This window comes from Piliocolobus tephrosceles, chromosome 1 (assembly GCF_002776525.5).
Source record: "Piliocolobus tephrosceles isolate RC106 chromosome 1, ASM277652v3, whole genome shotgun sequence".
Taxonomy (NCBI): domain Eukaryota; kingdom Metazoa; phylum Chordata; class Mammalia; order Primates; family Cercopithecidae; genus Piliocolobus; species Piliocolobus tephrosceles.
Window position 1 is genome coordinate 110,256,391 of NC_045434.1, and position 72,089 is coordinate 110,328,479.

General features: G+C 39.1%; 1 protein-coding gene across 2 annotated transcripts; it reads right to left on the bottom strand.

Moving 5' to 3' along the window:
- Positions 1-4,205: 4,205 nt before the first annotated feature.
- Positions 4,206-36,739, bottom strand: CD53 (CD53 molecule). Of its 2 annotated transcripts, XM_023232582.2 has the most exons (10): positions 36,668-36,739; positions 34,694-34,786; positions 13,152-13,300; positions 12,980-13,059; positions 11,917-12,105; positions 10,059-10,133; positions 9,401-9,496; positions 7,714-7,794; positions 6,234-6,317; positions 4,209-5,013 (listed from the first exon to the last, which is right to left on the bottom strand). In XM_023232582.2, exons 4-10 carry the CDS (start codon positions 13,040-13,042, stop codon positions 4,942-4,944), a joined length of 660 nt encoding a protein of 219 aa, XP_023088350.1. In that variant the 5' UTR covers positions 13,043-13,059; positions 13,152-13,300; positions 34,694-34,786; positions 36,668-36,739; the 3' UTR covers positions 4,209-4,941. The 2 variants fall into 2 exon arrangements, with proteins under 2 accessions (XP_023088349.1, XP_023088350.1); XM_023232581.2 differs by lacking the exon at positions 13,152-13,300 and having other exon boundaries at positions 4,206-5,013; positions 36,668-36,735.
- Positions 36,740-72,089: the final 35,350 nt, after the last annotated feature.

Sequence of the window (72,089 nt, forward strand, 5' to 3'; positions counted from 1 at the left end):
AGCCAGCACAGCACTGGGTCTCGCCTGCTGTAACCACTCCCTGATTACTGCCTATATTCACTTAATGCCCTGGGGCTCTACAATCAGCAGATGGCAAAGCCAGCCAGGTGCCAAGTTCCTCTAGACCCTGGGTGGTTCCAGAGGTGCTGTATGGGAGTCAGGGACTAGGGTGGTAAACCTTAGAACTCTAGCTGGTATTCTGTTGTACTGTGGCTGAGCTGGCATTCAAACCACAAGACTTAGTCCTCCCCACTCTTCCCTCCCCTTTCCAAAGGCAGAGGAGCCTCACCCTGTAGCCACCACCATCACAAGCCATAGGGAGTACTGCCAGACTACTGCTGATGTTCCTTTAAGGTCCAAGTACTCATAAGTCAGCTTGTGGTGAATGCTGCCTGGCCTGGGACTCACCCTTCAGGGCAGTGGGCTCCCTTCTGGCCCAGGACAGGTCTAGAGATGCCATTTAAGAGTCGAGTCCTGGAATCAGGGACCTCAGGAGCCTACTTGGTGCTCTATTCCCCTGTGCCCATGCTGGTACCTAAGGTGGAAGTCCCCTTTACTTTTCCCTCCGCTTTTCTCAAGTAGAAGGAGTTTCAGCCAATAGCCACCACAGCTAGTAATGTGCTGAATCTCACCTGAAGCCAGCAAGCCTCAGAGGGTCACCAAAAGCCCTCAACATAGTAACTTGGTTTCACTGCTGGTTATTCAGAGCCTGAGGGCTTTTCACTTAGCACGTAAAGAATGTTGCTAGGATTGGGCTCTTCCTTTCAAGGCAGTGGGTTCCCTTCTGGCCCAGAGGTTGTCTAGAAATGTCATCCAAGAGCTAGGGCCTGAAACAGGGGTCTTGCAACTCTGACTGGTGTCCTATCTGCTGTGACTGACCTGGTATCCAAGATGCAAAACAAGTCCTTCTCTCTCTTCCCTCCCCTCTCCTTAAGCAGAAGGAAAGTGTCTCTTTTGGAGCTGTGAGCTGTGCAGCCTGGAACGGTTAGAGGAGGGGTGATGCCAGCACTCCCTTAGCCACCCCAGCTGGTGTCTTAGTAGGTCACATGTCCCTCCCAGTCCACTGTCTCTGGGCCTGGTTCAACGCTAGGACTTACCTAAGATTTGCCATCCTTATGGCCTAGACTGCCTTTCAAGTTTACTTAGAAACACACAGCACTGTAGCCGTTAGTGATGAGGTTTGCAGGAACTCAAGTTTCCACAATTGGGATTGGCAATTTCCCTCTGGTTAGGGCTGATTTAAATGCTCCCTCTATGGGTAGGCGCCAGCAGAGTTTGGTCCAGTTTCCTTTCTGCTCTAAAGGGATGGCATTGAGTTCAGTGCCTCACAATTGCTGTGTTCTCCCTCCCCCGGCACCCAGAGACACTCCCCGCGTCATGCTGCAGCTGCCGAGGGTCGCATTAGAGATTCAAACTGTTTTACTCACCTCTCCAGCGTGACTTTCAGTGATACAAACTTAACAGCAGGTCCTATGAGGACTCACCTGATTTTTGGTTTTTGTAAAGGTGTTTTTTTGTGTTAGATAGTTGTTAAATTGGTGTCTTTGGGTGAGGAGGGGAAACTGGTATTCTATTCCACCATCTCGCTATACCTTCTAGCTTTTGTTTATACTCAAGGAATACATTGTTATAACTTTTATAAAATCAGTGGTCATTTATATTTTCCACATATTTACCTCTTCTCTTCGATCCTTCTTGTGTTTCAGACCTTCCATCTGAGATCCCTTTTTTTAATGCCTGAAATTTATTCTTTAGAATTCTTTCTTCTTTCTCCCTTTCAGTCTGTACTTTTTTTTTTTTTTTTTTTTTTTTTTTTTTTTTTTTTTTTTTTTTTTTAGTGATTGATTTGGTTTGATTTCATCGCTATAAGCAAGTGGGAGCATGCTATTAAAGGATGTTTCTTGCCCTTGTTCACAAAGCCTTATTATGAGAGGTTTACATATACCCATTTAAAATGTAAATCTAAGCATGCTTCTTTTAAGATGCACTATGTACTGTATTCTCTTGGTGAGTAAAACAAAATGAGAATGGCAAGAGGAAGGCTAGAGAGCTAAGAGTGGGCCATCCCATGTAGAGCTTGACAGCTATAATAAATTAAAAAAAATCTAGACTTTATCCGAAGAACAACAGAGTCATTGAAAAGTTTCAAGCATAAAAGTGTCATTACTACATTTATGTTTTAGAAATATAGCATATACTGCTATATGCAGAATAGTGTAGATAAGCGCCAGTGGTGAATACTAGAAGAGCAGATAGTAGACTGTTGAAGGAATACAGGCAGTTAATGAAATAGGGAGAATGAATGAATTTAATGATACTTGGTGGGTGAATCCTTAGAGCTTCATGACTGACAGTGACTTGTTTTTGGGAGTAAAGGACAGGCTAGAGTTGAGGACAAAGCCTAGGCTTCTGGCTAGGAAAACTAGGTGGGTGATGTTATCACTCACTAATATGGGGAACAAAGAAGAGAAGCAGATTTGGAAGATAGAATGATAAGTTTCATTTTGTGCATGTTTAATGTGAGATACTTTTGAAACTTGTGACAATCAAGAGAATGTCTCACCATGGACGGTGGCTCACGCCTATAATCCCAGCACTTTGGGAGTCTGAGGCAGGTGGATCATCTGAGGTCAGGAGGTCAAGACCAGCCTTGCCAACATGGTGAAACCCCGTCTCTAGTAAAAATACAAAGATTAGCCAGGCGTGGTGGCGTGTGCTTGTAATCTCAGCTACTCAGGAGGCCAAGGCAGGAGAATCACTTGAACCCAGGAGGTGGAGGTTGCAGTGAGCCAAGATCGCGCCACTGCACTCTAGCCTGGGCAACAAGAGCAAAACTCTGTCTCAGAAAAAAAAAACAAAAACAAAAAAAACAGCGAGAGAGAGAATGTCTCCTCTGCTACTTCTTTGTCTCAGGAAAATGCAAAAGTTGTAGGCTTTTCTATAGACTACCACTGAAATGACTAATTTTTTTAAAGGGAGAGGGGAGATGATACATAAAACTTCAAGAACAGAAACCAGTTTTTCTCCATCCCTTTCTCTGACTTCTTTACATTTGGCTGCCTATTAGATGTGGTCTTATTTTCTGCCTTACAAAGTGTGGTTATATGTAGATAATTAAATTTAGCTTATAGATCATTCAATTTAGCTTCTTTTTTTGACCAAACAAACATGGTGGGGTTGGCAACCTCTTAGATGACCTCCAATGATCTCTATCCACTACAGATTTACACCTTTGTCTATAATCTCCTTTTTTTTTTTTTTTATTTGAATGTGAGCTGAACATTTCAAGTCACTTTTTTTTTATGTTTCTTTTTTTTTTTTTTTTAGTCATACTTTATGTTCTAGGGTACATGTGCACAATGTGCAGGTTTGTTACATATGTATACATGTGCCATATTCTCACTTTTTAAAAACAGTATATGGCAGAACTGATATGGTGGCACATCTGAGGTTATAAAAAAAAAAACTGTGACGTGGCTCATGCCTGTAATCCCAGCACTTTGGAGGCTGAAGCGGGTGGATCACCACAGGTCAGGAGTTCAAGACCAGCCTGGCCAACATGGTGAAATCCCATCTCTGCTAAAAATACAAAAAAAAAATTAGTGAGGCATGGTGGCACACACCTGTGGTCCCAGCTACTCAGGAGGCTGAAACAGGAGAATCGCTTGAACTTGGGAGGCGGAGGTTGCAGTGAGCCAGGATTGCATCACTGCACTCCGGCCTGCACTCCGGCCTGTGACAAAGCCAGACGCCGTCTCAAAACAACAACAACAAACTGTGGCTTCTGTTTTGGGTGCCAAATCTCACGCTCTTTCTTGGATGTCTTTAAATGGGGAGAAGCCAGCTTCCATATCATAAGGAAGCCCTGTGGAAAGGCACAAGTGGCAAAGATCTGAGGCTTGCCAACAGCCAGGTGAGACAGCTTGAGTAGATCCTCTTTCAGTTGAGCCTTAAGGTGACTGCAGCCCAGGCTGACATGTTGACTGCAGTTACATGAGAGACTGTGAACCAGAATCACCCAGCCAAGCTGCTCCTAGATTCCTGACCCACAAAAACCATGAGATAATAAATGTTTGTTGTCCTCAGCCACTAAATTTTGGAGTAATTTTTTATGCAGCAGTAGATAATTAATATACACCTGGCTTGGTGCATTAATCAGGGTAATCAGGCTGGGTCATGGAAGGAGTGTTTGATATATGGGAATATTGTGATTGAGATAATAAACTGTTTTATTTATTAAAGAGTAAAATAGTACCTTAACAAAATCTTATCTGATAGAAAGATAATACCAGAAGTCTTCTTACTGTGATTATCAGCTAAGTTACTGGTTGAAGTTAGGATATAAATCACTGGATAGTTTTTGTCTGGAAAGATTTAGAACACGTCAATAAGGTCCTCTAATAAAGAAATTGAAATGAGATCTTGCTCTTTGGAGAAAGAGAACTGTGTAATTCCTGTAGCCAGGGCTCTTAGTCAAAGAGAAACAGAGGGTTGAGACAATGGTCCAGTGAGCCTGGCCCCAGAATTCCCTTCAACTTGTCTCTTGCTTGACGCTGGGGAGAAGACTGGGCATGATTTAGAGGCTGGAGACTAATTCAACAATGGGAAGATGCAAAAACTCATATCCTGGGTTCACCTTTTGATGTTGGGCCATTAGATACAGTTTCTCTTTGCCTCTCATGTCCAAAAAATACTCAGATATTAGTTTCACTACTTTGAGAGACATGGCTGCTGCCTGAGGTGGGTGAAAGATTGTCTTGCTGCCTGAGGTGGGATGTGCCTGGCCAACACCCGCTTCTCTGGTTGTATAAGACAGGGACCTCAAAAGGGAAAGGCTGGGAGGACGATCATCCAGCAGGTGATCATTTAGGACTTCATGCTATAAATGGTTTTGCATTTCCAGAGATGAAACAAGTCTCTTCAGCACAGGACAATTGCAGATCATAGCCCTATGCTCTGACTGGTTCTATCAATCTGGCAGTTCAGGGTCAGTGCAAAGGACATCCCCAACACCTGTGAAAAGAGTTGGGAAAATTTGAAGTCTTCATAAGAAAAGCCATTTCTTTCACAATTCCTGGGATTGGCCTCTGAGAGAAAGAATGTACCCATTACACTGAAGCTACCCTTCCCACCATTACTTTCAAGTCTCTCTCAGGAGCTCTCTCCTTTAGTTAAAGAATAGCAGTGGGGAGAGAAACGGGGTCAATGATGACAAGATAATAGGCTGTAAAGTACTGGAGCCTGTTTTATCTTCTGAGGAAGTCACAGAAGGCCTGCTACTAGGATGGTCATATTCTGCTCACTGAACACTGTGCAATGACTTATCTCTATCCATGCTCTGTGCCTCCTTTGTTTCCAAGCAGAGAAAAGTCATTTTCTCTGAGCTTCCTGGTTGAGTTTTAACTAATCTATGATATATCCAACACTTGGGTGGAAAAATGTTAGAAATATCACCTTATTTTTGTCCTTTTTTATTAAAAAGGACAAAAAACTACCCTCAATTCACCCATCACTTGTCAAACTAAGCATAGAAACAAAGAGGAAAGTGATTACAATTTTCATCATCAGCCCCTTAACATGCAAGATCAGGTTTTCAAATGAAATACTTTATCAATTCGTCTTTTTCAGATCAGCTGAGGAAGGATCAAAGTGGGAGTCTGCTTGTTGGTTTCTGTTTGACTGCGAATCATGTGAATCACCCATATCTCTGAGGAATAAATTGACCAGAGAGATGTTCTTTTTTTTTTTTCAGGAGATGGAATCTCTTTCTGTCCCCCAGGCTGGAGTGCAGTGGCGCGATCTCAGCTCACTGCAAGCTCTGCCTCCGGGGTTCACGTCATTCTCCTGCCTCAGCCTCCGAAGTAGCTGGGACTACAGGCGCCCGCTACCATGCCCGGCTAATTTTTTGTATTCTTAGTAGAGATGGGGTTTCACAGTGTTAGCCAGGATGGTCTCGATCTCCTGACCTCGTGATCTGCCCGCCTCGGCCTCCCAAAGTGCTGGGATTACAGGCTTGAGCCACCGCGCCCGGCCAAGAGATGTTCTTACAGCACATTTTCTATATACCTTAAAGTAAATTGTTAATTACATTATTTGCTACTTGACTGGGGGAATTCAGATTCTAGTAAAAATAGCTAACATTTATGTGTAAATACTGTGTACCTGGTACTATTCTGAAACCTTACCTAACTTAACTCATAATCCTCATAGTAACCCTGTGATTAAGCGCTTACCTCGATCACACATACACAGATGGTGATGATTCCGATATACAGGAAATTGGAATGAAACCACAGTCTTGCTTTCGCGTAGCAACCCTAGAAAACATTTCAGTTACAAATGATACCACTCTAAATATTTCAGTTACAAATTCCACCATATCAAGAGGATTATTTGGAAGATACAGTGCTTTGCATTTTGCTTTATGTAATACAAAGAGACTTAGGTATTATATTTTTATTTTCTTTGCATGAATGAAGAAACAGGCATAAGGTGGGAAATATTAAACTAGAGACTTTTCTGGTGTTGTTATCATTACAGTGGTACCTAATGTAGAAGTCCTAGATCCTTACCCGCTGAGTTAAACTAGCTTCTAAGAGGCAGGTCAGCAACTGACATCCTACTGTCTTTGAACACTCAGTGCTGATCAGAGATTAACATACGGCATGCAATACTAAAATTGGTTTGCATTTCATTTTCTGCTTCAACATTCAGTAAATCCATCATAGCCCTACCAAGCACCAGGGCAGCTGCTGGTCAGTGGGTGTCCTAGTCTTTCTCCACAAACCTGAAAAATCCTGGAGATTTCCAAACCCCTTCAGGAGCAGATAACAGGAGGAGACAAGACCTCAGGGATTTGGTCTAGTTGGAAGATAGTTGTGGCTTCTTCTCAGAGCCTACTCTGGAGATCCAAATTAATTGGACAGGTTGTTTCAATAGTTCCACTAACTCTGTCTCCCTCAACTCCTTACTCCTTCACTTATGATTCATTTCCCTGTGGGGCTGGATTCTGCCATCTCCAAGGAAAAAGAGCAGAGAAAGAGGGAGAGGGGGAAACTTTTCTATCTCAACCCTATTCATTTCACTTTTTTTTTTTTTTTTTTTTTGAGATGGAGTCTTGCTCTGTGGCCCAGACTGGACTGCAGTGGCCGGATCTCAGCTCACTGCAAGCTCCGCCTCCCGGGTTTACGCCATTCTCCTGCCTCAGCCTCCCGAGTAGCTGGGACTACAGGTGCCCGCCACCTCGCCCGGCTAGTTTTTTCTATTTTTTAGTAGAGACGGGGTTTCACCGTGTTAACCAGGATGGTCTCGATCTCCTGACCTTGTGATCCGCCCGTATCGGCCTCCCAAAGTGCTGGGATTACAGGCTTGAGCCACCGCGCCCAGCCTCATTTCACTTTTAACCATAAGGAGACCTACTTCTTGCTTAAGAAATATCTAGACACAGCCCTCTGCTACTTTCACACAAACTGTTCCCCTCTAATGTAATAGTCTAGTGTAGCAAGATCAATCATAGTGTCTCTAGTCGAAATGATTTTGCTCCTATGTTTTTCTGTCTTTTCTAATTACCCAAGGTTGTTGCCTTGGCCTCTCTTTTATTCAAGGTCCCCTGTTTCTCGATAAAAGGTCTAGGTCCTCTATGACTGCAGTTTCCAAGGTAATTAAACATTTAAACAAAGAGGTCAATAACAGAAACATTGCTAACAAAATTACCTCCACATTTGAATCTGAGGGGCAAGATGCTGGTGGGCCACTGGTCCAATCACTCGTGCCATTTATACCACAACACTGGAGCTAAAAGCCAAACCCCCAAAATGATGATGGTTAGAAAGTCAACAGTGAAAAAAAGCTGGGACCTTAGAGGAAAAGGTGGGCCCTTCAGAACTGACTCTATAGCAGAAGTCCAGAATTGGTCTGATTACTATGGGCTTCTTGAAACAAAGTGCTTTCTAATCTGTTATACCATTTCATTCACATAAGATCCCTGTAGAGTAGAGACCCCTGTGCTTAATCTAGTCACATTTTACAGATCAAGAATAAGGCACCCAGGGACTGCATAATGGAGGGATTAGGCTGACCACCCCTGGACTCACCAGCCAGTCTTAAGATCACAGAAAGTAGGACCATCAAACATGATGTACCTGCTTACATGATGCAATAGGAAGTGACAGCTGTGGCAATCTTATCACAAAACAAAAACCACATCAAACTTTTAAGTTCTTGGGACTTATGGGAGACAGAGACTCCCTGATACCAAAATACTAGAGGAAGCAACTAGCCGGATCCAGAGAGTGGAGAAGTCTATAGGACAAACAGCCTAATTTCTTTCCACAAAGAGCAAGAACAAAGAGGGGTACTACTATAGATTAAAAGATAAATAGAGAGACCTATCATTCAAATATAAACACATAGGCCTTGTTAAGATCTTGATTTGAACAAGTCAATTAAAATTTTTTGAGAAAATTAGGAAAATTTAATTATTTACTTTATTGTGGTATTAAGAAATTATAAAATTTTAGGTGCATCAAAAAGAAGTTCTTTTATATTTAGTGAATGAAATAATATATTGTCTAGTATTTGTTTTAACATATTCTAGCAAAAAAAGTGTGGGGAATTAGAGGAGATGACACTGGAAAATGTTAACTATTGAAGAGTTGGGAGATTCATTTTTCTGTTTTTCTCTTTACTTTTGTATATTTCTAAAAATTGTATAATTAAAAGTTTTCTAAACTGAATTGAAAAAATAAAGAATTGGAGATCTAAATAAGTTAGGTGACTTCCCCAAGGCTACCCAATTCTGGTCTCCAGGCTCTAATTTCTGTGCCATTTCTTCTACTCCATACTAAGCCGGCGTGCAGTCATAGTGGTGCTGTTTTGAGACACAAATCGTTTATACTGGTGCAAGGCTCCATCTTTATCTCCCAACACATCATGTCAGGAACGCAGAGCTTGTATATGCTGTACATATACATATACATGTTTGTGGGTAGAAACAGCACATGAGGAATGGGGTGTTGGTGGGCTAGGTAACAAGCCTGATTTGGGCAACTCAGGAATTCAATGGCAATTTCTTGTGTTATACAATGCTGTTTTCAGTAAAATTTTGGAAAATACGTAAACTAATCCAGTTTGCTGTGTTTGGGTCTTCTTCACATCCTAGTAGAACTTAGATAATAAACCTACTCTCATTAGAAAAAGATGAAAGAGAGAATGTAGAGAACTTTGTACTAATCAGACTAATTACTGGGCTCCCATGTTTGTGATAGCCAAGGCATTATTCTGGGATTCAGCAATGTGGACCTTAGATTCCGAAACTTCCAGAAAAAGGAACTAGCCCCCAGGGTTTTAGACTTGAACATGAAGTCTGGGCTGATCTGAAGAGGATTCCACTTGTACTCACAAATGACTGGATGGAGTCCCACGCTGCCTTGGTGCTATTGTCTGAGTGGTAACGGTGGATGCTGTCGGTCAGACCCTTAGCCACATACTCATTCAGCTGGGCAGGCACATTCCAGCAGAGGAGACATGGTAAAAAGCAGGTGAGTTCAAGGAATAAGGAATTTCCAGTATAGGTTAGTGGTTCCACTTGCTCTTCCCTTACAAATGGTCTCCTCAGAACTAAGGGTGAGGGGAGGGTGTTTATCTATGGGCGTACATGCTGAGCATGAGATGACATTGAAGGAAGAAGTATTTAGTAGGCTTGCTTCCTTCTAGAGCTCTGGCTTTACAAGGGAGGAAAAGGGGCAATTAAAGCAAGGACTATCCTTAGGCACTGAGGCAGACATTCTCTCCTGCCAAACACACAGAGGAAAGCAAGTAGAGGAAGAGACACTTGTTTTACTGTTCTTTCCAGGCACCACTCAAGATACCATGCAGATACAATCTCTTTCATACAAATTTTTTCTCCCCCCAATTACAATTACTCTCTCTTTCCTCTACCCTTCCACTTCATTTCTATCTCTATTATAGGACTTATTTTGTAATTTTGTACCAACTTCTCCACTGCATACTCCCCACTTTCAGTATTAAGACAATGAGTTGTGCTCTTTATAACTTACCTTCTGTTCATATACAAAGAGCAGGATGGCCAAGGTCACCTCGGCAAGGAGGATAATCAGCAGCAGGATGAAGAACTGGGACAAAGCAGATACATTCTCAGAGCACTGATCCCCATTCTCGTCCCACTCCCACTCAGCTCTGGGAGCATCCAGGGGTGTTTGCACACGTGCAGGATGTTCCTGTTCTGCCTCCTCAGGCCGTTGTAAGCCTTCTTTTGTTTTGTGAAAATATGTGTTTTTTTTTCTACAATTAGACTTTAGAGGGCAGATCAACTGTCTTCTTTGTTCTCTCCTACCTGCTGTGCCTATGAGAGCACTATATGTGTAATACATACACAACACCATCTGTTGAATAAGTTAAGTAATTTTGACATCTACCTATTGAAGCAGTTAAGCAAAAGGTCGGTAAACTAGATCATTTGGGGCCTGGTCCTTTCTACAAGATCAGGGATACCTCTGGGTGGAGGACTGTGGGTAGTGGCTGAGAGGAGCCCTATACAATGGTGAAAAGAAGGGTCCTAGGCATGGTTCTAACTCATATTTGTTTCCAGCTTCCGATGCTTACTCCCTTTATGCTAATAACACACAACAGAAAACATTTTCACTTATTCCTTCTCCTTTAACTTTTTTACCCCAACATTAATTTTGACCGCTTAAAACATTCACCTTACCCCATGTCTGCTATCTTCCATCCTTTGTCGTTAGTCTGAGAACTATCTGAGAAAAGGGACTTTTGTTTTATTCCTTCTCTTGGCTGCAGTTTAAGAGTTAACCCATACCGACTGGGCGCAGTGGCTCACGCCTATAATCCCAGCACTTTGGGAGGCCGAGGCAGGCGGATCACCTGAGGTCAGGAGTTAGAGACCAGCCTGACCAACATGGAGAAACCCTGTCTCTACTAAAAATACAAAATTAGCCAGGCATGGTGACACATGCCTGTAATCCCAGCTACTCGGGAGGCTGAGGCAGGAGAATGGCTTGAACCCAGGAGGTGGAGACTGTGGTGAGCCGACATCGTGCCATCGCACTCCAGCCTGGGCAGCAAGAGTGAAACACCATCTCCAAAAAAAAAGAAAGAAAAAAAAAAAAAACACCATGAAAAAGTTGAACCATAACGGAAAAAAAGATTAACCAGATGACTTAAGGAAGAGCCAAGATGATTAGAAACCCACGTCTATTGGTAGAGTGGCACTGTTACACCAAGCTCTGTTCTGGGAACACTAGAGAAATGCAGAGCTCAGTGCTCTACAGGAACTGTGCTTACAGGCAAAACCTAAGCCTTAACGTATTCCTCGGGATAGTACCTGATAGGCAATATGCAAAAGGCTCTAGCATCTCTCACATTAGACCTCAATGGCTGCAGCCAGAGCCCTCAACTAAGTTGGATCTCCACGGAGTATCTTGTGCATATATGAGTTAAGGGAGCATCCTCTGGCATTTGGGGAGGAAAGAATCTAGAAATTATTTTTCCATTAGTTAGCAACCCTGAGTCAGATCCTGAAAGTACATAATAATAGCTAGTGTGAGGAGGATTTTGGAAAATAGATGATACCTGGTTTCATCCAGACATAAAGAAAAAATAAAATGCTATGAAGGGGAATTATAATAATGACAAAGGTCATTATTAGCAGTGTAAAATGGCTACCAAGGGGGATAGCAATGCCCTCTCTCACCTGTCCATGGGACCTTAGTCATACATAATATACTATTGGTCTGGGCAGACTTGGCTGATCTGAGGTACCAATCTCATTTTCCTAAGATCTTTCTGTGCCTATAAGTGACCTACCAAAAAACATCTTGCCTGGGACTTAGGCACCATCTCCCTGACTTGGGGCACCACATCTCTATAAGGACTCACCGACATAAGCAGGCACTTGTTTTCCTTGATAGAGCCCATGCAGCCCAGGAAGGCAACTACCATGATAATGGAGCCCACGATGACAAACACATTGCCCAGCGTGAGGGAGGGGAGGTTATGGAAGAGCACTCCGAAGTTGTTGTGGATCAGCAGGTAGATCCCAAAGCCCAAAATGCAGCAGCCGCAGATCTGAAAGGAAGAATCCCACAACATCCTGAAGCAAAATGTGGTTCTTGGGTATCTCCTCATATTCTCACTTTCTTGAGATCAGAATCACTTTATTTTTAACTGGCTCAATCAGAGTCTCATGAACAATTTTTTTACCAAACTTTTCCATGCTTACATTGGAGAGGCAATCTCAGCTTTCTCATGTGGAGACCTACTCACAACTCTTCCTACCCATTTCCAAATACCAAGGAAAAAGCACTTCTGTGAGCCGCACAATATCTTCACTATATATAGGTCTAACTTCCTGTTCCTTATCTTTTCAGTCGCTCACACATGGCTTTCCCTGTGGAAACCATGACCATGTAGAGAAGATGTCCTGCTTGAGGAAGCTCATCTTGCTAGGCAGAAAACTAGAGAATCCAAACTTATAATGATCTTCTCATATACACAAGTACCAACCCATCCTATATCTGAAATTCAATTGCTGAATTTTGTACAGTGAAACCTCCCCGGAAGGGGTGACTTTCCTTTCAATCACTTATTGTTTCAAGGAATCTAGAAAAAAAGACAAGAAAAACAGAGGCACTCAATACCCAGAGCACACAGTCTCAGGTTTCTCAGCTATATATGTTAGCTATAAGTAGTAGTAAACTAAAGTCCTCAGAGAGAAATGGCACCTCCATTAATAACTGCACTAGTACCTTTCAATTTTGCAGGTTTATTCTGTGGCAGAAAGAGGGGAAAAATTATTATTCCTTTGTTTCTAGGATGGTCGTGCTGGACATGACCCAAACATGCATGCATTTTACCCCACACCAGCCTCTTCAGTAGAGGAGAGAGGAGAGCTTAGCTGGGGAAAGGTGAGCTTAACCATGCTCAGAAGAGACACACTTACCCAAAAGAGCAAGTTGAAGAAAAACAGGACGTACTTCAGCAATTTCAAGCTACTCATGCCCATGCTGTGATATTCTTGCCCTAAGGAATAAGGAAGAAGAAATTAAGTTACCTGGCTCTGTAAAGTAGCCAGAGATCAGAGTGTACAAATGTTCAGGGATCTCTAGCATTACCTTGGGTTTGAGCTGTGGCTCTCCTCTGGAAAGTTTCCCCAAACTCTCCACTCTCCTAGTTTCTGAACTGAAATACCAACTGGCTCATCTTAGACATTCAGTTTTTGTCCAATTCAGCAAGCCAACAATGCTTAACATTGAATTAAGCACTGTAGAAGAAAATAGAGCCATTCTTAGAAGAGGATGGGTCACAGTGACAAAGACCAGGCCGGTGCTTCAGCTCTATCTGCAGCATTAGCAACTAGTGTCTCTGGGCACTTACTTAAGCCCTTGAAGTCAGGGATGGGCTGGTCAATCAGCCATCAAGAAAGCCAACAGCTTGATGGGCCAGTTTCTTAAATACTCTATGATTCATGTACATACTACATTTGATCAGTAAACTTCTCCACATGAAAGTGGGGAGAACATAGCCACGCCTCATTTATTCTTTTATTCCAGAAACATTTATAATGTTTTCTGTTCTAGATGTTGTGGAAAACACAACTGTGACTAAGCAGTAGCTATCCTCTAGAAGATAACAGTCTTACAGCAGAGATAAAACAAGCCAACAAATATGCAATGGGGAAGTAAAAAAAGATAGCAATGTAAGTTTTTGTTTTTTTCAACTAGAATATCATTTTCTTAGTGAGGACATCAGTTTCCAATGTCTGGTCCTCAATTCTAGAAATCCAGATACAGAATTTTGACCCCTCCCCTCCCCTCCCCTCCCCTCTCCTCCCCTCCCCTCTCCTCCCCTCCCCTCTTCTCCCCTCCCCTCTCCTCTCCTTTTTCCCTTCCCTTCCCTTCCCTTCCCTTCCCTTCCCTTCCTTTCCTTTCCTTTCCTTTCTTCCTTTCCTTTCCTTTCTTCCTTTCTCTCTCTCTCTCTCTTTCTTTTTTTTTTTTTCAGGGTCCCAATCTGTCACCCAAGCTGTAGTGCAGTGGCACAATCTCAGTTCGCTGCAACCTTCACCTCCCAGGCTCAAGTGATCCTCCCATCTCAGCCTCCCAGGTAGCTGAGACTAAAGGCATGAACCACCATGCCCGGATAATTTTTGTATTTTTAGTAGAAAGGAAGTTTCACCATGTTGCCTAGTCTGGCCTCAAACTACTGACCTCAAGTGATCCGCCCACCTTGGCCTCCCAAGGTGCTGGGATGATTGCAGGCGTGAGCCACCGTGCCTGGCCAGAATTTTGAATTTTCTGTCAGAGGTAATGATATTCTATAAAGTGACTCATTTTTAAAACTGTGCACAGGACTGATATTTAAAGCAGAATGTTGAGGCAGTGTTCCATTAAAATTATGCCTTTTCCAGTGCATGGGTCACTTGTGCAATCCATAGTATCTTCTTTGCAGTTTCAAGGTACCCGGGAATCACATGGTCTTGAGGGAATAGTTCATCCAAGCTGTAGATAAGCCTGGTGAGCTACTTCTCTTCCACAATAAAATGAATTTCTCTGTTGTAAACACCAGATACTTAGATCTATTTCGTACCCTTTTCCTTTACTTTGTGCTTTTTCCCTCCTTTTTCTCCTTGTCTTACTCCTCAGGATTATCCTTAAGTCTACATCGTTACTTTAATAAAATTAAAATAAAATTAATTGGATTATAAATGCATTTGAATATATATCAGGAGTCAAGTGTGATGATTTATTACCCAGGCTTTGAGGTCAAGCTTGAATTTTCCTCTTACATATGCCACTAAACAGCTTTGTGAGAATGGGACACCAAACTTAACAGTTCTAGTCACAAGTTCTTCCTACCTATGTAAAACGGGCCAATACTTATCCCTCTTAGGGTGGACGTGAAGATTAAATGATCTTATCACACAGACTGGGATACAGCAAGACTGGTACTCAGTAAATTGAACCCATGATTATTTAGTCTTTTTTTTTTTTTGGCGGAGTTTTGCACTTTCACCGAGGCTGGAGTGCAGTGGCATGATCTAGGCTCACTGCAACCTCTGCCTTCCGGATTCAAGTGATTCTCCTGCCTCAGCCTCCAGAATAGCTGGGATTACAGATGCCCACCACCACGTCCAGCTAATTTTCGTGTTTTTATTTTAGTAAGGACGGGGTTTCACTATGTTGGCCAGGCTGGTCTTGAACTCCTGACCTTGTGATCTACCTGCCTCAGCCTCCCAAAGGGTTGGGATTACAGGCGTGAGCCACCGCGACCGGCCAATTATTAAGTCTTAAAGAACTACTCTGTTTATCAGGAGTGAATGATGAATGTGGGTGTTTCCCAGCCCTTTATCAGGATCACACTGACAAAATATCTCATAGAGTAAGACACATCTATGAATAAATAATCTTATTCATTTTATCTAGAATTTAAAAAAATTAAATTAACCCTTAGAATGTGACATTTGCCAGTCCTCATTTCCAAATTCTTGAGAATCCTTCCTGTTGCCCTTCGCACAAGCTATATCAATCAATAAAGATAAAATATGTCAAGTCCCAAAGAACAGTAACAAATGCCGTGAAACTGCAAAGATTTTCAGCTGGGTTGATCAAAGAATATTTCATGGTGGAGGACATTAAAGCTGAAACATTTAAATGAATGTAGTCCCCTTGAGCAGCTAAACACGGACTCTCATGATTCACTGTACCCTAGAGCTGTGCTGCAGCCTTGAGCACTTATAATCTGGCTAGTCTGAATTACTATGTGCTGAAAGTGTAAAATATACACTTAGTACAAAAAGGATTACATCAGTAATTTTTCAATATCGATTACTTTTTAAAATTATAGTATTTTGTACATATTGAGGTAACTAAAATGTTATGAAAATTCATTTCACCTTTTTCATTTTCCTTTTCTTAATGTAAAAATATAAAATCACATATTTGGGAAATGGGCCTCTGGCCAATGGATTAACAGGGACCAGATTTAACCCCTCACCTGAAACAGCTAAAAAATGTAGATTATAAAATAATGGTCTGCAAAACACTGAATGTAAGACAATGAAGGACATGGACCCATGAGAGATGGGAAATAAATGGTGTGAGCCCTGTGATTGCCTCAGCTTGTATTGACAGACAGTTTCCAGACCATGGAACATAGAGGGAGAGCCTGACAGACTCCCTGGGTTGAGGAGGCAGAGCTGAGATTTTGAGGAGACCAAGGGAGCTAGGGTTTACAGGACACAGCAATGTACAAAAGAAAGGTGCACGGAGAGCAAACCCCAAAGATTCACAGCAGTGCTTGCATCAGTTTCCTATTGCTACTAAAACATTACCACAACTTTGTGCCTTAGCAACGCAAATTTATTATGTTACAGTTCTGAAGGTCAAAAGTATACATTCAGTTTGTTGGCTAGGCTACATTTCTTCTTAAGGGCTCAGGGAGATAATTTGTTTCCTTGTCTTTGTCAACTTCTAAAGTCACCTGCATTCCTTATCTCCTTTCTTGCATCATGCAACTTCTTAACTTTTGTCATCATATCTGCTACTTTCCATATCTCCTGCTTCATTCTTATAAGGGCCCATATGATTAGATAAGAACCACCTGGCTAATCCAGGATAATCACCCCATTTCGAGATGTTTAATTTAATCACAACTTCAAAGTCATCTTTGCCCTATAAGGTGCATGGACATATTTGGGGCCTATTATTCAGTCTACCAAAGTGTCCATTAAGAATTTAGCTGAGTCCTGATTAGCACCTGCATGTACAGAAACTACCCAAGGATAGGTACCATCTGAGCAGTGCCTGCCATTCACACAGCACCAGTGACTGTTCCCACCAGTCAGACTGGAAAACCCCAAGATTCACAGGATAGAGTACACAGAAGGATGTTGCCTCAGTAATAGGGAACAGATAGCTCTAGACCAAACACTGTTCTACCCAACAATTCTTGAGAGTAAGGGCCCAAATATTAAACACTTTCCAAGTAACTTAAGTGCATCCTAAAACAAAGCTCGGTAAGATTTATAGGAATGCCAAATATTTGGCACCCAACAAAGTAAAATTTACACATACTCACTCAAAATATCAGGCATGCAAGAAGCAAAAAAGCACAACCTATAACATGGCGATAGATGAATATCAACCCAGCTGTTAGACTGGTAAAGCCATTAAGCCAGATACTATGTTTTCAAAAAAATAAATAGAGACATGGAAAATATAAAAACGACTCAAATCAAACTTCTAAAGATGAAACTACGATGTGTGACATGAACAATACATTGGATTAGATTAATGGCAGATTAGATATTGCTGAATAAAAAAACTAAAAAACTAACGAACTTGAAGATGGCAAGAGAAAATACCCTCAAAGAAACACAGACAGAACATATATATATATATACATTATATATATATATACATTATATATATATATATATATATATTTTTGTTTTTGTTTTTGAGACAGAGTCTTGCTCTGTCGCCTAGGCCAAAGTGCGGTGGCACGATCTTGGCTCATGGCAGCCTCCATCTACTGGGTTCAAGCAATTTTGCATCAGCCTCCAGAGTAGCTGGGACCACAGGTGCATGCCACCAAGCCCAACTAATTTTTGTATTTGTAGTAGAGACAGGGTTTCACCATGTTGGCCAGGCTGGTCTCGAATGCCTGACCTCAAGTGATCCACCCGCTTCGGCCTCCCAAAGTGCTGGGATTACAGGTGTGAGACACCATGCCTGGCCAGAAAATAAAATGTTTTAAATGAACAGAGCATCATGAGTTGAAAAATAATTTCAGGTGGCTTAATATACATGTCATTGGAGTCTCTAAAATTGAGGACAGAAGAGAGACAGAAAAATATTTGCAGAAATAATGACTAAATAAAATCCTAAATTTGATGAAAATAATATCTCTATGGAACCAAGAAGCTCAATAGCTCAATGAACTCCAAGCACAAGAAACATGAAGAAAGCTACACCAAGGTACTTTATAATCAAAGTACTCAAGAAACAGTGATAAAAAGAAAATCTTGGCCGGGCGCGGTGGCTCACGCCTGTAATCCCAGCACTTTGGGAGGCCGAGACGGGCGGATCACGAGGTCAGGAGATCGAGACCATCCTGGCTAACACAGTGAAACCCCGTCTCTACTAAAAAATACAAAAAACTAGCCGGGCGAGGTGGCAGACGCCTGTAGTCCCAGCTACTCGGGAGGCTGAGGCAGGAGAATGGCATGAACCCGGGAGGCAGAGCTTGCAGTGAGCTGAGATCTGGCCACTGCACTCCAGCCTGGGCGACAGAGCGAGACTCCGTCTCAAAAAAAAAAAAAAGAAAAGAAAAGAAAATCTTAAAACAACCAGGGGAAAAAAAGACCTGTTAAGGAATAAGGAACAATTGTAAGGATAATAGCAGACTTCTTACTGGAAAATAGGCAAGCTGGAAGAAAGTGGAGCAACACATTTCAAATACTAAAGAAAAAAAATTGTCATCCTAAAAATCTATACCCAACAAAAATACATTTTCCTAACCTAATAAAAGGACTTTAAGATATACAAAAGGTGAAAGAATTCCACACCAGTAGATCCATACTACAAGAAATGTTAACGGCAATCCTCTAAGTAGAAGAAAAATGAACCAGATGGAATTACAGATATACACAGAGGAACAAAGAGCACCAGAAAAGGTGGCTACAGGAATAAATGCACAATACTTTTTTCCTGTTATTTAAATCTCTTTAATTTATTTTTATTTTTATTTTTATTTTTTGAGACAAGGTGTTGCTCTGTGACCCAGGCTGGAGTGCAGTGGCATGATCTTGGCTCACTGCAACCTTCGCCTCTCAGGTTCAAGAAATTTCCATGCCTCAGCCTCCTGAGTAGCTGGGATTACAAACATGCACCACCAAGCCCAGCTAATTTTTTGCATTTTTAATAGGGAGGGGTTTCACCATGTTGGCCAGGCTGGTCTCGAATTCCTGACCTCAGCTGATCCGCCTGTCTCAGCCTCCCAAAGTGCTGGGATTACAGGCTTGAATGACCGCACCTGGTCTTAAATCTCTTTAAAAGATACTGAACAGTTCAAACAAAAATAATAACAATATTGCATTGCATTAATAATAAATGTAAAGGTAAACTTTATGATAATAATAGTGTAGAGGCTGGGAAGGGAGAAATGGAAGTATACTATTGGGAGCTTCTTATATGTGAAGTGGTAACCTCACTTGAAGGTAAAAATCTTTAAAAATACTAGATTAATCAAAAGAAGCCAGAAAAAGAGAAAAGGCAGAACAACAGATGGGAAAAATAAAGAACAAATAGAAAAATGAGACAAATAAAAAACAAATACGCTAAAATCCCAACCATATCAACATCACAGTAAATGAAATGGTCTGAATACTTAAAACATGAAGCAGGAATAAATAGATGAATTTAAAAAACAGGACCCAATTATGTTGCCGACAAAAAATGCATTTAAAATATAAAGAAGCAAATACATTTTAAAGTAAAACGACAGAAAAAGATATACCATACTAACACTAATAAAAGGGAAAAAAAGCTGGAGTGTCTATATTAGACTAAAACAAACACTATTACAGAAAAAATCATCAAGGATAAAGAAGATTACAATTATAAAGGGACTGATTGAGCTAAAGAACATAAAAATCCTAAGCGTTTTTGCACCTAGTCAAAATTTATGAGACAGAAATGAACAGAACTGAAAGAAGAAATAGACAAGTATACAGCTATACTTGAATAGTTTAATATCCTTCTCTCAATAATTGATGGAATCAGTAGACAGAAAAGCAGTAAATATTTGAACAACAGCACCAATCAACTTAAACTAACTGATTGTGATAGAACACTCCATCCCACAACAGCAGAATATACATTCTTTTCAAGGTTACATAAAACATTTACCAAGATAGACCATTCTGGATAGAAACCAAGTTTCAATAAATTTAGAAGGAATTGAATTAGAAATCAATAACAGAAATATCCCTAGAAAATCTCCTCAAATTGGGAAACTAAATAGCGTACTTCTAAACAGTTCATAGATCAAAGAAGAAATCAAAGAGAAAATTAGAATTCTGAATTGAGAAAAACTTTAAAAACATGTTGGTCGGGCGCGGTGGCTCACGCCTTTAATCCCAGCACTTTGGGAGGCCGAGACGGGCGGATCACAAGGTCAGGAGATCGAGACCATCCTGGCGAACACGGTGAAACCCCGTCTCTACTAAAAAAATACAAAAAACTAGCCGGGCGAGATGGCGGGCCCCTGTAATCCCAGCTACTCGGGAAGCTGAGGCAGGAGAATGGCGTAAATCCGGGAGGCGGAGCTTGCAGTGAGCCGAGATCGCGCCACTGCACTCCAGCCCCGGCGACAGAGCGAGACTCCCTCTCAAAAAAAAAAAAAAAAAAGTTAAAAATGTGTGAATGTCACTAAAGCAATATTTCGGGGTGAATTTTAGTGCTAAATGTCTATAGCTGAAAGGAGAGTGGTCTCAAATTAATGACTTCCGATTGCATCTTGAGAAACTAGAAAAAGTATAACAAATTAAACCCAAAATAAGCAGAAGGAAGTAGGTAATAAAGATAAACACTGAAATCAATTAAACAGAAAAACAAAACAAAACAAAAAAAAAACTCACAAAAGTTGGCTCTTTTAGAAGACTGATAAAATTGATAAACTTATACACAGGTAATCAATTTTAAAATAGAGAACAAAAATTATCGATATTAGGAATGAGAGAACAACACTACAAATTCTATAGATATCAAAAGGATAAGTCAATATAATAAATGACTTGATGCCAATACAACTTAGATGAAATAGATGAATTCATTGAAAGGCACAAATTACCAAATCTCTCTCAAGAAATAGATAACCTGAATAATCCTATCTCTAATAAGAAACTGATTTTGGAGTTTAAAAATCTTCCCATAAAGAAAACTGCTAGTCCAGATGTCTTATTGATGATTTCTACTAAACATATAAGGCAGAAATAATACTGATTCTATATCAAATCTTTCAGAAAATAGAAAAGGAGAGTACACTCTCTAGCTTATCCTGTGAGGCCAGAATTTTCAGTTACTAAAACAGAAAGATATTACAAGAAATAAAACCACAGACCAACATTCCTCAGAACAAGATGTGAAAATCATAAACAAGATTTTAGTAAAAAACATCTAACAATAAAGAAAAATGATAAGAAATTATGAACAAATGGGGCTACTCTCAGGAATGCAAGGTTATTTTAACATTGAAAAAAGTACTTAATTAATCATATTAACAATCTGAAAGAGAAAACAAATTATCTTCTGAATAGATACAGAAATTTATTTGACAAAATTCAACATCTATTTCTGATAAAAACTTAGCAAACTAGGAATAGAAGAACACTTATGCAAACTTATAAAAGGCATTTATGAAGGGCACAGAATTAAGAACATCATACTTAATGGTATAATACCAAATGTCTTACCCTTATATAAAGAAGAAAATAAGTCTGTTTACTCTTAACTACTCTATTTGGCATTGTACTGGAGTTTCTAGGCAGTGCAAATGAAATAAGAAAAGAATGGCATCCAAATTGGAAAGAAAAAAAAGTAAAACTGTTTTTGTTCACAGATATCATGAATGTCTTTGTAGAAAATCTAAATAAATCTACAGAAAAACTACTAGAACTAACAAGTAAGTGTAGCAAGGTTGCTAGACACAAGATTCAATCTACAAAAAATAATAGCATTCTATGCACTAGTAACCATTAGAAATCAAGTTTTTTTTTAAGTATCGTTTACGAAAGCATCATATATGAAATACTTAGGCATAAATCTGACAAAAGTTGTGAAATAATTGTACACTGCAAACTTAAACATTGCTGAAAGAAATTGAAAAGATGCAAATAATGGAGAGATATACCACATCCATCTACCAAGAATTCAATATTTTTAAGATGTCAATTCTTCCAAATTCATCTATAGATTGTAATCCCAATCAATACTACAGCAGAATTTTTTGTAGACTTCAAGCAATTAATTCTAAAATTCATTTGGGAATGCAGAAGACTTAGAATAGTAAAAATGAGTTTGATAAAGAACAAAATCGGAATACAAACACTACCTAATTATATTACTTTCTATAAAACTACAATAATAAAGACAGCATAGCACTGGTGTTAAATAAATATATCAAGAGAACAGAATAGAGAGTCCATATGTATATGGACAACTGATTTTCAAAAAAATACAAAATTAATACATTAGAGAATGAACAATACTTTTTTCAACAAATGGTGCTGGAATAATTGTCTATTAATATGCAAAAAATGAACTTGCATTTATACCTCTCTCCATATGAAATCGTAACTAGTAGTGAATCATAGATCTAAAGGTAAAATCCAAAACTATAATTCTCCAGAAGGAAATTTAGGAGAAAATATTTGCAACCTTGATCACACAAAGAGTTCTCAGATAAGACATCAAAAGCACAGTAAGCTGATAAATTGGACTTCTTCAAAATTAAAAACTTCTGCTGTTCAAAAGACACTGTTAAGACAATGAAAAGACACGGCACATAAGGCAAAACATATTTCCAAATCACACAGAAGATAAAAGGCATGTATCCAGAGTGTAAAAACAACTCTTGAAACTCAATGGTAAGAAAATAAACAATCCAATTTTTAAAATGGGCAAAAGATCAGAACAGACAAAGAAAGAAGATATTATATGGATGGCAAATAGCACATGAAAGAAAATCTCTACGTCATTAGTTATTAAGGATATGCAAATTAAAACCATGGTAAGATACCACTCCACATCTCCTAGAATGGCTAAAATGTTTTCAAAACCTGACCACACCAAGTGTTGGCGAGGATGTGGTGAAACTGGAACTCTTACACACTGTTGGAGGGAATGTAAATTGGTATAGCTATTTTCAAAAGCAGTTTGCTGGTTTTGTACAAAGTTAAACATATACTTATCGGCCGGGCGCGGTGGCTCAAGCCTGTAATCCTAGCACTTTGGGAAGCCGAGACGGGCAGATCACAAGGTCAGGAGATTGAGACCATCCTGGCTAACACGGTGAAACCCCGTCTCTACTAAAAAATGCACAAAACTAGCCAGGCGAGGTGGCAGGCGCCTGTAGTCCCAGCTACTCGGGAGGCTGAGGCAGGAGAATGGCGTAAACCTGGGAGGCGGAGCTTGCAGTGAGCTGAGATCCGGCCACTGCACTCCAGCCTGGGCGACAGAGCAAGACTCCGTCTCAAAAAAAAAAAAAAAAAAAGAAAACCACATATACTTATTATATGATCCAGCCATTCTACTCCTAGGTATTTACCCAAGAGAAATGAAAGCATATGTCCATACAAGGACTAGTACAGGAAGGTTCATAGTTTTATTTACAATAATCCAAACTGGAAGCAACCCAAATGTCCATAAACAAGTGAATGTATAAATAAAGAGTGGTATGATTTTACAATGGAAACTACTTAGCAATTAAAAAGAATGAACTATTGTTACACTCTACAGCATAAGTGAATGTAAAAATAATCATGGTGAATGAAAGAGGGTAAATAAAAAAGAGTACATTCTGTATGATTCCAGTTATATAACATTTTAGAAAATGAAAACTAATCTATAGCAACAGAAAGCAGATCAATGATTGTCTGAGGATGAAGGTAGGGGAGGGTAGGAGGTGAACAGAGGGAGCAGGGAAGGGTGAGAGAAAGGGATTACAAAAGGTCACAAGGAATCTGCAGTGACTGATGCATATGCTCAGTGTTTTGACTGTGGTGATGGATTTATGCATGTACACTTACATCAAAGGCCCCTCCTAATTTACTCCTGTCCATCAATTCACACTCATGGCAACACCCCTGGTATTATACTTTAAAATTTAGCAAGCAATATTGAATCCTTGTCTTAATCCTTCCTCCTTTACTTTGCTAATGTGTTTCTTTGCTGAAATTTTCCCTTTTCTTTATGGTCTCTTATTCTAGTTAGTTACGATCATCCTAATGATTCAGCTCAAGTGTCACTTTTCCAGGAAGTCGTCTCTGTTTATGTCTAAGTGTTCACACCCAACCCTCACTTGCCCTAAGGAGTATCCGTAATACCTGTGTACCTCTGCCATTGTACTAACCATTCTGGTTTATAAGTGACTATTCCCTCACTAGAATGTGAGCTCCTTGAGGGTAAGATCTATGCTATTCATCTTTGGCTTCTCAAAGCCTCATTACCTCAGAATTATATGATGTAGTGGAATGAACATGACACTGCAGAGTCAGGAGCCTTGGGCTTGAATTTTTAGTCTACTAATAAACTGATGTTTTGGACATAGGCAAATAACTAACTTACCCATCAGTAACAGAAAGGAATTGAGCCAGATGCCTCCTAGAATCACATCAGCCCCAACATCCTGATACCCTATGACAATTAGTTCAGGCCCCTGTAACCTGATTGTCCACAGAGCACCAACTGGCTAGGTGCCCAAACTTAGGGACATTCCTACTGATTCTTTCCTTCACAGACAGGAAGAAGAACCTCTTCTTCCTTCCTCTCCCACTTTCTACCTTTCCAGACTCATACCAAATTTAGTAAGAACATCTCACTTGGTGAAGATTGTCACTACTTTTGCCACATGCCATAAGGGCCTCAGAGAGAATGCTGCTCCATTTCCCTTTCCCCTTCTTCACTGCTACTGGGCAGTGATTAAGCCTCCCACCCCTTCCAACTACCATCTAGAGGAACTGACACCCCTCCCACAGTCAAAGTCTATGACTCTCAGCTCCATGACTCATGGTTCTATGCAAAAACCACCAACATCAGTTTCCAGGAAATCTGCATGACCAAACTGCATTTAGCTGTGGCTACCTTCCACAACTCAACATGGAGGTTAGGGATCAACTTTACCCTTTAGTTTCCTCCAATGGGCTTGAGCTGGTAGACCTGTGGATTTCTAATTCCATCCCTGTCTTTTTTTGACCTGTACTAACAGCACCATGTAATCTACTCTTGAATTTAATCAAGCTTAGAAGTGGTTAAGGTTGGATAGAGGCTTCAAGAACCTCTACTGAGCTGGCCGTGGTGGCTCACACCTGTAATCCCAGCAATTTGGGAAGTTGAGGTGGGATGAGCCCTTGAGCCTAGCAGTTCAAGACTAGCCAGAACAACATAGCAAAATCCTGTCTCTATTTTTAAAAATTTTTAAGATAAAAAACAAAACAAAACAAAATAAAAACCTCTATCAGTTCTTCATCTTCAGCCTTATCTGATCCAATGATGTTACAAGCTGGTCTGGAGCCACAGTAAGACAGCTTTGGTGCTACATAGACCATTACACTTATGAGATATTAATAAGTGCTCCTCAAACAAAAGCCAAGATAAAGAAAAAAACAGTGTAAGAGAAAAGCTTCTTATATGCTAATGTGCACTGTGAAAAGAAAAAAATATACTTATATAACTACAAACCTATTTTTATGTTGGAGATTACTTATTAACAGCTCAAAGAATATAGTATTCCATGGAACACAGTTTGATAAACACTAGCTTTCGAATCAGATAGGTCTAGTTTTGAATTCTGGTAGTACTACTTATCAGAAGTGTGACCTTGGGCAACTTGGTTAACCTGTCTTTCACTATATCTTTGAAATAGGGCTATTAATACTTACCTCAGAGGTTGTTCTGAGGGCTAAATGAGATACTATTTCCAGGATGGCCCAGTCCCTGAGTATCTGCCTTATTCAGTGAATACTCACTGAAAGATCAAGTTCAGAGCTTACCTACCAGTCCATTCCTAAGGGTAACCCTTAGCTTCTAATAGATTTTTAGGAATAAAATATACATGGGGCCAGAATAATCCCTTGCTTGTTTCATACCTTTTAAAAAGAGGTTTCTTGTGCCATTTGTAAAAAGAATTTAAAAAATCAAACAATAAAGAAAAGTACATGTTTCTTTCTCCATTTGTACCTATTAGGACAAATTGAAAATTTCAAATTTCAGTAATAAAAGATAAATAAATAAATGTAAGTATAGTTTCTGTAAGACTTCCTTTCAGTGAAGAAAGTGTTTAATAGAAAAACACCTTTGTATGCTAAGATTGAGAATACGTTATTAGAACACATTTCTTTCTCCACTGAAATCTGTTAAGACATGTTGGGAAATCCCAGCAATAAAAGGCAAATGTAAGCACACTTTCTTTAAGATGCATAATTGTTTTTTCTTTCAGTGAATGGAAGAATTTGGTAGAGCAACACCTTTGTAAGCTAAGATTGAGAATATATATTAGAACACATTTCTGACTCCATTGAAATCCATTAGGAAAAGTTGAAAAATCCAGCAATAGAAAGCAAATGTAAGCATGCTTTCTTAAAAAAAAAAATCTACATTTAAAAAATAAAGAAAAGTATAAAGAAGAAAGCATAAAGTCTTCTGAAATCCCACCTCCCAGAGATAACCATCATTAGCATTTTAGCAAACATCCTTCCAGACACTTCTCCATATACATTTCTCTATATACAGATTTGTCAATTTACATACAAGAGCATTTGCGAGGTAATTACGGCTCCCTATCCCTTCCTACACAGAGCCTGTGGCACTCCTTGTTCCTTAGCAAAGAAAATTGAGGCTGTGATTAAGAAAAATTTTTTCTAAATAGGAGAGAAAATCTGTTCCCAATGAGGGCTCCCAAATTTAGGCTTTCTTGCTCAAACAAATTTAGATACATAATAGATAGTTCACTGAATCCCACAAAATACTGAGTTCCTCATAAATGTCTTATTTATAATCCTCAAATCAGCCTGACAACGTAGGTGTCATTAGCCCCATTCTGCAAAGAAGTCAAGGAGTGGCACAAGGTCACCCAGCTAAGAATCATCAAAGGCAGGGTGAAGGCCAAGGTCTTTCAGCCTCCAAAGCCCATGCTCTTTCCACTATCTCAGGCTCTGGTTTTGTGCCTGTTACTTCCCAATTCATTTGGTGCAATGTGTTGAGCATCCAGGAGAAGACCTTCCATTTTTCATCAGCTTGTGCCTCTGCAGTTTGAACTCCTGTGACCAGTGGCTGAGATGCAATCAGAGTTATGGCTGTACGTCCTTTTGAAGAGCAATAAGCAGTTGTAGAGAAAGAAGTAGGAATAAAATAAAACAAAGCCAAAGCATCAACTCTTATGTATTAGTGTCTGCTCATCTCTCCATCAACTTATCAAGGAATATCTATTACCTTATTCCTTCCTAAAATTGTAATCTGGTAAAAATTTTGTTTCTTCTAGGCCACTGTTAGGGGAGGGGATTTGGTGATTTATAGAAGAAGAGAGGAATAAGGAAGAAGAAAAGAAGAAAGAAAAAATGAAGAAAGACAAATCCAGATGATCTTGGAAGCTCACTTCCTCCCATTTGGGAGCTTAGCAAGACACTACTAACAGCTGAAGTGGGACAGGGACTCTTCTAATAAGCTTACTCCCTAAATCAGGAAGTCACCTAAAACAGTTAGCACTGTTACAGAGTCAAGAGACCAGAGGTTCTCTTTCCTCCTATGTAGAAATATGCAGAACTTTACAGACAGGGTCCCTTGGCTAGATGCCTGTCCATGGTGTCTGCAGGCTGGCTATGCTCAGATTAAGCAAGACTCTTTGTGGGATAAGAAAAGCCACTTTGTTGGTATTCCTATCAAAAATTTAAATAACCTGAATCTAATCATGAGGAAACATCAGATAAACTCAAATGGAGAAACATTCTAAAAAAGAACTGACCTTACTCTTCAGGAATATCAATGGCAAGAAAAACTCAGGAAGTGTTCCAGACTAAAGGAGACAAAAGTTACAGTTGAAGGCAATGCATGACTAGAAATTTCCTTTTGCTATAAAGAATATTAATGAGGTAATTGGTGGAATCTGAATAAAATCCATAGATTGTCAATTATATTGCATAAGTGTTAATTTCCTGGTTTTGATCATTGTAAAGTGGTCATATAACGCATTTGTTTGTAGAAATATACACTAAGGTATTTAGGGGAAAAGGCATCAATCAAGTTACTAATTACTCTTAAATGAGAGAGCCAGAGAAGAATACGCAAATGAAGTAAAATGTTAATATTTTGAAAATCTGGGTGAAAAGGATTTAGAAATTTTTCATAATATTTTTTCAACTTTTTTATCAGTCTGAATTTTGTCAGAATTTTTTTAAAGAGTTGGAAAATAAATAAATGATCTAAGGGATTCTCATCTCAAAATCATCACAATTTAAGTCTTCTATGTTATAAATATTGAGATTCTACAACAGTTATTTTAAGAAGACTAAACCGTAGAATAATTCTTGAATGCCTTTATTTGTTCCTGATATAGAGTAAGCCATAAGTTCAAATTTACTTTAACAAGTAAACTTTAACAAGTTTTAAAAGATATGAGGTGCTAAAATCATTTCTTACCCCTATTCCTCAATCTAGTTCTCCTGAAATAGAAAAGGCCAAACAAAAAGGTTTGGAAATTAAAATATATATTTAGTTTTTCTAGTATTTAGTTTTCTAGCATAGTGGCTTAGGATCAATTACATTTACAATTAGGCTGTATTTTTATGTTTGTTTATGTTAAAATGCACTAAGAATTTATGTAAACGAAGAATAGTCTAATGATGCCTACTTAATAAAAAATCTCTTAGGAAAGGGACTATAGTATAATATAGAAGCAAGAGCGTGCCATAGAGAATCAGAAGACATTCTAAATAACAATTAAGTAATTTTATGATTTTGGACAAGTCATTTTACTTGGAAAGTAAGCAGATTGGACAGTTGCAACAGCTCACATTTATTGAGCTCTCATTATGAGTTAGATACTTTATTTGAATCTAAATGATCTCTAATGTCACTTTAAGTACCAATATTCTAATTCTTAGAATATAGCACTCTCATTTTAAATGATTATAAAAAGGTATGCTTGTGGCATATTTTCTTTTACAACAATTCTTGGTCATAGCTATGAGGTATTGATGCTATTGCTTGGGTAGAAATTCTGCTGTGTGCTGGTTTTTTGAAAAGATCAACAAAATTGATAGATCGCTAGCAAGACTAATGAAGAAAAGAGAGAAAAATCAAATAGACACAATAAAAAATGATAAAGGGGATATCACCACCAATCCCACAGAAATACAAACTACCATCAGAGAATACTATAAACACCTCTACACAAATAAACTAGAAATTCTAGAAGAAATGGATAAATTCCTGGACACATACACCCTCCCAAGACTAAACCAGGAAGAAGTTGAATCCCTGAATACACCACTAGCAGGCTCTGAAACTGAGGAAATAATTAATAGCCTACCAACCAAAAAAAGTCCAGGACCAGATGGATTCACAGCCGAATTCTACTAGAGGTACAAGGAGGAGCTGGTACCATTCCTTCTGAAAGTATTCCAATCAATAGAAAAAGAGGGAATCCTCCCTAACTTATTATATGAGGCCAACATCATCCTGATTCCAAAGCCTGGCAGAGACACAACATAAAAAGAGAATTTTAGACCAATATCCCTGATGAACATTGATGCAAAAATCCTCAGTAAAGTACTGGCAAACCAAATCCAGCAGCACATTGAAAAGCTTATCCACCATGATCAAGTGGGCTTACTCCCTGGGATGCAAGGCTGGTTTAACATATGCAAATCAATAAATGCAATCCAACATATAAACAGAACCAAAGACAAAAATGACACGATTATCTCAATAGATGCAGAAAAGGCCTTTGACAAAATTCAACAGCCCTCCTGCTAAAAACTCTCAATAAATTCGGTATTGATGGAATGTATCTCAAAATAATAAGAGCTATTTATGACAAACCTACAGCCAATATCATACTGAATGGGCAAAAACTGGAAGTATTCCCTCTGAAAACTGGCACAAGACAGGGATGCCCTCTCTCACCACTCCTATTCAACATAGTGTTAGAAGTTCTGGCCAGGGCAATCAGGCAGAAGAAGAAATAAAGTGTATTCAATTAGGAGAAGAGGAAGTCAAATTGTCCTGTTTGCAGATGACATGATCGTATATTTAGAAAACCCCATCGTCTCAGCCCCAAATCTCCTTAAGCTGATAACCAACTTCAGCAAAGTCTCAGGATACAAAATCAATGTGCAAAAATCACAAGCATTCTTATATGCCAATAACAGACAAACAGAGCACCAAATCATGAGTGAACTCCCATTCTCAGTTGCTTCAAAGAGAATAAAATACCTAGGAATCCACCTTACAAGGGATGTGAAGGACGTCTTCAAGGAGAACTACAAACCACTGCTCAACGAAATAAAAGAGGCACAAACAAATGGAAGAACATTCCATACTCATGGATAGGAAGAATCAATATCATGAAAATAGCCATATGGCCCAAGGTAATTTATAGATTCAGTGCCATCCCCATCAAGCTACCAATGACTTTCTTCACAGAATTGGAAAAAACTACTTTCAAGTTCATATGGAACCAAAAAAGAGCCCATATTGCCAAGACAATCCTAAGCCAAAAGAACAAAGCTGGGGGCATCACGCTACCTGACTTCAAACTATACTACAAGGCTACAGTAACCAAAACAGCATGGCACTGGTACCAAAACAGAGATATACACCAATGGAACAGAACAGAGCCCTCAGAAATAATACCACACATCTACAACCATCTGATCTTTGGCAACCTGACAAAAACAAGAAATGGGGAAAGGATTCCCTATTTAATAAATGGTGCTGGGAAAACTGGCTAGCCATATGTAGAAAGCTGAAACTGGATCCCTTCTTTACACTTTATACAAAAATTAATTCAAGATGGATTAAAGACTTAAGTGTTAGCCCTAAAATCATAAAAACCCTAGAAGAAAACCTAGGCAATCCCACATAGGCATGGGCAAGGACTTCATGTCTAAAACACCAAAAGCAATGGCAACAAAAGCCAAAATTGACAAATGGGATCTAATTAAACTAAAGAGCTTCTGCACAGCAAAATAAACTACCATCAGAGTGAATAGGCAACCTACGGAATGGGAGAAAATTTTTGCAGTCTACTCATCTGAAAAAGGGCTAATATCCAGAATCTACAAAGAACTCAAACAAATTTACAAGAAAAAAAATAACCCCGTCAAAAAGTGGGCAAAGGATATGAACAGTTCTCAAAATACTTCTCAAAAGAAGACATTTATACAGCCAACAGACACATGAAAAAATGCTCATCATCACTGGCCATCAGAGAAATGCATATCAAAACCACAATGAGATACCATCTCATACCAGTTAGAATGGCAATCATTCAAAAGTCAGGAAACAACAGGTGCTGGAGAGGATGTGGAAAAATAGGAACACTTTTACACTGTTGGTGGGACTGTAAACTAGTTCAACCATTGTGGAAGACAGTGTGGCGATTCCTCAAGGATCTAGAACTAGAAATATCATTTGACCCAGCCATCCCATTACTGGGTATATACCCAAAGGAGTATAAATCATGCTGCTATAAAGACACATGCACACGTATGTTTATTGCAGCACTATTCACAATAGCAAAGACTTGGAACCAACCCAAATGTCCATCAGTGATAGACTGGATTAAGACAATGTGGCACACATACACCATGTAATACTATGCAGCCATAAAAAAGGATGAGTTCATGTCCTTTGTAGGGACATGGATGAAGCTGGAAACCACCATTCTCAGCAAACTATCGCAAGGACAGAAAACCAAACACTGCATATTCTCACTCATAGGTGGGAAGTGAACAATGAGAACACTTAGACACAGGAAGGGGAACGTGACACACAGGGGCCTGTTGTGGGGAGGCAGGAGGGGGGAGGGATAGTATTAGGAGATATACCTAATGTAAATGACAAGTTAATGGGTGCAGCACATCAACATGGCACATGTATACATATGTAACAAACCTGCACATTGTGCACATGTACCCTAGAACTTAAAGTATATTTTTTTAAGAAAAGAAATTCTGCTGTGTGTTTATGAAATGGATAATGAAAAGAGAGCACTCACCTCTAACTCTCAGCATAGAGATTCCTGGCCTTTACTCTGAGTGGTCATTCACTGGCTTTGCAAAGGCATGTCTTCTCTTTCCCAGAACCTACCTCCAGTCAGCCTTCCCAAACTGGCCACCCAACCTCCACCTCAATCCTTCCCTCCTCTGCCCCAGCAGCCATGCTGTCCTGCTCTGCACAGCTGTCTGGTTTCTCTGGGTTACTTTGCTTCAGTGCCCTGCACCTGCAGTGGCAGATGGGTCCTGGGAGCTTCCTGACACAGGTGCCCAGTCTCTAGGGCCCAGGGTGATTTACACATAGTGGATGCTTGCTCAGTACAAGAAGTGCCCTGGGCTGACTAATCTAGGAACGTAAAACAAACCACTATAACTGAATCAGTGCAGTACTTCCTGGAACAGAAGCTAAGCTGAAAACAATGGCTGTAACCTCACAAGAAGCTCCACCCTTCCTTCTGCTCTAAGTGAAAATCTAGGTTGAGGGGGGAAAAACCTGCCTCTTCTGCCTCATCTCAACCCCACATCCCATCAATTCTGTCATGTGAACATGGTGGGCATAGCCCCACCCAGAGCTGGACCTAGGACCTGCCTGGTCAGCGATCTTACCCTCCACTTTCTGGTGCCAAGTAGGAGAAAGGACTTTCCACTTCATGTGACTTTGTAAACATGGTGTGTTATACTGCAGTCTCACTTGCTCGCTCTCATTTCTAACATGCCTGGAGGTACACACTTCTTTGAATTTGAATATACAGCACTCTTGGTCTAGAATGTCTCCATAGCAAACCCATACTTCTGTGAAAGTGAACCCACCAGTCACCTGTCCGGGGATTCTTTGGCACACTCCTAACTCCTCCTACAGTTTGTGCACATTCTCCATCTATTATAGAAAAGAGCACATTGCACTGTATTTGTATATTGCTGTGATTGTAGTCCACAATAAACTGTACAACTCCTTTCAGATGATAATCTTCTCTGTTATCCTGTATCTCCAGCACCAAGTGCCATATCTGGCCATGGGGTAGGAGTGGGAAAGGAGAACCGCAGTCTGAGGGCCTCTGTGCAGTCAGGGGTCAATCAGAGTGCACAAAAAACGAAGGACCAACAGACTTCATCCTTTCCAGTTTGTGCCTCTTGTCAGTGAACAAAGGTGAGGTCACTTAGGTGGTGGTAACCATAGCTGTGAAGGCATGGACTCGGAATCATTCCTCACGAATATAAAGGTACCCAATCCTTTCATTTAAAAGTTAAATGTTCTTAACTGGCCCACACAGGAAACATCACAGGAAATAATGTTTCAGTTCAGTCTTTGCTCCCATTCAACCACAATTTCAAAATAGTACAGATTCACCTCAAGACTGAGAAAGCAAAACCTCTTTGTTTATCCAGTAGCTAGGAGTCTGCTTTTTCTCAGCTTTCTTCCAAAGCACATGCATAGTATGATATCTCTTATCTCCCATGGGAGTTCCTTAAGAGTAGGGCTGTTTGCTAAATAAATATTCTCCTTCTACCTTTTCATCTCCCTCCCCCACAATTCCCAAAGCACAGTGCCTGGCCTCAGGAGGCACCTAACACTTGATTATTAAGTGCTTTTTCTTCTAAAAGCCACTTTTAGTGTCTTCTAAAAGTGTTTTAGAAGACTGCTTTTTATTTTTTAATTCAAGGCTCAATAAGCTCTGAGGTGTTTTGGGAATCTAGAGCCCTTTCCCCTATCCCCACCCCTCTTGGAAATCTAGAGCCCTCTGCCCTGTTCCCAACCCTCATTATTAGATGGGTGGGTATAGTCAAAGAGAACTTTCTCCTTTCTGCTCCAGGGCATAATCAAGTGAAATTCTCACAGGTCTTGGAAGAAGAAAGCTCTTATATAGAGTTTCCTATGGTGGTCACAGAGAGTCAGGACCAAAGCTCTGCTATCACTTTGCTGAGTTCACGCAACCTCAGTCATTAGTTACAGCACATGATTGGAAATTACTGCAGTATCAAGTTTTGGGGATTGCATTTATACATGCATCAGTGGTACACCAAGGATAATCTGGAGAAATGCTGAGGATCACAATGCGCTTCCTGCTCCTTAAAAGCCAACAATCTACTCGTCCTTTAGAGGTGTCTAGCTTTCACCTTTTAAAATGCAGTTACTGAGCACATCCTGGTGTTTTGATTTTTAGCCACCTTTCTATTTAGTGGCTTTGAAGAGTCATTAACTTAACTTTTGAAAATTTCTCAAATGAAAAAGAACTGTGTCTTCTAGCTGTCTTTCTAAAGAGAGCTCTGGCTGTGGGTTCTTTCCTCACTTTAAAATCACAAGGCCAATTTTCTGAAAACCAGAGCACATAGGAAATCTCCCCAGTGTCATCTCGCAGAGAAAGCTCCAGGCATCAGGAATTACTACACAGAGTAATTCAAGCTCTGTAGCAATTAAGGCTTGTGAATGCCTCAACTCAGAGATTTAGATAACAAGAACTTGATTAAGTAAAAGTATTTCTGGCCTGATTGCCTTTGGGGATGTTACTAGTATCTTGCTAATCTGTTTTACTTTGTGCACTAAATATTTGCGAAAGAGAAGTTGCAGGAGATTTTATGGTTACTAACGAGGTATATGGAGACCCCTAAGAATACGCCCTACCCCACATTAGACAGCAAACCAGGTTAAAATGTCATCAACCTTACCTTTTCCAGACACCGTTCCTCAGTCCTTTAGGCAGAATTTAGTGATTATCCTTGAGGTGGCTGAGACAAGGCTGGTAACACGGATATCCGGGGCTATTTGTGTAAAAGGAGAAGTGAAGGGCGAAAAAATATGATCGTGCTGTGACGACAGGAAGCCCAGATGAGAAGAAGGAGGAAGTGAGGCTGAGTCCGCCCTCTTTTGCCTCAGAGATTCAGTCCTTCCCCAGTGGCTTTTTAGAAACTTCCGCCCACAGCCCACCCTAAACTAGTTTCGTGAAACAAAGGAAAACTTCATAACCAAGTTGGTTCAGGCACAGATCTCTGAGCAGTGGTGGATTCTAGGGTAATTTTGGCGATGATTTTTGCTTAGAAAAGGACAGTGCTTCTCAATCAAGGTGGCATCTCAGAACTAACTGTTTATTTGTTCAAAAATAAGCATGCCTGGCCCCACCACCAGTTTCCCATTCAGGTAGACAGACTGGAGGGGAACACAAGAAACAATATTTCTAAACATTTTCTAGGCCTGAGACTTTGGAATGTCTTTCTGAAGATTCTCTGCTCCCTCCTCACACTCCCTGTCTGGCTTCAGCCAGTCTCTAGACTTCAGTTAATTGGACACCATTTGCAGACTTCTCTGTCTCAAGAGCAAGATTGTCTTAAGGTGAGTCCTCAAGGCATAATCCCAGGGGCACTGGTAGAAATGATTTGGTTAGTACAGGAAACACCACATTTGGAGCCAAAGATCTGAGTTTCAGTTCCAGCTTTCTCTCTTTTAGCTGTGAGATCTTAAGCAAGTCTCAATCTGTCAGCCTCAGTTTATTAATGGTAGCATCTAATAATAATCCTACTAGTTACTGTTACATCCTTATTTATATACAAGAAAACAGGGGCTCAAAGAGGTTAGAAAATTTGCCCAAGCTCATACGACTAAGACATGTCAGAGCTAGGATTCAAATTCAAGGTCACAGAGAATGCCTTTTGAGAAACACTGTGATTGATGTATTTTGAAAAATGTGTTTCTACTTTCACTATGCTGCATCACTGGAATTTTCTCAGACTGGGTCAAAGGAGTAGGTGACAACCCAAATGTGTCACTAGCTAACTGTGAAACTTGGAAGCAATCACTGAGCCCCAGTGTTTTCATCTTATAAATGAACAGATAGATGACACTCTTTGTGATGCTGACTTGGAAGCATGCCTCTGGGAAAGCTAGCTCTCTCCCGCTTCCTTCACCCTGAGACATTCAGATCCAGAGTAATCTCCAGCCAGGATTGTCTTATAGAGAAAATTGAGTTAAATGAAGGTAAAAAGGTATTTACTGCAGAGCTTATCAGTCCTTAATATTCTCTAAGCAGAGGAAATAATATACAGATTTCCCCAAACTTACCTGAGCATCAACTCCATGTGTGTGTGTATGTGTGTGTGGTTAGGGAACAATTTTTTCAGTATGACTACACTTTAGGGAATGCTATTAAAAACTTTCTGCTCCTCAGCTGGAATTACTGTCCCTCACTCAGGGCTGCTGCCATGCTGACAGATCCCTGAAGTGGTGGGGCTGAGGAGAGGTTTCTGGCTGAACTCATATTTTCCTAGTTATCTTACCCATTCTGATGACTCTAATTACTATCTGTCTGTTCCAAAGATTCACAAATCTATATGGATGCCATGATCTCTCATTTGAGCTCCACTCTCTCCCAGGCACCTCAAATCCAATATCCAAATTCAGTTTGATGAACTTGGCATCCCCACACTCAAGCCTGCTCCTCCCACCATGTCCACCATCTAGGAAAGACCTGACTGGCCTTTCAACCACGTTCTTGAGAAACCACGTATCTTCTTAAGCTATTCTCTCTCCCACACCACCACCTATTGTCAACCACCAAGTCCTGTCAACTATGCTTTTGCCTAAATATTTCTCAAACCAGACCACCTGTTTCCAACCCCATAGACATTACATTAGTCCTTATCTCTTACCTGTGTTACAGGATGCCAGTCTCCTTCAAGACCAGCTTGGATGTTTCTTCACTCTGTCCTCAGGAAGAAGGGAGGAGAGCCTTCTAAAATGCAAATTTAATCACATGACTCCCCAGCTTAAAACTCTCAGCTGGCTGTTTCTTCCCTGGCCCCACCTCGGAGATCTCCTCACACTGGATAACACTGGATGTGGAATTCCTTTGAGTTGCTTAAACAAATCAATCTAGTTCTGTCTCACGTGTTCTCTCTAGAATATCCTCTCACCTGTTCACCTAATTCCTTACTCATCCTCCATCATAGCACTAGAAAGCCCTCCAGGCAGGGCCAGTTACTCCTGCTCTCTGCTCCCATTGCCCACAGGCATCCCTCCACCCTCTGTCATTCCTTGTTTTTCAATTTTCCCCCACTAGACTCAAAGCTCTGTAGGTTCTGTGTTACTGTGTGTATGTTAGGTGATCTTGCTCATGACTATATTTTTAGTGCCTGGTATTGGGTCTGGCACATAAGAGGTGTTCTATAAATATTTGAATAGTTTCAGGTAATGTGAGGCCTGAAAGTTAGGGGAACCAGAATTTTGGGACAGGCAGAGAGAGTAAGGGGAAGAAAGAGATAGGTAGACTGAACGTCTGCAGAGGCAGAAGTGATAAATAAGGGGGAATCTTAGGAATATCAGGAAGACTATCTCAAGACAAATTGTTCACAGCAAAATAGATGACCATTTTAATGGAGAACATTCTTCCTTGAATGTGCCTCTTTCCATCATTTCACTGGGAAGAGTTGTTCAAAGTGCCGGACAACTAGAGGTGGCTGTTTCCTGGGATTAGGGGTTTGGTAGAGAACAGCATGCCCACTTATACCCATATCTATAAGATTTTATTGAGAATTAATTCTGTTTCTGACCATCAAATATTTAGAATTTATTTGGAGGGACAAGAACAAAAACAAATGGAGTATAAGACAATGTCAGGGAACTCCATGTTATTGAATAACCCAAAAGAATGCTCAAAAACTTTGAAAAAACTAAATTAGAAAAGGTATTTAGCACCCGTCTCGGCCTCCCAAAGTGCTGGGATTACAGGCTTGAGCCACCGGCGGGCGCCTGTAGTCTCAGCTACTCGGGAGGCTGAGGCAGGAGAGTGGAGTAAACCCGGGAGGCGGAGCTTGCAGTGAGCTGAGATCCGGCCACTGCACTCCAGTCCCGGCGACAGAGCAAGACTCCGCCTCAAAAAAAAAAAAAAAAAAAAAAAAAAAAAGAAAAGGTATTTAGCAGAAGCTCAGACCCGTGGCTTGATCTTCTCAATACAGGGTATATTGATCACCATCATAGATGATCATAGAACCCAAGAGTTTAGGAAACTTGAACTTGGCCAGACGAATAGTGGGAATACAAATTATGAGTACTCCACTCTTATGCAGTCGTACTGGCCAAAATACATTCTGAATAGACAAAACCTCTTATGGACATTGTGAATTGAGTCCCCATTTAGACCTTTTTCAAAAGCCTTCTAAGTGAGTAGTTCTAACTGTTTTATTATTGGAAGATAATCACTGTTGAAATATAAGAATACAGATAGAACTTCCAAGTTTATTTCAGAGTTATTTAAGTACATAAGGATATTAGAGTTTAGGAGGCATAGATTTTGTGAGAATTATAAGATTGGAAACTTCAAATGAGAGATTAAAATTAACTAGTAGTACATTGGATTTTGTTTATGGGCTCTAAGAGTAAAGTTTTGAAGAAAATGCAATAGAACATCATTCTTAACTTTCATTTTAGGTTCAAATGTACATTTGCAGGTTTATTATATAGGTAAATTGCGTGTGACACGGTTTTGGTGTACAGATTATTTCATCACCCAGATGATAAGTGTGGTGACCAATAGGTAGTTTTTTGATCCTCTCCCTCCTTCCTTGCTCCATCCTCAAGTAGGCCCTAGTGTCTGTTGTTCCCTTCTTCGTGCCCATGTGTACTCAGTGTTGAGCTCCCATTTATAAGTGAGAATATGTGATATTTGGTTTTCTGTTCCTGCATTAAATTTTTTAGGATAAGGCCTTCTATCTGCATCCATGTTGCTGCAAAAAACATCATCTCATTCTTTCTTATGACTGAATAGTATACCATGGCATATATGTACCACATTTTCTTTATCCAGTCTATCACTGATGGTCATTTAGATTGATTCCATGTCTTTGTTATTGTAAAGTGTGCTGTGATGAACATACACATGTATGTGTCTTTATGATAGAACAATTTATGTTTCTTTAGATATGTACCCAGTAATGGGATTGCTGGGACAAAAGGCAGTTCTGTTTTATGTTCTTTGAGAAATTTGCAACTGTTTTCCACACTGGCTAAACTAATTTATATTCCCACCAACAGTGTATAAGCATTCTCTTTACTCTGAAACCTCGCCAATACCTGTTATTTTTTAGCTTTTTAATAATAGGCATTTTGACTGGCGTGAGATGGCATCTCATTGTGGTTTTGATTTGCATTTCTCTAATAATTAGTGATGCTGGGTATTTTTTCATATGCCTGTTAGCTATATGTGTGACTTCTTTTGACAAATGTCTATTCACGTCCTTTGCCCACTTTTTAATGGAGTTGTTTAGTTTTTACTTGTTAATTAGTTTAACTTTCTTATAGATTTGAATATTAGACCTTTGTCAGATACATAGTTTGCAGATATTTCCTCCCATGCTCTAGGTTGTCTGTTTACTCTGTTGATAGTTTCCCTTTTTGTTCAGAAGCTCTTTGGTTTAATTAGGTCTTATTTATCAATTTTTGTTTTTGTCACAATTGCTTTTGACATCTTCATCATGAAGTCCTTACCGGGACCTTTGTCCAGAATGATATTTCTTGGTTATTTCCCAGGGTTTTTAAAATTTTAGGTTTCAGATTTAAAATTTAATCCATCTTGAGTTGATTTTGGTATATGGTATAAGGAAGGGGTCCAGTTTCAATCTTCTGCACATGGATAGCCAGTTAGCCCAGTACCATTTATTGAATATGGAGTCCTTTCCATATTGCTTGTTTTTGTCAGTTTTGTTGAAGATCAGATGGTTATAGGTGTGCAGCATTATTTCTGGGCTCTCTGTTTGGTTCCATTGGTCTATGTGTCTGTTTTTGTATCAGAACCATGCTGTTTTGGTTATGATAGCCTTGTTGTGTAGTTCAAAGTCAGGTAACATGATGCTTCCAGCTTTGTTCTTTTTGCTTAGGATTATCTTGGCTATTTGGGCTTGTTTTTAGCTCCAGATGAATTTTAAAATAGTTTTTTTCTAGTCCTGTGAAAAATAGTGTTGGTAGTTTGATAGGAATAGCATAGAATCTGCAAATTGCTTTGGGCAGTATGATCATTTTAACAATATTGACTCTTCCAGTTTATGAGCATGGAATGTTTCCCATTTGTTTCCATCATCTCTAATTTCTTTGAGCAATGTTTTGTAATTCTTATTGCAGAGATCTTTCACCTCCCTGGTTAACTGTATTCCTAGGTACTTTATTCATTTTGTGGTGTTTGTGAATAGGGTTGCATTCTTGATTTGGTTCTCAGCTTGGAAGTTGTTGATGTATATAAATGATACTGATTTTTGTACATTGGTTTTATATATGTTGAAACTTTACTGAAGTTGTTTATCAGATCTAGGAGCTTTTGAGCAGAGACTATGGAGTTTTCTAGGTATAGAAGCATATTGTTGGCAAAAAAGGATAGTTTGACTTCCTCTCTTCCTATTTGGATGGCTTTTATTTTTTTCTCTTGCCCAATGGCTCTGGTTGGGACTTCCAGTACTATTTGAATAGGAGTGATGAGAGTGGGCATCCTTGTCTTGTTAAAGTTCTCAAGGGGAATGCTTCCAGCTTTTGCCCGTTCAGTATGATGTTGGTTGTGGGTTTGTCATAGACGGCTCTTATTATTTTTAGGTATGTCCCTTCAATGCCTAGATTGTTGAGGGTTTGTAACATGAAGGGATGTTGAATTTTATCAATAGCCTTTTCTGTATCTATTGAGGTAATTCTGTGGTTTTTGTTTTCAGTTCTATTTATGTGATGAATTGCATTTATTGATTTGTGTATGTTGAACTAACCTTGCAACCAAGGGTTAAAGCCTATTTAATCATGGTGGATTAGCTCTTTGATGTTCTGCTGCATTCAGTTTGCTAGCATTTTGTAGAAGATTTTTGTGTCTCTGTTAATTAGGGATATTGGCCTGAAATTTTTTTTTTTTTGGTTTTGGTTTCTGCCAGGTTTTGGTATTAGGATGATGCTGGTCTCATACAAGTAGTTAGAGTGGAGACCCTCCTCCTGAATTTTTTGGAATGGTTTCAGTAGGAATGGTACCAGCTCTTCTTTATACATCTGGTAGAATTTGGCCATAAATTCATCTGGTCTTGTGCTTTTTCTGGTTGATAGGATTTTTATTACTGATTTAATTTTGGAACCTCTTATTGGTCTGTCCAGGCATTCAATTGCCTCCTGGTTCAAATATGGGAGGGTGTATGTTTCCAAGAATTTATCAGTTTCTTCTAGGTTTTCTAGTTTGAGTGCATAGAAGTGTTCATAGTAGTCTCTGAGAGTTTGTGTATTTCTGTGGAGTCATTGGTAATGTCTCTTTTGTCATTTCTGATTGTGTTTATTTGTATCTTCTCTCTTTTTTTATTTATCAGTCTAGCAAGCAGTCTGTCAATCTTATTTATCCTTTCAAATAACCAGCCTTTTGATTTGTTGATCTTTTGTATGGTTTTTTTGCATCTTAATTTCCTTCAGTTCAACTCTGATTTTGGTTATTCCTTGTCTTCTGCTAGCTTTGGGGTTACTTCACTCTTGTTTTTCTAATTCCTTCAGGTATGATGTTAGGCTGTTAATTTGTGATCTTTCTACCTTTTTGATGTGGGCATTTAGTGCTATAAGCTTTCCTCTTAATACTGCTTTAGCTGTTTCAGAGAGATTCTAGTATAGTGTGTCTTTGTTCTCATTAGTTTCAAAGCATTACTTGATTTACGCTTTAATTTCATAATTTACCCAAAAGTCATTCAGGAGCAGGTTGTTTAATTTCCATGTAGTTGTGTAATTTTGAGTGATTTTCTTCATACTGATTTCTATTTTTATTGCACTGTGGTCTGGGAGTGTGTTTGGCAAGATTTTGGTCTTTTTAAATTTGCTGAGGGCTGTTTTATGAACAATTGTAATAAGACAAATGTATATTCTTTTGGTTTTGTGTGGAGACTTCTGTAGATGTTGTTTAGGCCCATTTGGTCAAGTGTCAGGTTCAGGTCCCAAATATCTTTGTTAGTTTTCTATCTCAATGATAGTGTTGAAGTCTCCCACTAATATTGTGTGTTTGTCTAAGTCTCTTTGTGGGTCTCTAAGAACTTGCTATATGAATCTGGGCGCTCCTGTGTTGGGTGCATATATATTTAGGATAGCTATGTCTTCTTGTTGAATTGAACCCTTTACCATTATGTAACCCTCTTTGTTGTTTTTGATCTTTGTTGGTTTAAAGTCTGTTTTGCCTGAAATTAGAATAGTAACTCCTACTTTTTTCTGTTTTCTGTTTGCTTGATAGATTTTTCTCCACTTCTTTACTTTGAGTCTATGGGTGTCATTGCATGTCAGATGGTCCTCTTGAAGACTGCATACAGTTGGATCTTGCTTCTTTATCCAACTTGCTACTCTGTGCCTTTTAATTGAGGCGTTTTGTCTGTTTACTTCCAAGGTTAATATTGATATGTGAAGATTTGATCCTGCTGTCATGTTGTTAGCTGGTTATGCAGACTCGTTTGTGTGGTTGCTTTATAGTGTTAATGGTCTCTGTGCTTAAATGTGTTTTTGTGTTGGGCTGGTAACAGTCTTTCATTTCCATATTTAGCACTCCTATAAGGGCCCCTTGTAAGGCAGGACTAGTGGTAATGAATTCCCTTAGCATTTGCTTCTCTGAAAGTGGTCTTATTTCTCCTTTGCTCATGAAGTTTAGTTTAGCTGGATATGAAATTATTGGTTGAAATTTCTTTTCTTTACAGATGCTAAATATAGCCCCCAATGTCTTATGGCTTATAGGGTGTGGGGAAAAGAAAGAAAGATCAGACTGTTACTGTGTCTATATAAAAGAAGTAGACATAAGAGACTCCATTTTGTTCTGTATTTGAGATGCTGTTAATCTGTGACCCTACTCCCAACCTTGTCCTTGCAAGAGACATGTGCTATGGTGACTCAAGGTTTAAAGGATTTTGGGCTGTGCAGGCTGTGCTTTGTTAAACAAGTGCCTGAAGGCAGCTGCTGGTTAAAAGTCATCACTATTCTCTTAATCTCAAGTACCCAGGGATACCCACACTGCCAAAGGTCGCAGGGACCTCTGCCTAGGAAAGCTAGGTATTGTCCAAGGTTTCTCCCCACGTGATGGTCTGAAATATGGCCTCGTGGGAAGGAAAAGACCTGATCGTCCCCCAGCCTGACACTCGTGAAGGGTCTGTGCTGAGGAGGACTAGTACAAGAGGAAAGAAGGCCTCTTGGCGGTTGTTGGCAGTTGAGATAGAGAAAAGCATCTGTCTCCTGCCCGTTCCTGGGCAATGGAACATCTCGGTATAAAACCTGATTGTAGGCCGGGCGCGGTGGCTCAAGCCTGTAATCCCAGCACTTTGGGAGGCCGAGGCGGGCAGATCACGAGGTCAGGAGATAGAGACCATCCTGGCTAACACAGTGAAACCCCATCTCTACTAAAAAAATACAAAAAAAATAGCCGGGCGAGGTGGCAGGCGCCTGCAGTCCCAGCTACTCGGGAGGCTGAGGCAGGAGAATGGCGTAAACCCAGGAGGCGGAGCTTGCAGTGACCTGAGATCTGGCCACTGTACTGCAGCCTGGGCGACAGAGTGAGACTCCGTCTCAAAAAAAAAAAAAACCTGATTGTATGTTCTGTTTACTGAGAAAGGAGAAAACCACCTTAGGGTGAAAGGCGGGCCTTGCTAGCGCAATGCTGCTGTTTATGCACTAAAAAGGTTTATGGAGATGTTTACATATGCATATCAAGGCACAGCACTTTTCCTTAAACTTATTCATGTCACAGAGATCTTTATTCATGTGTCTTACTGCTGACTTTCTCCCTACAATGATCCTATTATCCTGCCACTTCCTTTTCTTTAAGATGGTAAAGATAATTATTAATAAATACTAAGGGAACTCAGAGACCGGTGCCGGCGTGGGTCCTCTGCAAGCTGAGCGCCGGTCCCCTGGGCCCACTTTTTCTTTCTCTATACTTTGTCTCTGTGTCTCATTTCTTTTCTCAAGTCTCTCGTTCCACCTAACGAGAAATGCCCACAGGTATGGAGGGGCAGGCCACCCCTTCAATAGGGTTTCTGCTGAAAGGTCTGCTATTAGGCTGATGGAATTTCCTTTGTAGGTGTCTCCTCCCTTCTCTTTAGCTGCCTTTAACATTTTTTCTTTCATTTCATCCTTTGAGAATCTGATTACTTTGTGACTTGGGGATGATCATCTTATATAGTATCTCACAAGAGTTCTCTACATTTCCTGAATTTAAATGTTTTTCTCTCTAGCAAGGTTGGGAAAACTTTAATAGATAGTGTCTTCAAATATGTCTTTCAACTTGCTTGTCTTCTTTGCCTCTCTTTCAGGGTTGCCAATGAGTCATACATTGATCTCTTCACATAATCCCATATTTCTCAGAGGTTTTGTTCATTCTTCCTTATTGTTTTTTCTTTATTTTTGTCTGACTGAGTTAGTTTGGAGAACTAGTCTTCAAGCTCTGAGACTGTTTCCTCAGCTTGGTTGATTTTTTTGTTAATACGTGCATTGTATTATGAGATTCTTGAAATGAATTTTTCAGCTTTATCAGATCAATTTGGTTCCTTCTTAAAATAGCTATTTCATCTTTCATCTTCTGTATCATTGTATTGTATTCCTTAGATTCCTTAGATTGAGTTTAGACTTTCTCTTGTCAATGATCTTTGTTCCTATCCATATTCTGAATCCTCTTCCTGTCATTTCATCCATTTCAGCCTGGTTAAAAGCCGTTTCTGGGAAACTAATATGGTTGTTTGGAGGTAAGAAGACATTCTGGCTTTTTGAATTGCTGGAGTCCTTGCATTGGTTTTTTTCTCATCTGTGTGGGCTGATGATCCCTCAGTCTTTGAAGATGCTATACTTTGGATTTTTTTTTTTTTTTTTTTTTTTTTTGGCTTTTATCTTCTTTGATGCCCTTGGGGATTTGACTGTAACATGAGGTGGGTTCAGTCGACTGGATTCATATCCGGAAAGTTTTATAGGGTGAAGGCTTAGCTCAGCACTTCTGATCTGCATGCTCTAACTCTGGGGGCTGGTACTCAGCCTCTGGCTTTGTTCTCCAAATCTCTCAGGGATGGGAACCTGCTACACTGGTGGGCCCAAAGTGTTGCTAGTGTACTGTCCACAACACTCCAATGGGTGGTTCTAGCCAAAGTGTTTTATCAGGATCTATGTTCACTCATGTATGCCAGCAGCCATGACAGCATGGTGGAATCAACCAGCACATTTCCCAGCCTCCATATGTTCTGGAGTCTTTTCTATGGATCTCCTCCCAGTATCTGCAGATGACAGAATGACAGACAGAGGCTGCAGTAGAATCACTCAGGGACTCCTAAAACAGAGAAGATGGAGCAGCGGAAATAGCAACTAAGCTCAGTGCCAGAACATCATCTTCAGTAAAAAAATGTATCATATAATTTCATTTCTATTATTACTTTGTCTTAGAAATAAGCAAAAGTGCTTAAAAATTCTAATGTTTGCCTTCATATAATCTAGATATTTCTGGAGTTAAAAAAAAAATTCATTGGCTGTGGGACAACAAATGGTTTTTCAAAACTCCAGAAACACTATATTGAACGGACGAATACTGGAAGTATTCCCCTTGAAAAACAGCACAAGACAAAGATGTCCTCTATCACCACTCTTATTCAACATAGCATTGGAATTCCTAGCCAAAGCAATCTGGCAAGAGAAATAAATAAACAGCATCCAAATAGGAAGAAAGGATGTCAAACCATCTCTGCAGATTACATGATTCTATATCTAGAAAACCCCATGGTCTTAGCCCAAAAGCTCCTCAAGCTGATAAACAACTTCAGCAAAGTTGTACAATACAAAAATCATTAGCATTCTTATACACCAACAACAGCCAAACCAGAAAGGAAATTCCATTCACAATCACCACAAAATGAATAAAATATCTAGTAATCTAGAGTATAACTACTCAGGGAGGTGAAAGATCTCTACAATGAGAATTACAAAACACTGCTCAAAGAAATCAGAAAAGACACAAACAAATGGAAAAACATCCCATGCTCATTAATAGGAAGAATCAATACCATTAAAATGGCTATACTGCCCAAAGCAATTTACAGATTCAGTGCTATTCCTATCAAATTACCAATGTCATTCTTTATAAAACTAGAAAAATCTATTTTAAAATTTTTAAAATTCATATAGAACAAAAAAGGAGCCCAAATAGCCTAGACAATCCTAAGCAAAAGGAACAAAGCTGGAGGCATCACGTTGTTCACCTTCAAAGTATACTATAAGGCTATAGTAACCAAAACAGCATGGTACTGATACAAAAACAGACACATAGACCAATGGAACAGGATAGAGAGCCCAGAAATAAGGTCATACATATACAACCATCTGATCTTCAACAAAGCTGACATAAACAAGCAATGCGGAAAGACGCTGTATTCAATAAATGGTACTGGGCTAGCTGGCTATCCATATGCAGAAGATTGAAACTGGACTCCTTCCTTACACCATATACAAAAATCAACTCAAGATGGATGAAATATTTAAATCTAAAACATAAAACTTTATAAAACCCTGAGAGATAACCTAGAAAATACCATCCAAAACATGGGAATGGGCAAGATTTCATGACAAAGACACCAAAAGCAATTACAACAAAGGCAAAAATTGACAATTGGGACCTGATTAAGAGCTAAACTTAAGAACTTCTGCACAGCAAAAGAAACAGTCAACAGAGTAAACAGACAATCTACAGAATGGGAAAAAATATCTGCAAACTATGAATCTGACAAAGGCCTAATATCCAGAATCTATAAGGAACCTAAACAAATTTACAAGAGAAAAACAACCCAATAAAAAAGTGGGCAAATGACATGGGCGCGGTGGCTCAAGCCTGTAATCCCAGCACTTTGGGAGGCCGAGACGGGCGGATCACGAGGTCAGGAGATCGAGACCATCCTGGCTAACACGGTGAAACCCCGTCTCTACTAAAAACTACAAAAAAAAAAACTAGCCGGGCGAGGTGGCGGCGCCTGTAGTCCCAGCTACCCGGGAACCTGAGGCAGGAGAATGGCGTGAACCCGGCAGGCGGAGCTTCCAGTGAGCTGAGATCCGGCCACAGCACTCCAGCCCGGGTGACAGAGCGAGACTCCGTCTCAAAAAAAAAAAAAAAAAAAAAAAAAAAACATACATGTGCCCAACAGGCATGCGAAAAAAATCTCAATATCATTGATCATTGGAGAAATTATGCAAATCAAAACCACAATGAGATAATATCTCACACCAGTCAGAATGGCTATTATTAAGAAGTCAAAAAAAACAATAGATGCTGATAAGGCTGCACAGAAAAGGGTATGCTTATACACTGTTGGTGGGAGAGTAAATTATTAGTTTAACTATTGTGGAAAGCAGTATGGCAATTCCTCAAAGAGCTAAAACCAGAACTACCATTCAACCCAGCAGTCCCATTACTGGGTATATACCCAGAGGAATATAAGTCATTCTGCCATAAAGACACATGCATGCAAATGTTAATTGCAGCACTATGTGTAAGAGCAATGACATGGAATCAACATAAATGCCCATCAGTGACAGATTGGATAAAGAAAATGTGTTACAAACATACCATGGAATACTATGCAGCCATAAAAAAGAATAAGATTATGTCTTTTGTGGGAACATGGATGGAGCTGGAGGCTTTTATCCTAGACAAGCTAATGCAGGAACAGAAAACAAAATACTGCATGTTCTCACTTGTAAGTGGGAGCTAAATGATAGGAGCTTATGAACACAAAGAAGGAAACAACAGCCCCTGGGTCTACTTGAGGGTGGAGTGTGGGAGGAGGGAGAGAAGCAGAAAAGATAACTATTGGGTATTGGGCTTAATTCCTGGGTGATGAAATGATATGTACAACAAACCCCCGTGACATGTATTTATCTATGTAACAAAACTCCACATGTACCCCCAAACCTAAAATAAATGTTAAAAAAATTATATTAAATATGAATTAAAATCTGGGTTTCAGACATTGGGTATGTATTGTCAAGAGCCCATATCATTACTAGGGTCTAATTCAAGTTATGCATAATATGTCACAGATTACATAAAAAGTACCAAACTATTTGGCAGTATGGCATCTGGGACAATGGTACCAGCATGCAGCTACCATGGATGCAAGCTTTCCAATCTGTATCACATTGGATTAAGCCCCAAAGATAAGGCAGTATTTTTTTTTCTTTTTTGGAGACAGAGTCTCACTCTGTTGCCCAGGCTGGAGTGCAATGGTGCAATCTTGGCTCTTTGCAAGCTCTGCCTCCTGGGTTCATGCCATTCTCCTGCCTTAGCCTCCTGAGTAGCTGAGACTGCAGGTGCCCGCCACCACGCCTGGCTAATTTTTTTTTTTTTTATTTTTAGTAGAGATGGGGTTTCACCGTGTTAGTCAGGATGGTCTCGAGCTCCTGACCTCATGATCCGCCCACCTCAGCCTCCCAAAGTGCTGGGATTACAGGCATGAGCCACTGTGCCTGGCCCATAAGGCAGTATTATGACTGATTATTGTAACTGTCATTAAATACATATATTTATATATAGCTATAATTATATATAAATATATATATATATAAAACTGTGTATATGTATGAGTTCTATTTCTTTCTGTCATTTCATCCATTTTGGTCTGGTTAAGAGCTGTTGCTGGGGAACTAGTGTGGTTGGTTGGAGGTAAGAAGGCATTCTGGCTTTCTGAGTTGCCAGAGTTCTTGAGTTGGTTCTTTCTCATCTGTGTGGGCTGATGTTCCTTCAGTCTTTGAAGTTGCTGTACTTTGGATGGAGATATATATATATATATATGTATCTCCAGAAGAAATATATATATATATATATATATATATATATATATATATATATATATATCTCCAGAAGAAAAACACCGAATTATGAAATCTTAGAGCTAAGAGTATGGGGAGGCTGAGGCAGGAGAATGGCGTGAACCCGGGAGGCGGAGCTAGCAGTGAGCTGAGATCCGGCCACTGCACTCCAGCCCAGGCGACAGAGCGAGACTCCGTCTCAAAAAAAAAAAAAAAAAAAAAAAAAAAAAAAAAAAAGAGTATGATGTAACGGAAATAAATAATGGAATATTGGGAACCTGAAGGCATTCACAGAGACACTTTGTGAAAGTTGTTTAGCATCTTTGGGTCTTAGTTTTTTCATCTGTGCCATGGGGATGGTTTCTGCTTTACAACTAAATGAGGAGCACATGAGTAACTGTGTGGAAAAGTTTTATAAAGTTTAAAATAAAATATAAATATTAGTTATTGTTATGTTCCTTAGAAAACACCTAGCCGATATTCCTGGTTTTTCAGATTTGGAGTCTAAGCCCCAAAGCAGTTAATAGACTGGCCCAGGTCTGTCAGCTACATAGGAACCATCACAAACTTGACTCACTCAGCGGTTGAGGGACAGGTAGGTCCCAGGAGGATGTACAAGACGTGGTCTCCTTAGGTTGCAGACTCTTGATTTCAGCATGAAAGCTGTGACTCTCTCTTGTTTAGGTTTCATCTTCTTTGAGCCCAGATGGATGTGGATAGGTGAGAAACCACCAAGACTGGATGACACCATAGCCCGATTAGACGGGCTTTCTTGTCCCAAGAGGGAAGAGTGAGAAGTCTCTCAGGAAACACTGCTACATCCTGTGATGACTGCAGTGGCTATGTTATCTCCCATGCAGTTCTCCAATCCGACCTTGACTGTACGTCAGTATCCTCTCCCATTTATCACCAAAGGACTGCCAGCTATGAGCAGTAATTTATAGATCATGATGTAGCATTGCTCCCTTTTCTTGACCTCAAAAGTAATTTGACTGTCTGTGGATGACAAGACACTCCTTTTGAAGTCCATCTCACACCTGAACTTCAAGGAACAAATATGTCAGGGTGTAGCCCGGTTAACTGGCGGTATCCTGTGCCACACAGGGATGGGCATCCTTGACAAATCTGGAGAAGGCATTGGCAAGTGTTGTTTTAAGACTCAACTTGTAGAAGAAAAGTCAGTTACAGAGATTCAGAAGGCTTAAAAAGGTATAGTGCTTGTAATGGTGATGTACAAAATTATCTATAGAAGCTGGTCATTCTCTAGGAGCTGTAACCTTCTCCAGATACTCTCTCCTTTTTCTCCTTTCAGCCAGGGCACACCAACTGTCTTTGAATTCACAGGAGATAAATTAAGCCAAAAATGACCCCTGTGTTTTGCATGTTTTCTAGCAGAAAAATAAGGTAAGCTCTAAAGAAAGAAAAGGCCTAGCAAAAAGATATATGTGTGAAAGTGTGTGGGCATGCATATATGGCACCAAAAGTCTTTATTCAAATGAAGTTTTAAACGGAATAGCAGTAAACAGGATAGATAAAAGCAGAACTGCTCAGGGAGCACAGGGGTGGGGCTCAGAGACTGCCCAGCCACTTTTCTCCTTTGGTGGCTTCTTAGGCACCTTTGCCCAATTCTCAGGATAGAAAACCACTGGTCCAGGAGGTCACACTTCTGGGTTCCTTGCCAGTGTTGGAATTTATTTTCAGTTGTGAGACCAGGGGTGCGGTTCCTCCAGTCCTACATCCCTCAGTGACCTGGAAGAAGACTCCCCAGTCTTTGTGCTTCATTGTCATGTCACAATGAAAATAAGCCAGTTCTATATCCAACATTTCCCCTCCCCTATTTAGAAGGCTGGGAGTTGTGGCTTTTTTGCAGAAAGAATAATGGGAATATCTCTCAGGTGATAGAGGTTTGCTCACCACAAAAATCCGAGGCCATGTTACCTAATTCAAGGCTGTGACTTTGTAGAAGGTACAACGTGGAGCTCAGTGCTGGCAGGGGATGTCAATGGCACTGGCATGTGCTGTGATACACTGCACTCTGTCCCTGCCAAGCGTAACCAAACAGTGATCCTAGAGGCCATTGTGGCATATGCAGTAGTCTCCTCTTATCTGCAGGGGATACCACATTTCAAGACCCCTGGTAGATGCCTGAAACCACAGATAGCACCACACCCTATATACACTATGTTTTTTACCTATGCCTACATACCCCTGATAAAGTTTAATTTATAAATTAGGCACAGTAAGATTAACAGCAATAACTAATAATAAAATAAAACAGTAATAACAATATACCAGTCTCACTACTCTTGCACTTAGGGGCCACTATTCAGCAAAATAATGGTTACTTGAACACAAACTCTACGATACTGAGACAATTGCTCTGACACTCCAGAGGGCTACTGAGTGACTAATGGGGCAGGTAGCCTATACAGTGTGGATACACCGGATAAAGAGATGATTCACTTCTGTGCAGGACAGAGTGGGACAGTGAAATATTTTTAACATGCTACTCAGGGGAACAAGCAAGTTAAAGCGTATACATTTCTTATTTCTAGAATTTTCCACTTAATATTTTTGGAGCATAGTTTACTGAGGGTAACTGACACCGTGGAAAGCAAAACCTCAGATAAGAGGAGCACTACTGTAAAAGGGAAGTTTCTTAAGTGCCTCTGGACAGAGAGAGAAGCCACTGAGTTGGTAGGTGGTGTGTCACTGGGGAAGAGGCCTAGATTTGGAAACAGAAGCACTGGATTCTAGCCTTTGTTATATAATTATCCAGGAAAAGTCCACCTAAAGTAGGAGATCACTTTTCTATCTGTGAAATAATATAGACTAGGTAAGCCATATATTCTCTCTGCACCTTAAAAATTCTGAGCATTGACCGGGCATGTGGCTCATGCCTGTAATTCCAGCACTTTGGGAGGCCTAGGCGGGCAGATCATCTGAGGTTGGGAGTTCGAGACCACCTGGCCAACATGGTGAAACCCCTTCTCTACTAATAAGACAAAAATTAGCTGGGGTTGGTGGCACATGCCTGTAATCCCAGCTACTCAGGAGGCTGAGGCAGGAGAATCACTTGAACCCCAGAGGCAGAGGTTGTGGTGAGCCAAGATCGTACCATTGCACTCCATCCTGGGCAGCAGAGTGAAATTCCGTCTCAAAGGAAAAAAAAAAAATTCTGGGCATTTATCACTTTATAATATCAAAAATAATTCTTAGTAGAGCATATTTTTCACTAGGATTTGGTGCAGAAGGTGGAACCTAGAAGAATTACAAGAGCTCTTCATTTACTGAGCTTTTCCTGTGGGCCAGACCGTGAACTGGACATGTTCTCAGCAGTATGAGATAGACATGACAGGCAGGGTGCGGTGGCTTACACCTGTAATCCCAACACTTTGAAAGACCAAGGCTGGCAGATCATTTAACGTCAGGAGTTCAAGACCAGCCTGACCAACATGGTAAAACTCCGTCTTTACTAAAAATACAAAAAAAAAAAAAAAAAAAAAAAAAAAAGCCAGGTATGGTGGTGCATACCCCTGGTAAAGTTTACTCAGGAGGCTGAGGCAGGAGAATTGCCTGAACCTGGGAGGTGGAAGTTGCAGTGAGCCGAAATCGCACCACTGCACTCTAGCCTGTGGCAGCAGAGGAGATGGAGTGCTGGAGATACTATCATAGGTCCTTTGTCTAGCATATGTCCCTAAATCTTCATTTTCCCACTTCTAATTTCAAGAGTACAAAGGACTAGAAAATGCTTTTCCTAGGCAAAATCTACTCCAGAGAGACTGAAGTCTTACATTCTTGATATGCAATTAACATCTATAATAGTTATTATTTTTACATTGCTTTTTTAGATCAGTTTTAGGTTCACAGCAAAATTGAGCAGAAAATACAGAGGGTTTCCACATACCCTTCACCCTCACACATGCACAGCCTTCCCCACTACTGACATCTCACACCTGAGTGGTACATTTGTTTTAATCAATGAACCCACAATGACACATCATCACCAAAGTCTGTAATTTACATTAGAGTTCATGCTTGGTGTCGTACATTTAATAGGTTTGGACAAATGTTTAATGGCATGTATCCACCCCTATATTATCATATAGAGTAGTTTCATGGCTGTAAAATTTCTCTGTGCTCTGCTTTGTGCTCTTGTTCCTCCCTCCCTCCTAGCTCTTGGCAACTACTAATCTTTTGACTTCTTCCCATAATTTTGCCTTTTCAGATGTTTCTTTTTTTACTTAGTCATATGCATTTAAGGTTACTTCATGTCTTTTCATAGCTTGATGGTTCATTTCTTTTTAGCACCAAACAGGATTCTATTGTCTGGATGTACCACAGTTTATTTATTCATTCACTTACTAAAAGACATCTTGTTGGCTTCCAAATGTGGGCAATTATGAATAAAGCTGCTATGAACATCCATGTACAGGTTTTTGTATGGACATACGTTTTCAACTAATTTGGGTAAATAGTAATGAGTGCGATTACTGAATTTTGTTGTAAAATATATTCAGTGTTGCGAGAAACTGCGAGTATACTCCAAAGTGGGTGTACCATTTTGCATTCCCACCAGCAGTGAATGACAGTTCCTGTTGCTCCACATCCTCACCAGTATTTGGTGGTGTCAGTGTTTTGGGTTTTGGCCGTTCTAATAGGTGTGTACTGGTCATCTTCTTATTTTCAATTTTGAATTACAAGTACAGTTGTATGTCATATATGTAGTTTTATATTCGTTACTTGATTAATGTTTCTCTCCCCATAGACTGTGAGTTCAGTGAAAGCAGGGACTGCCTCTGTTTTTACCCATCACTTTATCACTTATGTCCAACACAATGCCTTGAGCATAACAAACCCTTGATGAATATTTTAATGAATGAGTGAACACGCTTACTGCCTCATTTTGAATATGGGCTTCTACATAAGAATCTAAGTCTATGGGAGATGATGGAGCACCATCTGACCTGCATAGATCGTATCCCGGGACAGCAGTTTACCTGGGGCTGTCATAACACAGTAGAGGTGTCTGGCCATCTGTTTTAGGTAGCTCCTCATTTAGGCAATTGTGTTTCATGTAGAATTTAAATGACTCAACCCAGCTCATCAACATTTAGACAAATACAACTTTTTTCCTTTTCGTATTATCTAAGGCAACCTAACTTCTTCCTCAGGCACTTCTTCAGAGCTTCATGGATGTCTTTGTTTCTCAGGCTATAAATGATGGGGTGAAATGAGTGTCAGGATGATGTAGAGCAGAGAGGACCCTTTGCGCAAGAGTCAGAATGAGTTGGCTGAAGGCACAAGGTATGTGGCAATCAGTGTCCCATAAAACACCATGATCACAGTGAGGTGGGAAGAGCAGGTGGAGAAGACCTTAGGATAGCAGAAAGGAAGCAGGCGTAGGAGGCTACAATGAGGAGAAATGGGACCAGAGTCACTGCAGAAGAGGTGACAAGTTCACCAGGAAGAAATACGTAGGGGTGTGGAGGTGATGGCTGACTAAAACTAGAAGGACAATGAGGATATTTCCAGAAACAGTTAAGATGTAGAAAACTACAATTATCATAAAAAGGAAAATGCTTAGCTGTCTGATGGAAGAGAATCCTCGAAGCACGAATTCCACTCTCATCATTTGGTTTTCCCATGACAGGATCACCATGCCTCAGCTTCACTAGAAACAGAACACCCAATGATAAAACAAGAAAGTGCAGAAAGTTCTAGCTTACATGAAGAACATGGACAGCGAAGGGTTTTTAATCCCCACTCAGGTTTTTGGAAGGTTTCTTATTTGAGTGGAGAGAGATCATCTTTTCATTTCAAGGTATAAAATGGGAAAGAAAAAAATTTGGAATAAGAACCTATGATTTCAATCTCCTCTTTTCTCTTATCTTGTATCTTCACTTCCTCAGGAGCAATGTCAGTTTTTGAGGAAAACGGAAACAGAGGAATGCAAAGGGGGAAGGAGGACAAAGGAAGAGAGGAAGAATCACCTACTATATGCCCTTCCTGCATGTACTGTATTCATCTGGTAAGTTATGAAAAGGAAGGAAGATCTGAAGGGAGGTGGGACCAAGAACAGGATGAGGAGCACATTCTGGAGGATTTGAGAACTCTCACAGAGTACCTAGAGAGTCACAGATCCAAGACAAAGAACCCCTCCCCCCTTCCCTCCCACCTCAAGCATTGTTTGTTTTTTAGTGAAATGGCCCCATCCTATCAATCATGTATCCTTTACTTTTCAGTTTTACTTTTCAATTTCACTTTTCAGTTTCTTCCTGAGTTGGGAAGGAAGTTTTTTATTTCTGCTTCAGTTTCCATGACACTATCAAGAGAAAATCATGTGAATGTGAGGTTTGAGATTCTCTGATTCCTTTTTTTTTTTTTTTTTTCCAAGACAAAGTCTCACTCTTCCATCCAGGCTGGAGTGCAGTGGTGCAATCTTGGCTCACCGCAACCTCTGCCTCCCGGGTTCAGGCGATTCTCCTGCCTCATCCTCCCAAGTAGCTGGGATTACAGGCACGTGCTACCACACCTGGCTAATTTTTGTATTTCTAGTAGGGACAGGGTTTTACCTTGTTGGCCAGGCTGGTCTTGAACTCCTGATCTCAAGTGATCCACCCGCCTCAGCTTCCCAAAGCTCTGGGATTACAGGCATGAGCCACCATGACTGGCCGAGATTCCCTGATTCTGAGGTCAGCATGCAATGCTGGTATAACCCAGGAATGCCTTCTATCGCAATTTTAAATAGATAAAATCAGATCATTGGAAGTATTTTATTTAGGACTGCAGTAAATGGGAAAAGAAGATTCAGAACTAACTGGCCTAACACACTGTGTACAACCAACCAATTGAGTGTAAGGTAGCCTTGGGTTATTTTAAGTGAGTTAAAGAAGCCCAAGTCTCATCTTCAGTACCATCTTGGTTAAAGCTAACCATGCACTCAACCAAAATGCTCGGGGTGGATAGACAGTCTCCCCCAATCACCCCAAAAAACTGCTAAGGCCACAGGCAAGGTCTGAAGCTGAACCCACTTTAGTATCCTCAGCTCCCTTGTGCTGGATCTGCACCTACTTAAGGTAGTTTTAGAGGGACCATTGGCTGCAGGAAAGCAAGTGGAGATGGGACACACACAGGCACGGAAAGCACTGTGTGGCTATAATAATGAGGTAGCTACCATGAGTAGCCAGAGAGTCCCAAACAAACCAGGAGCTCTGTTTATGCATCATACTTCGAGCAAGTTGTTTAACAGTTTGCCATAAACTATAAAATGGAATATAGGACTGGAGGACCTAACATGTGCTAAGTGTGTGCAAAAAGCATATAGCTGAAAAGACTGGGAAATCATTGGCTATTCAGGGCTGCAGACATTACTTAAATTTACCAAGGAATTGCTTTTACTTTTAAGGGAGCACTGGAAACAAGGCTCAGTCTCCTTTGCAGTATCCTGTACTGTGTGTGTGTGTGTGTGTGTGTGTGTGTGTGTGTGTGTGTAGCTGCATGAATAATTAAACTGTTCCTGCTATCTGTTCTCATACCAGTAGCCTTTGGTAATACACTGATCACATGTTTAAACTGATCCAGTGGGAACCATTTTGTGGAGCATCAGTTCTAGCTTTCCAGGTGCTTTATAGAAATAACCTGCCCGGCAGTCCTGGTGCCCAGAGGATGCCCAGCAACTGGTGATTCAGACCCTGAACACACTGAGTGGAGTATGGGGAAGGTGCAAAGAGAAAATTTCTCTCCAGCCCCTGCAAAGCACAAATTATGACCTGAGATCTCAAAGAGAGGGCTTCAGTTCTGACAGAACACAGCCAAACTCCTGACTGGGGCTGCTGCTAATGATGGTGATGTTCTCCATCCCAGGCACTGTTCTAAGTGCTGAAAATATAGAACTAAATTTCATCGTCACAACAACCCTATGTGGTGAGTACTTTTATTACAGATGGAAGCATACTTTACGTGGAGGCACAGAGATGTTAAATAACCTATCCATGACAATCATCTAAAAAGTGGCAAAGATGAAACTTAGACTCACTCTAGATCTCTCGTACCCAACTGCTAACACTGCCCATCATGGAGCCTGAGTACATTGGCTCATGTGCATCATCTCACAGAGGTAGGAAGATAAAAGTTTTCACAGGGCAGCCTTTCATCCTGGTTTTAACTTCAGCGAAAGGGAGGCCTGCTTTGTTGCCTGGTGAGAGTACAATCCCATAAAGAGTCACACTCTCTGAAAACTTTCTATATCATCTCCTGAATTTGCCTTCACGCTGCTACTTTTATGTGCACAGGGCATTACCACTTCCCCTCTACCAGGCAATTACATTTCTGCTGCGGGACTGCCTCACCACTTGGATGCAGGGCAGAGCCCCATGATGGAGAATGGAAGGCCAGGTGAAAGTAGGAGAGAATTGACTAGAAAGACAGTGAAGCCTGTGAGAGCACGGGCTGTAAAACTAAACAGGCTGGCTTCAAATTGCTGCTCAGCCACAAAGACATTTAGCAAAGGCAAGTTTGACAACCTTTAAGGGAAAATCAATTCTACTGTCTCCAGATCTGTGTAGAAAGAGGCCTTCAAGGGCAGCAGAGAAGCCAGTGATACTGACCTCCCACCCTAGCATGCAGCCACTATCTCCTCCCTTATCTCCTCAGCAGAAGTGAGCAAATTTTAAAAGAATATTATTGAAAAAGCTAGAGGTGTGAACTCTGCTAACATGTTCTTATGTTAACTTCGCTCACATGAGGCAGCTTGACTCTAGAGCCACAGCCCAGCAAATTGCACAATATGTCTGTAAATGATGTTGGCACAGGGCTGAGCCCAGGGAATGCGCTCAGTAAGTGGCAGTGCTTTTTCCTCATCCTCTCCTCTCCAGCTCTTCCTCCTCTACTCCCTCCTTTCCTTCCAAATATGCCCAGCACAGTTAGTGTTGTCTATAGGTAAATGGACTCTTTCAGGAAGGAATCTGCTCCCCATCACCGGAGATGTTCAATGAGAAACACATGTGAAGACAACCAAAGGAGACTAAATCAGTAGAGAATTACTTGGATCTGATGATTTTTAACATTCCTTTCAAACTTGAGATTTTTTTTTTTTCCTAATTGAGAAGCATTTCATTCCCCTAGGACACACACATAAAGCAAATTTAGGCGAAATGTAAGAGGCTTATCACAAAGACCAAGAAAAAACACAAGTACTCGGTGAATTATCCCGGGCTTTGTAACTTCCACTAACAACAAAACAAAAAGCAGAGGAGGACTCGGGCTATCTGAATAGAATCTACCCTCTTAGCTGAATTAAGTGGTCAGTGAACTGACCAATCCATTCAACCAACATCTAGCTGATGGTAAGGACAGTTGACTCATGCCAAGTGCTGGTCAGTTCAGGTGAACAATTGGGCAATTGGGCAACCATATAGGCAAATAATTTGATTTTGCCACCAAACCAATATGGAATACTTTATTTAATACAGTAGGCAATTGTATACACGGACTCATCTAGCAAATTACGGCCTCAAAACAGGAAACATTCAAGTGTATACCATCAGAATGGATGAGCTTTACCTGTCAGTGCCCTACAGGAACCCTCTCCCATTTTGGGGAGCCAGGCCACAAAGACTATGGCATGTCCACTTCCCCTGGATTTGTAGAACTGGGCTAGATATCTGGAATCCAGCTTTTATGCAGAAATATGCCACATGGTGCACTTGACAAAAACCATGTCAGAGCTGTCTCTCCCCATGAACGTAGGAGGATACTTGAGTTTGGCTCTCATTTATCAGCCTTCTTTTTTCCATATAAACTTGAGTCCCTCTGTGGGCAAAGCCCCTGATACTGGTGCTCATGGGCATTTCCCAAATGACTGTGGTGGGGAATTGTTGTTTACCTTACAAATTCTATGAAACCAAGGTAGCTTCACCTTAAAGAAAATGTCTTTTTCCTCCTTGCTTTACATTAAGCTTCTACTTTGATAAAGACTCTTTTTACGTATATGACCTTTATAAAAAGATTTAATTGAAAATGAGTGATTATGTTGTGCTTTAGGGGAATGGATTAAAATAATATTTGGAAGGAAGCATTCAATTTGTTTCTACCTCCTGAAAGAAAAATCACTGTGCATCTCCTTATTGTCACACGTTTGGTAGGGAACCAAAACAATTATCTGAAATAGTAAACATTTATTGTCAAAGCCATCAATTAAGATTCTAAAGAACTTGTGTCCTCCTGGATTCTTGTCATTGATTAAAAATAGTGATTGAGGGGCTGGGCGCGGTGGCTCACGCCTGTAATCCCAGCACTTTGGGAGGCCGAGGCGGGTGGATCACGAGGTCAGGAGTTCAAGACCGGCCTGGTCAAGATTGTGAAACTTTGTCTCCACTAAAAATAAAAATAAAAAAATTAGCCAGGTGCAGTGGCAGGTGCCTGTAATCCCAGCTACTTGGGAGGATGAGGCAGGAGAATTGTTTGAACCCGGGCAGCAGAGGTTGCAGTGAGCAGAGATCACACGTCACTGCACTCCAGCCTGGGCAACAGACTAAGACTCTGTCTCAAAAAAAAAAAAAAAAAAAAAAAAAGTTACTGAGGCTAGTTCTGTTCTAGGAAATGTAAGTTTGTGATGGAAACCTATGGAATTAAAGTTCTTATTTACCGATAAGCATTGGCAAACTGGAGAGACATTTGCTCAAACTAACAAATTAATACAGCTCTCCAATAAGTGAAACAAATGAAACAATGATGAAATAAACACTAAATTGAAACTATCTCATTTGTTCTTTAGAACTAAAAATTTTTTTGTTGTCTATGCTATAGGATCCAGACTTCCTGCAATCTTGTCCTTATTGATATCTATTTACTAAGTATCTAATGTATGCCAGTTTAACTATCTATCATCCTCACAACACCTCTATATTGCCAGTTTCACAAATGAGGACATCCAGGCTCTGAGAGAGTTCCTCATTAAGAATTGTCCAGGCGGAGGACTGTGAGAGAACTGGGAGCAAACTGCATGTCCCATGAAGACATGTGTCTGTCTCATTACTACCCCATACTTAGGTCCTATCTTGGAGCCTGTCACATAGCAAGGCCTTTAAGATTAATCAGTTAGAGGAATGAACAAATATGGAGCAAATGTCTGACTCCTTCAAATCTAGTGTCCTTTGCATTTTAGCAAACTGCACAAATGGTATTGTCAGCAAGTCAGTTTAGAGGAAGGACTCTAGAGCCTGAATTGAAGCTGAATAGGTGTTAGAAGCAGTAATGATGCTAAAAAGATTTTAAATGCCAAATGATACTTCTTAAAAGTCAAAGACCACTGATCAAAATACAAAGATTATTTTATTTAGAGCACGACCATTTCAGATAAGCCTGTTTCAAGCATTTCAGCTACTTAATTATTTTGCAGAAAGGCTAATTTTCAATTTCTAGGAGATCATTCTACTTTTAGAAATAAGAGATATTTATTTTTTGAGATCAAGCCACTAATACAGATTTATTCAGGAATAGAAACTTCAAACATATTCTGCAGAGGGTAAGATTCATGTAATACTTGACTCTTAACCCATATATCACAATACAAGAAGCAATTATAACTCTGATCCTTTGACTTCAGGAAAGATTACAATTATAATCTTTACATATTGGTAGTCTTTAAAAGGTGAAAGAAAACCTAAAAAGAAAATGTAAAAGGCTGAAATAAAAGGATTTTTGAGCCTAATATGTCAACTTCAGAAATTCACATGATTGTGAATGTGATTATGTTGATATAATTAAAAGTTAACTATTTTCAGCTGCCTATTAGTTTTTTTTTCTCTTTTGCCTCATCCTGTAAGAACACCAAGTCCTATTTTATCTCAGAGAATTTGTAATTGTTGCCTCTGCCTAGAGCATGCCCTGCTTTTATTTCTGCATGGTGCGTATCATTATTTCCAAGCATGTTTTTTATTTCCTTGGTAATTGACTGCACCTACTACTAGACTGTAATCCCACAAGAGCAGGGAACTCTGCTTTGTCTGATACCGTATCCCAGTGCCAAAAACGATAGATAATAATTATTTGCAGGAAATAATGAGAACAAAAAATCTATGATATTACCATGAAGTTTGCAGTTGTTCTTAAGAATTGGGTTCCCAAGGTCAGCTGTTAGAAGTTGGTTATCTTCCTTAGGGACTTTGCCTTCAGGGGAGAAATTATGTTTCTGTGCCTAACCAGCCAAGCTGTCCTCAAGTGCATATCACAGGCAGTGTGGACCACACAACCCTGCTTCTTAGCTTTTCAAGAAAGCATTACTTTAAAATAGACACATGAATATTAAATAATTACTCGCTTTGTACAAATTTTACGTAAAGATAAATATTTTTAAATAGTATATACAAACACCAGCTACAGATTAGTTTCTCAAAGATTATTTTAGTTGTTGTCTGGGCCTCAATAGCAAAGTTAACCTGAATCTGCTTAGAGCCAGAGCACTGTGGGGAATGTGGACTGTTCTGGCACTTGGGCTTCAGTATCCCTTGATAAGTGGTTCTAGTTCAGTCTTACTTTGCTGTTTATGTCCTGCGACAGAGAGTTACTAATTAACTGTTCATTGACTTGTGAGCATTGCCATACCCAAAAGTTAACAGATGGAGAAAGGAAGGCAAATTTCTTTTCGCTTTGTAAGACTTCAATCTCCTTTTGCTTTGTAAGGCTTCATTTCAAAATTTGTCTTAATCTTTATTTCTTGCTATTTTCTTGTGAAAAGGAAGAAGACACCGAACTATTTCTCAAGGTGACTCCTTGAGCCTACATGAATCGGTTGGTCTCTTCCAATCAGGAAAGACTTTCCTGGAAACCATGGCTCTAATTCATTTGTTCCAAATTTATCTTTCTAAACCCATTCTCCAGACATTGTACTTAAGAGTTCTGAGGGAAGGGATCTGCTTGCCTACATAATTATTAGGTTTTAGGGTTCCATTTGGGTTATGTCTTCATTCCTTTATTGACTGTGTACACTGCGCAAATTTGATACTGCAGACAGAAAATTATGAAGGTACACTTGCTTGCCATCCTGTTATTTATAGTCTAACTAGGGAAGTTGATGTACAAACATCCAGATAATAAAAGGAGAGGTTAGTACAACCATTAAAAAAGAAAACTGAAACATAGTAAGTTAGAAAAAAAATTGTCTAAGTTCACCTATTCCATCATCAATAGAACTATAGAACCCACTTCTGACTCCAGCTTCTGTATGATGGACACAAGATTACAGATAACCAAGGAGTTTACTAGTCTTCTTAGAGACCCTTTACCACCGGTTTCCTTTCCTAGAAGTTGTAGAAATCTTTGCCACAGGGAAATAGTAAAACACTCTCCCCCAGTTTCTTGCTCCTGTTTGGTAGCCAGATCCAGAAAGCAGAGTGGAAGTAGAGCTCCAGAAAGTCCTCGCACAATCACCACCTCTAGGTCCCCCTTCCTGACTGCTGTGCCCTGACAGGATGGTGGGGCTACAGTGCACAATTGCCTTAGCCAGCCTGGCCTTCTACCTCCAAGTTACCACCAGATAGCAAGGACTTCACCATAGAAGCAAATAAGATTTTTCTTTATTATATTTTTACAAAAATAAAAAGTCCGTACTACCCAAAGTGATCTACAGATTCAATTCAACCTCTATCAAAATACTAATGACATTTTTTACAGAAATAGAAAAAACAATCCTGAAATGTGTATTAAACCACAAAATACGCTAAATAGCTAAAGCTATCTTGAGAAAAGAGAACAAAACTGGAGGCATCACACTACCTGACTTTAAGATATGCTACAAAGAAATAGTCACCAAAGAGCATGCTGCTGGTATAAAAATAGTCACATAGACAAACGGAACATAATAGAGTGCTCAAAAATAAATTCACACATTTACAGCCAACTCATTTTTGACAAAGGTGCCAAGAGCACACCTTGGAGAAAGGATTATCTCTTCAATAAATGGTGCTGGGAAAACTGGATATCCATATGCAGAAGGATGAAACTAGACCCCTCTCTCTCACCCCTTACAAAAATCAACTCAAAACTGAAAAAAGACTTAAATGTAAGACCCAAAGCTATGAAACTACTAGAAGAAAACATGGCATTGGTTTGAACAAGAATATTCTTTAATAAGACTTCAGAAACAGACAACAAGAACAAAAATAGACAAATGGAATGACATCAAACTAAAAAGTTTCTGCACAGCAAAGGAAACAATCAAAAGGGTGAAGAGACAGCCTGCAAAATGGGAGAAAATATTCTCAAACTATGCATTTTACAAGCTGTTAATATCCAGAGTATATAAATAATTCAAATAACTCATAGCAAATGAACAAGTAATTTTTTAAATGAGCAAAAGGTCTGAATAGACACTTCAGATATTTGAACCAAGACAAACAACCAACATTAAGAAAACGCTTGACATCATTAATCATTGGGGAAATGCAAATCAAAACCACCGTATCACCTCCCTCCAGTTAGAATGGCTATTATCAAAAAGATAAAAATAACAAATGCTGGTGAAAATATGGGGAAAGGGAAACTCTTATACACTGTTGATGGAAAGCTAAATTTGTACAGCTATTATGAAAAACAGTATGGAGGTTCCTCAAAAAATTGAAAATAGAACTACCATAGGATCCAACAATCCTACTATTGGTATTTACCCAAAGGAAATAAAAGCAACTTATTGAAGAGATATCTGCACCCTCATGCTTATTGCAGCACTATTCACAATGGCCAATATATGACATCAACCTAAGTGTCTATCAATAGATGAATGGATAAGGAAAATGTGATATATATATACACAATGGAATGCTATTCAGCCATAAAAAAGAATGAAATCCTGTCATTTGCAACAACATGAATAAACCTAGAGGACATTATGTTAAGTGAAATAAGCCAAGCACAGAAGGACAAACACTGCATGATATCACTCATATGTGAGCTCTAATAAGTTAATCTCATAGAAGTAGAGAGTAGAATAGTGGTTACCAGAGACTGGGAAGAGTAGGAATGAGGGAGGATGAGGAGAGATTGGTCAATGTGTACGAAGTTACAGTTAGATAGGAGAAATAAGTTCTGATGGTGTATTGTATAGTGCGGTAACTATAGTCAACAACAATCTATTGTATACTTCAAAACAGCTGGAAGAGAGGATTTGTAGCATTCTCACTATGAAGAGATGACAAGCGTTTGAGGTGATGGATATGCTGTTTACCCTGATTTGATCATTACACTATATGTACACATATATACTATATATATAGTATATGATCATTACACTATATATACACATATATACTATGTATATGAAAATATCACACTCTACTCCATAAATATGTGCAATTATTATGCATCAATTAAAAACAAAATAAAGCTTGTAAAAATAACTATATATTATTTGATAAATGAAGATATTTTTGCTATATAGGATGACATAAAATACATTATTAAAATTTTTAAAAGTTTATTTGTCTGAAGACAATTGTAGATTACATGGAGTTGTAAAAAAAAGAGAGAGAGAGTGCCCATGTACCTTTGCCCCAATTTCCTTTCAATGAACACATCTTTCAAAGCTATACCACAATATCATAACTATGGCATTGATACAGTTAAGATAAAGAATATTTACATCACCCCCAAATTCTTCATGTTGCCTTTACATAGCCACCCCCATATCCCCCTCATCACCACCTCTCATTAATTCCTAGCAAACACCAACTTGCTCTACAATTTTATAACTTTGAATTCATTTCTATAATTTCAAGAATGTTTTGTGTATGGAGTCATACAGTACCTAATCTTTTGGGACTGACTTTATTCACTAAGCATAGTTTTCTGGAGATTCACCCAAAGAGTAATTTATCTAGAGATATTGCATGTATCAATAGTTGGTTCCATTTTATTGCTGAGAAGTAGTCTATGGTATGGATGTAGCAGTTTGTTCAACCATTTATGAGTTTAAAGACATCTGAGATTTTTTCCGTTTTTGGCTATTACTATAAAGCTGCTGTAAACATTTGTGTACAGGTTTTTGGGTAAATGTAAGTTTTTTCTTTTTCTAGAGTAAATGCCCAGGAGCACAATTGTTGTGCTGAATGATGGTTGCATGCTTAGTGTTTTAAGAAACTGCAAAACTGATTTTCTGGAGTAGTAGTACCATTTTATATTTTCACCAGTAATGTATGAATAATTCAATTTCTCTGAATCTTTGCTAGCATTTGATGTTATCATTATTTTTTGAATTTTGTATTGAGGTAAAATTCACATTAAAAAAATTCACCACTGTAACCATTTCAAAGTGTAAATTAAGTAACTTTTAATACATTCACTATATTGTGCAACCATCATTACTATCTAACCCCAGCACATTTGCATTACCCCAGAAAGAAATCCTATACCTATTCAGTAATCACCGTTCATTTTCTTTCTACTTCTAGCCTCTGGCAACCACTGATCTACTTTTTGTTTCTATAGATTTGCCTATTTTGGGCATTTCACATACATGGAATGATGTAATATATGACTTTTGGGTCTCACTTCTTTCGCATTATATAATGTTTTCAAGATTCATCAAGTAGTTGTAACATGTATCAGTACTTCATTATTTTTATGGTTGAATAATATTCCATTGTATGGATATATCATGATTTGGATATACCACAATTTATTTATCCATTCATCGGTTGTTGGAAATTTGGGTTGCTTTAATTTTTTGACTACTATGAATAATGCTGCTATGAGTATTCATGTACAAGTTTTTGTTCAAACATCTATTTTCAATTATCTGAAATTGCTAGATAATATAATAATTCTACGTTTAACATATTGAGAAACTGCTTATTTCCTTTTGACAGCAACTGTACCATTTTGCATTATCAGTGTATGAGGATTCTAACTTCTCCAAATTCTCACCAACATTTATTTTCCTTTTTAAAATTATTATTATAGCCTTCCTAGTGAGTGCAAAGTAGTATAAAATTGTGGTTTTGATTTGCAATCCCCTATGACTGGTGATATTGAATATATTTTCAAGTGCTTATTGGCCTTTTATATATCTTCTTTGGAGAAATGTCTATTCAAGTCCTTTGTCCAGTTTTAAATTGGGTTGTCCTTTTGTTCTTGACTTGTAAGAGTTCTTTATACATTCTGATTACCAGAACTTATCAGATATGTGGTTGCAGATATGTTCTCCTATTTTGTGAGTTGTCTTTTCACTTTCTTGATGATATGCCTTGATACAGGAAAGTTTTAAATTTTCATTAAGTTCAACTTATCATTTTCTCTTTTGTTTCTTGGGCTTTTGGTGTCAAATCTAAGAATCCATAGCAAAATCCAAGATCATGAAGATTTATCACTATGTTTTCTTCTTTGAATGATTCTGAATTATATTTTGTATATCATGTGAGCCTACATTCTTTTATGTGTCAAAATCAAGTTTTCCCAGCATCATTTATTGAAAAGAAGATTTTTTTCCACATTGAACTGTCTTGGCACCTTTGTCACACATGAATTGTCCATGAACGTGAGAGTTTATAATTGCACTCTGAATTCTGTTCTATTGGCCTATGTGTCTATCCTTATGCCAGTACCATACTATGTTTGGTTTCTGTGGCTTTGAAATATGTTTTGAAATCAGAAAATGTAAATTCTTCAACTTACTCTTTTTCAAAATTGTTTGACTAGAAACTATTGTAATTCTATATGAATGTTAAGATCAGATTTTCCATTTGTGCAAAAAATGACATTAAAATATTGATAATTATTTTTATGAATCTGTATATCTGTATATCTCTTTGGGGAGAGATGTCTTCTTAACAATATTAAGTCCTCTAATCCGTCAACATGGATATCATTTCGTTTATTTAGGTCTTTAATTCCTTTCAGCAATGTTTTTGTAGTTTTCAGTATACAAGTCTTGTCTTGATGAAATTTATTCTTAACTTTTGTATGGTATTGTGAATGAAATCTTTTTAAACTTTCATTTTCAGATTATTCATTGTTAGCATATAGAAATAAAACTGGTATTTTGTATGTTTACCTGATAATCTGCAACTTTGCTTAATTCGTTTGTCAACTCTAGTAGTTTTTTTGTGTGTAGATTCTTTGGGTTTTCTTTATATACGATTATGTCATTTGCAAATGGAGCTAGATTTACTTTCTCCTTTGCAGTTTTGATACACTGCCTTATTTCTTTTTCTTATCTAATTTTCCTGCTTAGAATTTCCATAACAATGTTGAATGGAAGTGGAAGACATCCTTGTCTTGTTCCTGATCTTAGGGCAAACCTTTCACACTCTAATCATCAAATATAACGTTAGCTATGGGTTTTTTATATAAGGCTTTTGTCATGTTGAGGAAGTTCTCCTCTATTTCTAGTTTGTTGAATACTTTTATTATTATAAGGTGTCGAATTTTTTCAAATGCTTTTTCAGCATCAATTGAGACGATCATGTGATATTGTCCTTTATTCTATTAATGTAGCATATTATATTGATTGATTTTTATATATGAAACCATACTTGCATTCTTGGGATAGATCCCGTTTGGTCATGATGTATAATCCTTTTAATATGCTGCTGAACAAACTCCCGGACTCAAGCACTTCTCTGCTCCCGCTACTAAGAAGGTTTTTAGTATACAGATCTTTCACCTCCTTGGTTAAATTTGTTCTCGACAATTTTGATTTTTTGTATATATTATAAATGGCATTGTTTTCTTCATTTCTTGTTCAGATAGTTTGTTTTTAGTGCATAGAAATGCTACTGATTTTGTATGTTGACTTTGTACCCTACTACTTTATTGAATTTGTTTATTAGTTCTGTTTTTTTGGTGGAATCTAAATTTTTCTAAATATAAAGTCCTGTCATCTCTTAATAGGCAATTTAACTTTTTCCTTTCCTATTTGGATGACTTTTAATTCTTTCTCTTGTCTGATTACTCTGGCTAGGACTTCCAGTATTGTGTTGAATATACACACAATGGAATACTATTCAGCCTTTGAAAAAGGAAATCCTGTCATTTGCAGCAACATGGAAGATGCTGGAGGACATTGTGTTCAGTGAAATAAGCAAGGCACAGAAAGGCAAATACCACGTGGATTCTAAAAAGGTTAAACTCATAAGAGCAGAGAGTAGAAGAGTGGTTACCAGTCTGGGAAATGGGGGTAATAGAAGGATATAAAATTTTAATTAGACAGGAGGAATAAATTCAGGAAATCTGTTATACATCAAGGTGAATACAGTTAATAACAATACACTGCATACTTGAAAATTACTAAAATAGTAGATTTTAAATATTTTCACCACAAATATAATAACTGTGAGGTAATGCATATATTAATTAGATTGATTAGACACTTCACAATATATACATATATCAAAACATCATACTATACAAAACTAATAGATATTATTTTTATCAAGTAAAAATAATTAATTTTGAAAAGATAGTTTAATGTAATATTTTAAGAGTTAAAATTACTGTAAAAATCAATGAGGAATAAAATATTTAAAAATTTAAATCATTTACCTGCCACTTAGACATGAAAACATGTGGTATTTGGCTTTCTGAATGCAAAGAAGGGAACAAGAGATACTGGGGTCTACTTGAGAATGAAGGGCGGGAGGAAGTAGAGGAACAACAACAACAAAAAAACTATTAGGTACTAGGCTTAGTACCTGGGTTATGAAATAATCTTGCAACAAACCCCCATGACACAAGTTTACCTATGTAATAAATCTGCACATGTACCCCAGAATCTAAAGTATAAGCTAAATAAGTTTCAATAAAAAATTTGCAAAGTGCCTATATGACAAAGAACTAGTAATCAGAATATACAAAGAACAGTCAAAACTCACCAGAAAAGAATCTAGTTAGAAAATGGGCAAAAGGCATAAAGAGAAATTTCACTAAAGAGGATATACAGATGGCAAATGAGCACATCAAAATATGTTCAACATCATTAGCCATTAGGGAACTGCAAATTACAACAACAATAAAATATCGCTACACACCTATCAGAATGGCTAAAATAAGAGCAAAGACATCAAAATCTGACAAGGATGCACTACACACCTATCAGACTGGCTAACATAAAAACAAAGACATCAAAATCTGACAAGGATGCAGAGAAATTGGATCACTCATGCCTTCGTTGGAACATAAAACAGTATGGCTACTATGACATATAGTTTGGCAGTTTCTTTCAAAACTTAACCTGTAATTACCATACAACCCAGCAACTGAACTACTAGGCATTTAAGACAGAGAAATAAAAACTTATGTTCACAAAAAAAGTATACAAATGTTCATAGCAGCTTTATAGTAACAGCCAAAAACTGGCTTACAGTTTAAGCAAAAAGAATTTTAAAAATTTAAAGATAATTTAATGTAACATTTTAGGAGTTAAAGTCACAGTAAAAATCAATGATAAATACAACAGTAAAATTTTAAAATGAAAAATTTGCAAAGTGCATATTTTGCAAATACCTTGAAATACTTTGCAAATACTCTGAAAAATATTTTGTATTCAAAGTACAAAAGTATTTTGTACATTGAAAATATATAGTAAAATTACATCTGGTGGGATCACCATCACATATGTGGTTCATCGTTGACTGAAACATTATGTGCCACAGGATTGTATTAACATGGCTGTATCTCCTTTCTTTGGTTAGTGTTTAAAGGTTATATAGATTTCCATCCTTTAACTAAAAGTTAAAATATTTTAACTTTTAAAATTTTTTAAATTTTGTTTATGACTTTAGAACAACATATAGTTCCATTTTGTTCTTCTATCAAGTCTGAAAATATTTATCTCAAATTGGAAAATTTAATATATTTTCATTTAATGTATATGTTTAGAATGTAATTTTTATTTTTCCCATCTATTCCATGTTTTCACTCCTGATTTTTTTTTTCCTTTTGATTTTGTTTTTGCTTAGATTCATTTTCGACGGTTTTATCTAGATACAATTTACATACCACATATTTATCCACATAAAGTGTGCAATTCAATGGCTTTTAGTACATTCACAGAGTTGTGCATATGTTGCCACAGTCATTTGTAGAACGTTTTTATTACCCCAAAAAGAAACCCCACACATTGTAGCCATTACTTCATCCTCTATACCCGACTCCCTCCAAGCCCTAGGCAATCAATCTATTTTCTGTGTCTATAGATTTGCCTATTCTGGACATTTCAAATTAATGGAATGATACAATATCTGGTGACTGACTTTTTTACTTAGCATAATGTTTTAAAGGTGTATCTATGTTGAATCATCTTTGAATACTTCCGTTTTTAATGGATGAATAATATTCCACTGTATAGACATACCACATTTTGTTTATCCACTCAGGGGGAATTTGAGTTGTTTCACTTTTTGGCTATTATGAATAAGGCTGCTATGAATATTTGTGTATTTTTTGGTGTGGACATGTATGCTTTCAATCTTCTTGGGTATATACCTAACACAGTAATTGCTGGATCCTATAGTAACTCTATGTTTACCTGTGCGTGGAACTGTAAGACTGTTTTCCAAAGAAACTGAACCAAATTGCATTCCTTTCAGCAGTGTTTGAGGGCTCTCTGTACATCTTTGCAAGCACTTATTACCTGTATTTTAAAATATTGCCATTCTAGTGGGTATGAGGTGATGTTTGACTTTTTAAATGATTCCATTTCTGCTATATATTAACTTTGACATTTTTTATTCTTTCAGAGGCAAGCCTAGTGATATGGTTTGGATGTTTTGTCCCTTCCAAATCCCCTGATGAAATGTGACCTCTAATGTCGGAGGTGGGCCTAATGGGAGGTGTTTGGATCATGGAGGCAGATTCCTCATGAATGGCTTAATGCTATGCTTGCAGTAATGAGTGAGTTGCCACTCTATTAGTTCATGTGAGAGTTGCTTGCTAAAGGAGTCTGGCATCTCTCTTGTTCTCTCTCTCTTGCTCCCTCTCTCTCCATGTGATATGCCAGCTCTCCCTTCACTGTCCCCCATGATTGTAAGTTTCCTGAGGCCTCCCCATAAGCTGAGCAGATGCTGGCGCCATGCTTGTACAGCCTGCAGAACAGTGAGCCAAATGAACCTCTTTTCTTTATAAAATACCCTGTCCCACGTATTTCTTTATAACAATGCAAAAAGGAGTAATGCACCTAGAAATTACAACATTCTTGAATTACCCATTTCTAACGTGAATCATTTCCTTTACTGTCCTCTTCAGACGATTAAAGGGATGCAGAACTCCTTTTTTTCCTGTTTTTAAGTTTCTGTTTCCTATTTAAAATACATTTTCTTTCCCATTTTCTCTATCCTTTCTGAAATGCCAGTGAAACATTCAATATACCTGTCCATTATATGCATGTCTTTTACCTTCTCCTATATTTTCCAATTTTTGACTCTGTGCTTGTGGCATAATAAGAAACATATTTAGTCTTTGTCCCCAGTTCCTGGCACAGTGCTTTTAAAACCCTTGGAATTTCCTGAGTGCTAGGAGTGTTGTTTGTTATTCAGAACAAGCCTCTGTCTATCATACCCGAGTTTATACTATTGAGGTGACTTAGGGTAGTACCTCTAGATAGCCTCAAGATGGCACTGGTCACCAGAAAGGTCAAGGGACTTGGTTGGAATTTTCAGCCTCACCTATCAACTTCTGAGGTGGGAAAGGGAGTGAGGTAACTGAAGATTGAGCTCTACTAAAGGCTTTTGAACAATGAGATTTGGTTAGTGAACACATCGAAGTGCTGGGATAATGGCCTATCTAGAAAGATCATGGACGCTCCACACACCCCTCTCCCTATACCATGCCCTATGCATCCATTTGGTGTTCCTGCGTTGTATCTTTTATGATAAACTGGTAAACATAAGTAAAATACCTTGTTGAGTTCTATGAGCTGTTCTAGCAGATTATGAAACACGGGGGTAGCGGGGAGGGCAGCGGGGAGCAGATGATGGGAATCCTGAATTTATAGCCAGTTTGTTTAGAAGTGTGGGTGTCCTGGAATTTGCAATTAGCCTCTGAAGTGAGAAACAGTCTTGTGAGACTGAGTCCTTAAGCTGTGGGGTCTGCACTAACTCTGGGTGGTGTCAGAATTGAACTGACTTGTTTAACACCAGCCAGCTGGTGTGTAAAGAATCAGAGAATTGGTTGTTGGTTTTAGGAAATACTCCAGTGCTTGGCCCATGTTTTAATGTTCTTATTCCCTGTTTAGTTCTATTGTTAAACCAGTTCTTTTAAATTTTAAATTTTGATTACTGTATT

Coding starts and splice junctions, on each gene's coding strand:
- CD53 (XM_023232581.2), bottom strand. CDS start 13,042: ATGGGCATGAGTAGCTTGAAATTGCTGAAGTACGTCCTGTTTTTCTTC. Junction 9,497..10,058: donor TCTTTGTATATGAACAGAAG/GTAAGTTATAAA, acceptor GTGCCTGCCCAG/CTGAATGAGTATGTGGCTAA. Junction 5,014..6,233: donor TCTGTGTATGTGTGATCGAG/GTAAGCGCTTAA, acceptor CTCTTTTCACAG/GTGTTGGGGATGTCCTTTGC.